The 72089-nt window shown below is 37.2% G+C and overlaps 2 protein-coding genes and 1 long non-coding RNA gene across 3 annotated transcripts; all 3 read right to left on the minus strand.

Annotated features, from left to right (window-relative positions):
- Nucleotides 1-11300: 11300 nt before the first annotated feature.
- Nucleotides 11301-17625, minus strand: LOC132641142 (uncharacterized). The gene is made up of 3 exons (XR_009582708.1): nt 17097-17625; nt 16663-16797; nt 11301-14149 (listed from the first exon to the last, which is right to left on the minus strand). It is a non-coding gene; the product is annotated as an uncharacterized LOC132641142 (long non-coding RNA).
- Nucleotides 17626-42535: 24910 nt separating this feature from the next.
- Nucleotides 42536-43051, minus strand: LOC132639627 (uncharacterized). The gene is made up of 2 exons (XM_060356068.1): nt 42706-43051; nt 42536-42657 (listed from the first exon to the last, which is right to left on the minus strand). The coding sequence occupies exons 1-2, from the start codon at nt 43049-43051 to the stop codon at nt 42536-42538; spliced, it is 468 nt and encodes a 155-aa protein (XP_060212051.1).
- A 2466-nt stretch (nt 43052-45517) lies between these two features.
- On the minus strand, nt 45518-46341 carry LOC132639628 (uncharacterized). Its single transcript, XM_060356069.1, has 2 exons — nt 46066-46341; nt 45518-45958 (listed from the first exon to the last, which is right to left on the minus strand). The coding sequence occupies exons 1-2, from the start codon at nt 46339-46341 to the stop codon at nt 45518-45520; spliced, it is 717 nt and encodes a 238-aa protein (XP_060212052.1).
- Nucleotides 46342-72089: the final 25748 nt, after the last annotated feature.

A 72089-nucleotide genomic window follows, 5' to 3' on the forward strand; every position in this document is an offset into this window, starting at 1 on the left:
TATAATAAATACTCCCCGTCACAATTAGTATTTGGTCATGAACCAAATATTGCTCATCTCCGAATCTTTGATTGTGCTGTATATGTGCCGGTAACACCACCACATCGCTCTAAGATGGGCCCCCAAAGAAGGTTAGGAATATATGTTGGGTTTGAATCACCCTCTATTATTCGCTATCTTGAGCCATTGACAAGAGATTTATTCACTGCTCGATTTGCAGATTGTCGATTTGATGAAACAAATTTTCCACAATTACGGGGAGAGAGAAAATAAATCAAAAGAGAAATTGTGTGGAGAGTTTCATCACTATCTCATTTTGATTCACGTGCCCCTATATATGAACATGAGATTCAAAAGATCATTCATTTGCAAAAAATAGCAAATCAAATGCCAGACGCATTTACTGATTTGAAAAGAATAACTAAGTCACATATCGCTGCAGAGAATGTGCCTATCCGAATTGATGTCCCAAAGGGAAAATCTACTAATGTCATAGCCTCTGAATCTCATACACGTCTGAAGCGTGGTAGGCCATTGGGTTCTAAGGATAAAAATCCTAGAAAAAAAAACACGAAAAATAATCAGAATGACACTATGAAAGAATATCATGAAGATATTCAAGATCTGATTAGTCTTGATATTCCTGAAGATATTAGGGAATCCGAGACTCAAGTGAGTAAAGAACTATCATTGAGTTCCTCTGGTGATGGGATAGATTTGAATTGATCAAAGATTATGGTGGATAATATTTTTTCATATAATGTTGCACTGAATATTATGAAAGACATTGAGGATCAGGAACCTCAATTTGTCGAAGAATGTCGACGAAGATATGATTGGCCAAAATGGCAAGAGGCAATTCAATCATAATTGAATTCACTTGCCAAACGTGAGGTTTTTGGACCGGTAGTCCAAACACCTAATGGTGTAAAACCAGTTGGCCACAAATGGGTCTTTGTGCGGAAAAGGAATGAGAGAAATGAAATTGTGAAATACAAGACACGCCTTGTTACAGAAGGATTCTCTCAAAGATCCGATATCGACTATGAAGAAACATATTCACCCGTTATGGATGGCATAACATTTCGATATCTCATCAGTTTAGCTGTACATGAAAATCTTGAAATACATTTGATGGATGTAGTTATAGCTTACCTTTATGGCTCACTTGATAATGAAATCTACATGAAAATTCCTGAAGGATTTAAAATGCCTGAAGCAATTAGTTCAAAGTCTCGGGAGATGTATTCAATCAGATTATAAAGATCGTTGTATAGTCTAAAACAATCAGGGCGCATGTGGTATAATCGCCTCAGTAAGTACTAGGTAAATGAAGGTTATATAAATGATGCCATTTGTCCATATGTTTTTATTAAGAAAACAAAAATCAGAGTTTGTTATAATTGATGTTTATGTTGATGACATAAACCTAATTGGAACTCCAGAAGAGCTCCAAAGGGCTATTGAATAATTAAAGAAAGAATTTGAGATGAAAGATCTCAGAAAAATAAAACTTTGTCTTGGTTTGCAGGTTGAACATTTAGCAGACGGGATCTTTATCCATGAATCTGCTTATACCGAAAATATTTTAAAACGATTTTACATGGACAATGCGCATCCTTTAATTACTCCAATGATTGTTCGCTCACTTGAAGTGAGTAAAGATCCATTCTGACCTCAGGAAGAAAATGAAGAGCTTCTTGGTCCTGAAATACCATATCTTAGTGCAATTGGTGCACTTATGTATCTTGCTAACGCAAAAGACCTGATATAGCGTTCTCTGTTAATTTTCTAGCAAGATATAGCTCTTTTCCTACATGAAGACATTGGAAAGGAGTTAAGCATATATTGTGATATCTGAAGGGAACTAGCGATATGGGTCTGTTTTATACTAACAAAGGTAGTATAAATCTTGTTGGTTATGCAGATGCAGGTTATTTATCTGATCCGCATAAAGCTCGATCTCAAACAGGCTATCTGTTTACATGCAAAGGTACTGCTATATCATGGCGATCTACAAAGCAGTTCATTGTTGCTACTTCGTCAAATCATGCTGAGATAATCGCTATTCATAAAGCAAGTAGAGAATGTGTGTGGTTGAGATCAGTGATACATTTCATCAGAGAAAGATGTGGCTTGAAGTGTGATACAAAAATAACCAAAGTAGTATATGAAGATAATGCTGCATGCATAGCTCAATTAAAAGGAGGTTTCATAAAAGGAGATAGAACGAAGCACATTTCACCAAAGTTATTCCTCACACATGATCTCCAGAAGAATGGTGATATTGATATGCAACAAATCTGTTCAAGTGACAATCCTGCAGATTTGTTCACCAAATCTTTGCCAACTTCAACTCTTGAGAAGATGATATTCAAGATTAGAATGCGAAGACTCTGACATCTGAATCTTGGTCTTCATAAGGGGGAGTGAAATACACGTTATACTCTTTTTTCCTTAACCAAGTTTTGTCCCATTGGATTTTCTTGGTAAGGTTTTTAATGAGGCAGCTATCAAAGCGTATTGCTAGATATGTGTACTCTTTTTTCCTTCACTAGGACTTTTTCCCACAGGGTTTTTCCTAGTAAGGTTTTAACGAGACACATTATCTATTAATGGACATTCAAGGGGGAGTTTTGTAAATAATATTTAATAGTGAATGTCCATGTACCATCCAAGTACTTTGGTGATTACCAAAGTAAGTTATCTTTTAGTTAGTGATCACCAAATGTAAGTTATCTTTTAGTTAGTGAAACCAAATGTATTACTAAATTAGTTTTCCTATAAATAGGACAACTCACGTCCTATTGAAGATACATAGAAGTGAAAGAAATCATATCAATCTTCAAGTCTCTCTCATATATATATGTTCTCTTGCATTTTAATTTTATTATTTTATAACAAATGGTACATGAACATTCTCTTTTTAAAGGTTAACTTTTCACGTGATTATTATTGTATTTCATCTATCAGAGTAGTAAAGTCATAAAAATATTGTTATCATATTAAATAAATTTTGCTATGTGTGAATTGCGCGGTGAATTGTATTTATTGAGAAATTTCACATAGTTTTGCTACTTTAATAATTTAATTACTTTAGTATTATATTGAGTGAAATCCAGTTGTCATACACAAAATTAACCATCATTTTAGGTACGTCAAAAATTTTAATACTCTGAATTTACTTCTCAAATTTTTTATCATAATTTTTTTTTCCTGAAAAGCTTTCTATCTTCTGGTACTAAAAAAAAGTTTCAAATGCCAAAATATCGTATTCCAACTATGATTCTTTTTTAAAGATGAAACTCAATAGCGAAAAAAAGAAAAGAAGGCGCTAGACTTGATGCTTCTTATGTGAAGTTACAGAAATTTCTAGATCAACAAGGAAAAGGACATAGTCATATTTGTAGCTTTTTTTTATTTTGCACGCCTCTTGAGAAATATTAATTAGAAAAGTATTTGACTAACTTTATTCTTATTTATATCTAAACTAGTATACGTACCCGCGCGATACGCGGATCGTTTTAAAGAAAAAAGAGCTGAGAGATAGTATATAGTATTGATTATGATTATGATAAATAAAAAATAACAAAGCAAATTGAATTAGAAACAACATCATTGATTATGATTCTTTTATTACGTACTCATTATTTCATCAACACAAATATAAGGTTCAATATATATTAAAAAAAATAATTAATAATCATCAACTAAAAGAGGGAGAAACAACAATTGGAATAAGTCATGCTAGCAGAAGCAGTAACATTGAAAAGAGAAGCTAATATATATTGATTTATGTGTTACTGGAGGCGGAGTATATATATAAAACGGAAAAGGGTCAAATATGCCCCTGAACTTTGAGAAATAGTTCATCCATACCTTTCGTTATACTATTGGGCTAATTATGCCCTTGCCGTTATACTTTGAGTCCAAATATACTCTTCTTTTATACTTTGAGTCCAAATATACCCTTTCTCCATTAAAATTGTCCAAGATGGACATGAGATATGACGTGGCACTAACAACTCGGAGAGGTGGACACCATATGGCATGCCACCTCACCACCCCAACCCAGTTACCCCTCTCTTCCCCTTCTTCTTCCACCACTACCATCTCCTCCCCTCAACAACCTTTGCAACTATTAGCACCACCACACCGATTGATTCAGAATATAATCAATTACCGATCACGATATATCCAGAATATTTCGAATTCAATCAATTGATTCAGCTCAGTCACTTCTATTTTCCCTTTGATTTTATTACCATTAACGACAAAGTAGGGAAAAAAGAGCGGACTGAGGAGAATGAGAATAATATGGAGGGAAATTGGGGAATTAGGTGGCTTTACTACCATTATCAAATTTCTGTGGTTTTAATTATTCTGTCACCTCCTCTTCTCCAAGGATGAACAAAAATGTGAAATTTCTTTATGTCAGATTATTCGTTAGTTAATATGGGTCTATTTAGTATTCAATTTAGACAGGAAAATTTGACTACGAATTTTGGTGCGCGATAGATGAGATTTGGTGGTGCTAATGGTTGCAAAGGTTGTGGAGGGGAAGAGATGGTAGTGGTGGAAGAAGAAAGCGAAGAGAGGGGTAAATGGGTTGGGGTGGTGAGGTGGCATGCCATGTGGTGTCCACCTCACTGAGTTGTTAGTGCCACGTCATGGCTCATATCCACTTTAGACAATTTTAACGGAGAAAGGATATATTTAAACTTAAAGTATAAAAGAAGGGTATATTTGGACTCAAAGTATGACGGCAAGGGCATAATTGACCCAATAGTATAACGAATGGTATGAATGAACTATTTCCCAAAGTTCAGGGGTATATTTGACCCTTTTCCGTATATAAAATGTTAAGAAGTTTGAACTTCATTCCAATTCAAATTTGAAAAAACATATCAAATGATAAGCTCTAGAAAGGGATGATAATCTGCTACCAATATACAAAAGTGTTGTACGCTACTCATCTTGCAAAATAAATTAAATCAAGAATAAGGTATTTGATTGCGAATGATCATCTGGTCCTTGCGACATCTGTACAAAACGAAGCTCCATTCTCCATTACATAAAAATAATAAATTATACAGAGCTAATACCAACATGAAGTTCATAATCCAACTTAATCTTTGGTCTACAGAGAGACCCAAATGTTAAAATGTACCTCCTTCTCAGAAAGTTATCCTCTTTCTTCTTCTGCTTCCCTATGAATTTTTTCTGTACACGTCCTATTAAAGACTTTAAATTTGTTGAAAACTCCATCTTCAAAAGTTAACTGTTATAGTTCCTTCATTTGCTTGAACCTGATTTTATATACATCTTTTAATCCATACATCTGTTATTATCTGTATTGCAAAAACGTTGAAACAGTAACAAATAATTTCTGAAAACAGGAAAACAGAAACTGGACAGATTCTGGAAAAACCAGTAGAAAATGAAAAATAGAAACTGGAAAATATTTAAGAATAAAAATCGAGCCCACTGAATGCACAATGTGTCCTTAAGGAAATTATTCCCCTCAAGTACCCGAGGTTAATGGAATATATCCTCCCAGGATAGAACGATCTTATTCACCGGTGTATCGGTACCTAAAATAACGGTGTCAGCGAACCACTTAACAGCAGTAAAGTACACTGGAATTTGTTTGTGCAGAAGGAGAAGAAGTTTTGTAGTTCAGAAAATTCGTAAGGAAAATTCTGAGGAATCAAACGAATTTATAGCCATGGAAGTACTGTTTCTGAAGGTTTGCAACCCTTCAGAACAATCACTTTAAAAACGGTGGGAAATTTAAATAAAAACGGGAAAGAACCGGGTCGCGGGTCCGGGTTACTAATGGGTAGGATCGGATAAGTTTATTAATTAAATAATTATTAATTAAGTAATTAAAAATAAATAAAATTTGGTCCAAAAAGATTATCAATTAATCAGATCATTTGACCAAATCCAAATCCAAATCCGAAGCCGAGCGACGACGACGGCGCGAGAGGAGACCCTCTTCTTAACCCTTTAGCAACAAGAAGGAGTACTTCTACTTTTAAGTAGGAGAACTTTTCTTTCCACTACCTATGAAGGACAAATGCTCATTTCATAAAGCAAGAGGGACAACTCATTTTCCCTCCACTTCTTTTCCCTCCATTTCCCATTCAATCTATCATTTAAACCCAACAATCCCCTACATGAATGGGGAATGGCTATAAGATAAAGGAATGCACAGACAAGTGTGTAATTTACAAGCAAGGATTAATTGCATCTGGATAAGTAGGTTTCCCTTTGAACTTTCCGTAGTGAACATATGTCGGATATACTTGGTCAATCGGTAGATTTGATATCTTTGAACCGTCGAGCTTTGGCGTATACCTAGACAACCACATGTCATACAATCAATCCTTTACCGTCTATGGTTCTTATGGTTGTGTTCGTTTCAGCCATGAACACCTCCTGGTTTCATGACTGTATAGAGAATGGGCTTTTTACAATCATCCTCTTTGAAGCGGCTTACACTTCACACTCACATAGGTGATTCCTAAACGTGTTATCGCGAAGATACACTATTTGGTCAAACCTGCCAAACCTAGAAACCATTAAAAAACTTAAGCTTTATTAACTCGTTAAAAAGCCTTAATATTTTATCCTTGTTCCTGAACATTGTCTTCATCACGAGAATGGATTGAGTTATTTGACAATGCCGAATCGTCAGTGACAACTTTGTTTGATCTCCTTGAACCTAGCTCTTGGGATCTCCAGTCTGCTAGGTAGAGTTACCGCCATGATGACTTGTCCTAAGCCTTAAACCCATTCCCTTAGATGATCTTTCAACCGCCTCTCTAGTTAGGCCTTTTGTAAGTGGATCCGATACGTTATCTCTAGAATTTACATAGTCAATAGTGATAATTCCACTAGAGAGTAGTTGTCTCACGGTATTATGTCTCCGTCGTATATGACGAGATTTTCCGTTGTACATAACGCTCCCTGCCCTACCTATTGCTGCTTGACTATCACAATGTATGCATATAGGTCCCAGAGGTTTAGGCCAGAATGGAATATCTTCTAAGAAATTCCGGAGCCATTCAGCTTCTTCACCGGCCTTATCTAAAGCTATAAATTCAGATTCCATTGTGGAACGGGCGATGCACGTCTGTTTGGATGATTTCCAAGAAACTGCTCCTGCACCAACGATGAAAACATATCCACTTGTGGATTTAACTTCAGATGATCCGGTGATCCAGTTTGCATCACTATATCCCTCAATTACTGCGGGATATTTATTATAATGCAAAGCATAGTTTTGGGTGTGTTTCAAATACCCCAAGACTCGTTTCATTGCCATCCAATGAGTTTGATTGGGATTACTCGTGAATCGACCCAGCTTGCTAATAGCACATGCTATATCTGGTTGTGTACAATTCATAATATACATCAAACTTCCCAAAACTCGTGCATAGTCCAATTGTGAGTCACTTTCACCTTCATTCTTTTGAAGTGCAAAACTTACATCAATTGGAGTCTTTGCAACATTGAAGTTTAAATACTTGAACTTGTCAAGTACCTTTTCAATATAATGTGACTGTGATAATGCTAGACCTTGTGGAGTTTTATGAATCCTAATTCCTAAGATCAAATCAGCAACCCCTAAGTCTTTCATGTCAAATTTGCTAGCGAGCATACGCTTCGTAGCATTTACATCGGCAATATCTCTACTCATTATCAACATGTCATCAACATATAAACAAACAATGACTTCATGTTTGGAGAATTTTTAATGTAAACACATTTGTCACACTCATTAATCTTAAATCCATTTGCCAACATTGTTTGGTCAAATTTCGCATGCCATTGTTTGGGTGCTTGTTTAAGTCCATAAAGTGACTTAACAAGTTTGCACACTTTCCTTTCTTTACCAGGAACCACAAAACCCTCAGGTTGTTCCATGTAAATTTCTTCCTCCAATTCTCTATTTAAGAAAGCTGTCTTGACATCCATTTGATGGATTTCAAGACCATATACGGCCGCCAGTGCCACTAACACCCGAATATATGTTATTCTTGTTACCGGCGAGTATGTGTCAAAGTAATCAAGGCCTTCTCTTTGTCTATAACCTTTGACCGCAAGTCTTGCCTTATATTTGTCAATAGTGCCATCAGCTTTCATTTTTCTTTTGAAAATCCATTTTGATCCTAAAGGTTTATTTCCAGGAGGAAGATCAACCAATTCCCCATGTATGATTGTTCAAAATTAATTCAATCTCACTATTGACCGCCTCTTTCCAAAATGCTGAATAAGAAGATGACATCGCTGCTTTAAATGTTTGAGGCTCATTTTCAAGCAAGAATGTCACAAAATCTAGTCCAAAGGAAGTATATGTCCTTTGACGTTTGCTACGCCTTGGATCCTCTTCAGTTGGTATACTTTCCTTTGGTTCTTCCCGCGGTCGTTTAGATCTTTCACTTAACGACTCACATTCAGTTTTATACGGATAAATGTTTTCAAATAATTCAGCATTATCTGATTCAATTACTGTATTAGCATGAATTTCAGGATTGTCCGAAATGTGAACCAAAAACCGACAAGCTTTGCTGTTTGTAGCATAGCCAATAAAAACACAATCCACAGTTTTTGGTCCGATTTTTACCCTTTTGGGCAAAGGAACTTGGACCTTTGCTAAACACCCCCACACTTTGAAATATATCAAGTTGGGTTTTCTTCCTTTCCATAGTTCATATGGAATAGATTGTGTTTTGCTGTGGGGAACCCTGTTGAGTATTCAGTTAGCTGTAAGGATAGCTTCCCCCCACAAGCTCTGCGGTAAACCGGAACTTATTAGTAAAGCATTCATCGTTTCCTTTAATGTTCGGTTTTTTCTTTCGGCAATTCCATTTGATTGTGGTGTGTAGGGGGCAGTAGTTTGATAAATAATCCCATATTCTAAACATATCTCTGCAAAAGGAGATTCGTATTCTCCACCCCTATCACTTCTAATCATTTTTATCTTTTGATTCAATTGGTTTTCCACTTCGTTTTTGTATTGCTTAAATGCATCAATTGCTTCATCCTTACTATTAAGCAAATACACATAACAATATCGAGTACAATCGTCAATAAAAGTTATAAAATACTTTTTCCCACCGCGAGATGGTATTGACTTCATATCACATATATCTGTGTGGATTAAGTCTAAAGGATTTGAACTCCTATAAATAGACTTATATGGATGTTTAACAAACTTAGATTCAACACAGATTTCACATTTTGATTTATTACACTCGAATTTAGGCAATAATTCTAAATTAATTAATTTTCGCAAGGTTTTGTAATTGACATGTCCTAAACGAACATGCCATAAATCATTTGACTCCAATAAGTAAGACGAAGCTGAATTCTTATTAATATTGTCAACAACCATTACATTGAGTTTGAAAAGGCCCTCGGTGAGGTAGCCCTTTCCTATGAACACATCATTCTTACTTATTACAATTTTCTCACTAACCAGCACGCACTTAAACCCGTTTTGACGAGTAGTCCGGCTGAAACTAAATTCTTCCTAATTTTTGGAACGTGTAGAACATTGTTGAGAGTCAGCACCTTGCCGGAAGTCATCTTAAGAAGTATCTTCCCATATCCTTCAACCTTGGCTGTTGCAGTATTTCCCATAAACAGTTCCTCTTCGGGTCCAGCGGGAGCATAGGTTTCAAATGCTTCTTTTACAGCGCAAACATGTCGAGTGGCATCAGAATCAAGCCACCACTCCTTTGGATTTCCAACCAAATTGCACTCCGATAGCATTGCACACAGATCATCCATGTTATCATTCTTCTCCACCATATTGGCTTGTCCCTTTCCCTTGTCCTTTTTCGGGAGACGACAATCGGGGGCTTTGTGGCCAGCTTTCCCACAATTGTAGCAATTGCCCTTGAATTGTTTCTTGTTATGCTCCTTACTCTTTCCAAAAGGTTTCTTCCTTTTCTTATTCTTTGGAGCAGCTTCTTCAACGATGTTCGCTCCCATAATCGTTGAATTTCCACGCGACTTCTTTTCAGCTGTTTTGTTATCTTCCTCAACCTTGAGACGAATCACAAGATCTTCCAACTTTATTTCCTTGCGCTTGTGCTTTAGATAATTTTTGAAATCTCTCCACGAAGGAGGCAACTTTTCAATCATTGTCGTCACTTGAAATGCTTCGTTAACTACCATGCCTTCAGCGATAAGGTCATGAAAAATAAGTTGAAGCTCTTGAACTTGGGTTCCAACGGTTCTGCTGTCTATCATTTTATAGTCTAGAAACTTGGCAACCACAAATTTCAAGCATACGTCTTCAGTCTTATACTTCTTCTCAAGTGCATCCCACAATTCTTTAGAAGTTTTCATAGCACTGTAGACATTGTACAAATCATCCTCCAAAGCACTTAGGATGTAGCCCTTGCATAGAAAATCCGCCTGTTTCCATGCCTCAGCAATCATAAATTTTTCATTGGCTGGCATACTAGCAGCAGGCACAGGAGGGTCTTCGTTGGTGAACTTCTGCATACCAAGAGTGGTAAGCCAAAAGAACACCCTTTGCTGCCATCCTTTGAAATTGGCTCTAGAAAATTTCTCCAGTTTTTCTGCCGGTGGCACAGCAGTTCGGCTTGTTGCCGCAACAGTCGCAGAAGTAGTAGCGCTTTCAGTTGCCATTTCTTTTCACTGTCAAGATAGACAAACTGTGTTAATATTCAGAATAACAAACTTTTTACAACAGCAACGATGAAGTTTTTATGTTCTTCAAATCGTTGTACAAGTATGAACTTTAATATTCCAACGAAATTTTTATGTCTTCAAGTCAGAATACGAAATTTCATACGGAGTAGAAAACCACACAGGTTTTAGTCTCCAAAACAGAATACAGATTAATATATAAAAAACAAAATAATTTCCTTAAGATTGTTATTATCTGTATTGCAAAAACGTTGAAACAGTAACAAATAATTTCTGAAAACAGGAAAACAGAAACTGGACAGATTCTGGAAAAACCAGTAGAAAACAAAAACAGAAACTAGAAAATATTTAAGAATAAAAATCGAGCCCACTGAATGCACAGTCACTTTAAAAACGGTGGGAAATTTAAATAAAAACGGGAAAGAACTGGGTCGCGGGTCCGGGTTACTAACGGGTAGGATCGGATAAGTTTATTAATTAATTAAATAAATAATTATTAATTAAGTAATTAAAAATAAATAAAATTTGGTCCAAAAAGATTATCAATCAATCAGACCAAATTCGAAGCCGAAGTCGAGCCAAGCGACGACGACGGCGCGAGGGGAGACCCTCTTCTTAACCCTTTAGCAACAAGAAGGAGTACTTCTACTTTTAAGTAGGAGAACTTTTCTTTCCACTACCTATGAGGGACAAATGCTCATTTCATAAAGCAAGAGGGACAACTCATTTTCCCTCCACTTCTTTTCCCTCCATTTCCCATTCAATCTATCATTTAAACCCAACAACATCAACCAATTCAAAAGAAGATAGTTATAAAAAAATTTAAACATTACCAAGTCTAGAGGACTTCTGTATCTTCTTATTAAGAGAACCAACAAATGGGAGAGCTAACACAATATGAAAAACTGAGTCAATAATCAACAAATTGAAGGACGTTTTGTTATATATATTATATATAATTGCATGATAACAGATAAGCGCACGTACCATATTGTTATTCATTTGGAGAACGATACGGGTGAGAAGTAAAATGAACGTACTTGTAAAGTAGTACGCATGCAGTGTCACTCGTGATAAAACAATGCATCTACTAAGAAGCAAATGTAGTGAAAAGAAAAGAATCCATCAGTAAAAGTAACTTAAATGAGGCAAAGGAAAAAAGGGTCCTCTAATCACATTGCAACTGAGAGGCAAACATAGTGAAGAAATTAATCAATTACCATTTACCAACAGCATATAGCAGAAGGTAACGTGATTTTTCAACGATAGAATATCCAATAAACAAAAAATTGATAAGAAAGTAGCTGCGTCAAGGATTAAATCATCTGATTCACGACAAACCGATATAGATATCACAACAAAATTGATAAAGAAAATGTGGCAAAAAGTACATATATGTGCTAGGTTAATATGTTAAAGTTGTCAATTTGTCATGAGAGAAACCAACATACTTATAAGATATGTATATGCCATGACAAATTCAGAATGACATTCACATGTTCGAAAGACTGCTAACCCAAAATAGGAGATAATTAATATGACATCTACAATCAACCACTATAATAAAGATAAAAGTATGCTCGAGATTCACCTATAATTCCAACATCTAATAACAGCCAAGATGTGCTCTACTTACGTGACAAACTCCACGCTTTTCCACCTCACAGCTTCTTTAAGAGACTTTTTCTTCTTTTTAACTTTTTGCACTTATGTTTTAGCCTTATCTCGCCTCTGATTTTCTCCATGTGCTGGACTTGTTTCCTCAATTTCCAAACTTTTCTCACCCATCTGATGAAGGAGAAAACCAGTTCTTTACATGTAACAGATAAATCTTCTGCAGTAGTGGAACTTGTGCGCTATAGAACTGAATTCACCGGAAAAAGTGTACTATATGTCTGTCATGTGTAACCGTATGTGTGATTCGTGGGAGTGATTGTATGTGACCATGAATGAGGAAAATGGGAAGTTAATTAGACGTGGGTGGGGGCTTTTGAATTGGTTTAGGGTTAGTTAATTTTTTGGGTTTTTTTCTTATTTTATCCTCTAAATTCCTATTTCATCGGGGAAACTACGCACTAGCTTGCACTAATTTTTATTTGAAATGTTTTATACTTAGTACCTCCATAAACTAATCCATCGTGCAGCGCTTTGTGATCGGAAGATGAAAACAATATGCCCGACCATCGTCCTTTAGAGGTGATAATAAATAAATTAACTTAACCATCTTCATTTCAAATTTAAAATTGTAACTAATTTATAACTAATTTAACCACTTTTTGTCCTAAAACTATCCTGTTTTTAATAATACTAGTATACGTACCCGCGCGACGCACAGAGTGTATCAAAGTAAATTAATCACATAAAATATCATGCGTGGAAAATAATAAAGACAAGCCAGACCAAAAAATTGGTTCATACCAAAAACTATTTTTGAGAAATGAAATTATGACCCTTTACAATGTTTTTTTAGTTTTATGACCCTTTCACAAGAGATCTTTATTTTTTACACATAAGAGATCTGAAAAAAAAACACATAAGAGATCTAAAAAGTCTGTTTTCTTCTATTCAAATTATAAGAGCCAAGAGATCATTTCCTCCGTACTCCTTAATAATACTGTCCTCTACAGCTTCATCGGAAATTTAACTTGCGTATCAAAAGCTACAACGGAATAGGAACTTTTGGACTGCATTTCAAGTTGTAAGTTCAATAAGTTTTGAGGGTGACTTTTTTTTTTTTTGGTTGGAGACTTTTGGTATGACTGCCAGTAAATATCAATATATGGCTTGTGCTGTTGACATACAATTAAATCACCATTATTCGTGATGAGCTTATGTGACTGTGCATATTAGAGTCACATACAAACTTCATTTCATGGTTTTTGCAGCGAACTATAAGAAACTGGATTCTTGAAACTACTTCTCTATACATTCCCATTAATCTAAATCTAGTAGAAACCAACACAAGTTCAGTGGAAATGTATCAACAATTCCTCAAGAAAAGATCAAACAAACTGCGTAATGAGTAGAAAGAAAGCAGATGATATACCAAGAAATAAATATTTAAATTAACTATATTCGTCACAGGATGAAGTACTTCAATAATTTCTTTACCAAGTGATTGTAAAATTTTCAAAAATTAACTATATTCGTCACATGTTAAGCACACCAACAAAATTTTAAATCTGCAGAAAAGTTATAATTTTGTGGTTAAGTTTGAGAATAAAGGAAATGTTTACTCCTCCATACGATTTTTGTTGGACTTTTGATATGAAATTGACGGCAAGGTTTCTATATAAATCGTATTGTTTTGACATGTAACTCAGTTTGTATATTCTGATGTTCAGTTCCAAGGTCCGAGATGGCTCCTTGTTGGGTAAATCAGGATCTTTGACCATATGATGCTTACCTCGTGCTCCTTTGTTGCTTCTCTCAGCTCTTTGTTGCTTCTCTCATCCTGTCCAATTTGCCCCAGCTGATTTTAGTAGTAAAAACAGACAAAATAAAGCTAAGTCATGCAAATTAGTGGGGCTGCAGCAGCACATCACAAAAAGGAAATGCATGTTTGTGTTTTCACACGACAAAAAAATGTAACATTAAGACTTCCGAAAAAAGATTTCAGGCATCATAAACTTGAAGAACTGACTAATAACTGACCATGGGTGACCCTTTTCCTCTTCATGTGACTAACTGTATTATGGAAGGATTTCAAGCTAATAATATTAATATCTGACAATGTAGCAAGAGCAAGAGATTTGATTTGCTAGTTTAAGCTCATAGAATTAAGTGCAGATGATAAATATCACAGTGTTTAATTAGAAATCAACTGATTTCTCTTAAGGCAGAAGTGCTTGATCCAACCCTTGTATGCCTGCGCTTTGATACTTTCTTACCGGGACCTCCTTACTTACAATACACTACTGCCACAAGACTTTTAAAGATAACACTTCAAATAGATGAATTTGACGTAATAAAAGAAACAAAATCAGAGAATTTGCCTGATGGTCAAAGTCAATACGTTCAACAACCCTAACATCACTGTGCAACACCAAATCAATTAGCCTCGTGCTCTTTAACAAATTGCAGTAAATTTTTGCAAACCCCAAGACCGTTAAAACAAAATATTTCAGCTATAATATCCTAAACTTGCAAGAAATAGATCATCAGAATTTTAAAAACAAAAAGTGTGTCGCAGAGCAACTACTCTCTAACTCAACATTTAATTAGGTCTACTGAGAAATCAATGTACTAATTTTGCTTCAATATTAATAAGCTTGTAATCAATACCTCTTTAACGCATAAATTGGATAAACGTTCTCATTGCCAGAGGCACTACTCTCTATGTGCAACCAAGTATTTGGAGCCAACACAGGTTCCTGTTCACCTTTAAAGTCCATGCCTGATGTCTAGGATCTCTTTTTAATTAAGCTATTTATACAGGGAAAACTCTTTGCTAGTGTATTTTGGGGAGATTATTTGCTTCACCACAGAGAATTTTCCAAGAGTACTATGTGAAGGTGTCAGTTTGATGCTTCTTTGAACAAAAGAAAAATAGAGCAGCAGAGATAATGGAGAAATGTAGACAGAGTAGGAATATCACATTACAAAATTGCGAGCCTCAAAATCAAGGAGCTTAATACATTCTTGAATGTAGAGTTCTATGGAATATAATCGAATGCTATGTGACATGAAACTAATGCAACAATCATTGGATTAAATAAGGACCATCATATTGAGAAAAGGATGCTTTTTTGATGATTGAATTAGTCATTGTCTGAAATCAACTACTGCAATCTATACTTAACATTTGCAAGTACAGACACCTACATGCCAACAAAAGTTGCAGAACCAGAAGATATAGCGTCAGACTTGTTTTATTATCATCCATACAGGAGATATAGCTAAATTTTGGTCTGTAATATTGAAGACTCCTTACCTCGTCCAAAATTGACTTTACATTCACAATTCACTTTACAAAATTGGCTATTTGATGAATTCATAACCACTCGTTCCTTAATGAGCATACAAATCAAACTGTGATTTTTCTTTATAAGTGGAAATGTAATCATCCATGTATATCGTCTGCAATGTTTCAAAATTTAACTCTAGTAAGATTTTGAGAGATGTAACAGCAGTACTGTATATTTGCTTTACAAACAGTGAACTACAGTTGCACTCGTGTAAAGAAGTTTGATAGATAGATAATACAACTTTTAAAAATCAAACATCTTTCATCAGGAATAAACAATTGATTGTTATTACGTGTAACTTAAACAGAAATCAAAATTTCAAACTACATAATTTCTAAAGGAAAAGCTATTTTATGATTCTTCAAATAAGTATTTCAAGGAATTTACTATCTCTCTCTCTCTGTCTGTCTGAATATTGGGCCTGAGGATATATAGCATTCGTCGTTCTCCCATAGTTCCTCCATAACTATATGACTATACGACCATATGATAGGCGGAACTTAAAATGCTCTGACATAAGAAGCATAAGGAAGTTTGACTTAAGTTAAAGGAAGGATGCAATAAAACTATCATCCTAACCCATTTACCCCAAAATTACTTGAGACCAAGCAACAAAGCCCAAAGTTTTTAGAAAGTTTCCTAACGAATATGTATAACCAATTAACTTTTGCACAGAGAGCTAGCAGTAATATCATTCTAAGAAGAAAAAAAAAAGAGCTAGCAGTAATATCATTATCAAAAGATCTTGCGCTCACAAATATATCATTAAAGTTTATGAAGTAGTCAATGAAAATTTGGACTTCATTCAGCAAAAAACAACAATTGATCACTCTAGAACCTAACATACTCATCACATACGTGGAACGATGAATTCATTCAGCTCAGACTTCCTCCAACTATTCTCTGTCTAGTCCTCTCTCGAGAAAAAGAAAGAAAATATAAAATTGAATAAAGTTGAGTTTTTTTCTTTTTTGACAATTGGTTTCCGATGAAAATTTACCTGGCTTTTCATTCTATAAAACCAATAGAGTAGAATGACACTGTTCACTCCTCCATCAATCCACTGCCCTTGGTTTGTCTCCCTAACTATCGACATAAAGCCACCGTTTTCTCCCCTGGTACCAAGGGACATGGCCTGTAGGCAAGAGTCAAAAGATAGTTGCCATTAATTTTTTTTTAAACAAAAATATGTCCAAGTTCTGAGGACTTCTTTATGTTCTTGTTAAGAGAACCAACAAACTGGAGAGCATTGTTAAAGAACTGATTCTTATTCCATATAAAGGAGATCTTTTTATTTTGATCATTTCTCACTCTTCTTTATGTTCACATTGTAGCAATTCTTTATGTTCACATTGTAGCAATAGTAAACCAAAACACAACAACAACATGACCAGTGTGATCCATATAAAACTAAAATCAAAATTAGCACGATACCTTTGTTGTAGATTGAGAGAACACAATCAGCCCATCTGAAAGCATAGTTGTAAATTTTACAATTATAAAAAGGCTTGAGAAATAGTTCAGATAACATGAATTTCCGCATTCCACGTTGCTTATGTCTTCCCCTGAATTAACATCTATGTGAACTGCGACCTGCCTAGTGACTGCTTGGAATCAAAAGAAAACCCTTGAATTGTACCCACCTTTTGAATTTTATCTTTTATATGAATGAATGTTGTTGGACATTCCTCTTCCTCTGATTATCACCCAAAACATTTTCTTCCAGGTTCCCTGTCTGTTTTGCTAATTACAATTTGTGTTGTTGAGATTTTAGGTACCTTCAGATTCAGAAATGGGTAAATCATTTTCTTTTTGGCTTTTGCATTGGGATTTTGTTGATGAGGTTGCAGTAAAACTGACACCACTATTTTCCTCAATTTGAAGTTGAAATTCCTTAACTGAAGCGGTTGACAAAACGTGTCTTCCCCATTACTGAGGGTGTCCTCAATTATGTTTTAATTTTATTTAAATGATATATTTATTATTTCAATTTAAGAGCCCCGGATTTTATTTTTTATATATATCTGAAAGACTTTCAATTGCGAAAGTCATGGGTGTGGCTGACAGATCAATTGTTTGAGAAGAGGTGATCGTGGGACAGTTGTTATTTTAAAAAAAAAAATTGTTAAATGCTGTAATATTCAAGGAAGTTGAATCTATTTTTAACCTTTAAAATTTAATGTTAAAATATGAAAAAAAAGTAACTAACTATCAACTAATTAACTAATTTTTGTCCTAAAATTATCCTCTTTTTAATAATATATAGATTATAATCTCTCTTAATTAAATGTTACTCTATTTATGTATCATCTTGATCAATGACAAAATTCCACCAAGGGTAAAATTAATTATGATTTGAACGCCTAAAACGATAATAATTTGAGACAACTATTTTTAGTAACCACGATAAATAATTTGAGGCGGAAGAAGTACTTGAAAGGGAAGGCTAATTTGGTAGATTTAGCTATAGATGGTTACTAGATTAATGACAAAATATATACCTGGATTTGTAAACCGATTAGATTGCACATGTGTCTTCGCTTGCTAATTTATTTATTTTATTGTATCAGCCCTGAAGACATTATACCCCATTTTTGATAAAATATGTTATTTTCTAATAACCAAACATCAAACAATAATTTTCATGAAAAGTATTTTCAATAACATAGGACTAGGTCAGTATGGTAATCAGCAGAAAATATGGTGATCGGTTGTGCTTTAATTAGGGGCGGCAATTAAAATGAGCTCATCAAAATATGATCCAGAAACCTGGACTGGTTAATGAGATCTCCATTAACTAACTCAGTTTATTTTGACCCCAAATTCAGTCCATCTAAAATTGGGTTCATTTGGTATAAATACGTAGCACAAACTGATCAGTGAGAAACAATATTCTTAAAAAGATATTTATCTGTTATAAAGAAAACAAAAATACTTATTAGGTAACTAAACAAATTATAAGAAAACAAATAAAAAACTGGAAGAATTGACTAGGTTGGATTATGACCTATTGTTTAGTCCATCACACATTCAATCCAATTTAAATTGGGAAAATAACTCATATATACGGCTCAGACATCTAGTTAGCAACCGATGTAGCCCACCGTATCATCGGTGTATAGATAATGTATTTGTTCTGTATAGCTATACTTCCCCCGCATCTAGTTTGCAGCCAATGTAACCTACTGTATCATCAGTGTATAGATAATGTATTTTTTTGTATAGTTATATATAAACACTATATATATTCTGTATATACAATGTATATGTTATGTACAATCAATGTATAACTAGATATAACAATGTATCTGCATTATTTCTACAAACTTTGGACATTGAGACTGCACAAAAGGAAACAATTCATCCAAGTAAGAGTTACAAAATGAATAGCTCGTGTGCCGACATTTTTCTTACTTTTCTTTGTAGTTAGTGTCTAATACGGATGTCTGTTGTTAATAAAAACTATGACAAAGTCTGTTGTTAATAAAAACTATGACAAAGTTAAGAAAAGATATATAAATATTGTAATAAATATTTTTTCATGTTTAAAATAATTTTAAAAATTATATATATGCATATACAATGTCGAGTTGGTTTGGTCTCGAATTGACTTTTTTTAGTTAATACCAAACCAAACCACTTATAGTCGGGTTTATTTTTCAAATACCAAACCAAAACACTAGTCAGGTTTTTTCATCTGACTTGATTTGTCGATTTGGTGCGATTTACGATTTGATTTTATTCAGCCCTAGTTAGACATATAACTCGGTTAGACAGTGTACTCAATCTTCAAATCAACACTAATTAATATAATTATTTTACTGCTAAAAGAGGGAATAAGAATGAACTCAATCGAATAAAATCCTAATCGTTTAATTTGCGCACTTAAGAGGTCCAATTTGCTTAGACCTAATGTCTAAAAGGCATTTCCATATTTACATCGAATTCTTTCTTAGGAACCAAATTATTCTAGAAGTTTAATTTTGTAGTTCTGAACAAAAGAGGAGAGCGGAACAGGGATATCAATTTTTGTTTTGGATATTTGAGGTGTTTTCATCTTGCCTTCTCCTTTTCATCCATTTGCCTTCGTGGTTTAGAGTAATAGGTCATATTTCTACTTTAAGGGGGTAATAGGGTTTGAATTCGTGGGCCATTAAGCACTTTGTAAGTGACAACACACAAGTCTAGTCTTATTAGAATGTTGCTCAATCTCTTGCAGGAAGAGTTATAATTAGGGGAAAGTATTGGTGAAATGGTAATCAAGGAGTAGTTCGGCCATATTTGACAAAGTAGATGACCGAATGGACATGGGGCTTAATTATTTCATTTATATTCAGTCCAACTCGCCTATTTTTACACCCCTAACCTCAATATTGAAGATGTAATCAAGAAATATACTTTCGTTTTTAAGCCTTCTCCTTGATTTTCACTGGGCAATTTGCAAGGTTACCCTTCGCAGGGGGTGGTCTTTAATTTTTATCCCTCAAAATGGTGGTCTTTAAATTTGAAAGGACACAAATGGCCGCTGAGTCATAAATAGTTTCATGCGCTGGCCCATTTATTCCCAAACCCAAAAATTAGCCCATAAACTATTCCCATCCGGTAGCCAAAATCTATAGAAAGCCTTTTGTGGTCGCCACAAAAGACTTAAAAAGTCGCCACTAAAGGCTGGGTGGTCCAACAGCCCCATCGCTTTTTTTTGAAAAAAAAAAAGGAAAAACAAATCAGACTTTTTGTGGCGACTAAAAGTTGCCACTAAAGGGCTGCTATAGAAAAATCAGGCTTTTTAGTGGCAATTAAAAAAGTCGCCACTAAAGGTTAAATATCCCAAAACATGTATAATATGTGTATATTTAGTAAGAAATATCCCAAAAAACTCTGAGGCAATTTTTATATATAATATGTATCATTTGTGTATAAAAATATGTATCAGTACCTATCTGTAATGTATAGAAACTGTATAAAATATGAATCACTAAGGTCTGTATCATTTTTGTATATAATATGTATCATTTGTGTATATAATGTGTATTATAGAATAGAAAATTGTATCATTTTTGTATATAATATGTATCATTTTTGTATAGAAAGTGTATATATAATTCCAGCATGTGTATATAAACTATATCAGTCTTGTATAGAAAGTGTGTCATACATATAAAAAATGTATCATAGAAACCATATCATTGTGGTATATAATATGTATCACTATTGTATATGTTAAAAATAAATATCATATCATTATTGTATAATATGTGTATAATAAATGTATAATTAACGTATAATTTATTTATAATAAATGTATGATTAATTCCAGCATATGTATATAAAATGTATAATTTTTGTATATAAAGTATATATAATTCCAATATATGTATATATGCTGTAGCAGCCCTTTAGTGGCGATTTAGTTGCCACAAAAAGTTTTTTTTTTTTAAGCTCCTGGGCTGTTGGGCCGGCCAGCCTTGGCATTATTTTGGGCCGACCGACCATTTTTTGGCATTATTTTGGGCCGAACGGACACCTAGTGGAATTAAGCCCAAACAGTGGTTAAATGTGGGATTAGTTTGGCTGAGTGGACACACAGTGTCCTTTCCCCTTTAAATTTTGCCCTTCAGGAAGAATTTACATAGCACAGGCAGAATTTCTGCCCCATGCAAATTCTGCCTGTGCCATGTAAATTCTGCCTGAAGGGCAAAATTTAAAGGATGCAAATTCTGCCTGTGCGGCCCAAAGGCAGAATTTCGCTGGGCAGATTTGCAAAATTCTGCTGCAAAGTCTACCTTGCAATTTTATTTTTTTTTTTATTGAACTGGGGTTTGAACCCACAACCTTGGGGTGTTAGGCAAGAGGTAAAACTTAAAGACCACCAATTTGAAGAGCAAAAATTAAAGACCACCCCAAATGAAGGGCAATCTGCGCAAAAGAATGATTTTCACTTGAGCTGGGCCCTAAAAGTCTCACGACTCAATTTATCCAAGTCACAATTGCACTTAACCAAATCCATCAGATGAACCCTCGAATTTCACTATTATCACCACAAACATTCACTTAATTCATCATCGGTAAATTCTCATGAAAATTCCAATATTAAAGCACAACTAAAGTAGGATCTAAACTTTTTTTTTTTTTTTTTTAGTATTTTCTCGAATGGTTGTGACTGAAATTCGTAGGAACCACCTAAAGATCAGAATTTGAGAAAAATTGGGGATGATTCAGACATGTTTGGGGTAAAGAAATCAAGTTGAAGCCGGCCGGGGATATCTCACTATGACAATGTCTATTAGAAATGTAGATTGTGTATCTCAGTGCATATCACACAAATATCTTTCATGGAGATACACCGCAAACATGATATACAAGAGATACATTGGTATACATTAATATACAAGGTAGTATACACAGAATTACATGGATTGGATAGAGATATACATGAAAGATGGATCTTCTTCAACCTTGATTTTCAATTTGAAAATCATCTCAAATTATTTCCATATGTCTTCGAATTTGATATTCAAGTTCCTTAAGATGTCTCCAACAAAATTCAATATCACTCAACCGAAACAATTTACAATTACATATGATCGGAAATTTCAATCCAAGATACAATCGTCTTCACTCAGTTTGAAGGACTGATTCTGTGTGAACTTTGGGTGGTCTTTCAACAACAAAATAAATGAGATGTAGTAGAGATGTTTTCAACTAGATAGAGGAAAGAGATGTGCATCGGCTAGGTGGTGTGGAGGTATCAATGGAGATAGCTTACAATGGGAGTAGAGCAATGCCACCATTGAAGAATTAACGGTAATCAGGTTGTTTATACTTGCAATTTTAATTCTTATGTTCAGAGGAATATAATATGTTTCAGTTGTATACGGAGGTCTGACGCGGCGAATTCAAGGTGAGGTGTCATGGTGTATGTTATTTGCGGATGACATAGTCTTGATTGACGAGACACGCAGCGGAGTAAACGCTAAGCTGGAGGTTTGGAGACAAACTCTGGAGTCTAAAGGGTTCAAGTTGAGTAGGACCAAGACAGAGTACATGGAGTGCAAGTTCAGTGACGTGACACATGAGTCTAACGTGGAAGTGAGGCTTGGTACCCAGGTTATCCCAAAAAAAGAAGTTTCAAATATCTCGGGTCTATTATACAAGAGAATGGGGATATTGACGATGATGTCTCACATCATATTGGTGCAGGGTGGATGAAATGGAGGCTTGCTTCAGGAGTGCTGTGTGATAAGAAGGTGCCGCCAAAACATAAAGGCAGGTTCTACAAAGTGGTTGCGAGACCGACCTTGTTGTACGGGGCAGAGTGTTGGGCAGTCAAGAGCTCTCACGTCCAAAAGATGAAAGTTGCGGAAATGAGAATGTTGCGATGGATGTGTGGGCACACCAGGCGAGATAGGATTAGGAATGAAGATATTCGGGATAATGTTGGAGTAGCATTAGTGGAGGACAAAATGAGGGAAGCGAGGCTGAGATGGTTTGGGCATGTGAGGAAGAGAGGCACAGATGCCCCAGTGCGGAGGTGTGAGAGGTTAGCTATGGATGGTTTCAGAAGAGGTCGGGGTAGGCCGAAAAAGTATTGGGGAGAGGTGCTGAGACAGGACATGGCGCAGGTTTAGCTTACCGAGGACATGACCTTAGATAGGAGGTTTTGGAGGACTCAGATTAGGGTAGAAGGCTAGTAGGTAGTCGTTGTTTCGATCTATAGTCTATTGTCCTTTGTTTCTTGCTACTATATGTGGTTTCTTGTACTTCGATTATCTTATTTATCTGTGGTAGCTGCTGCTCCCTTTTTTCATACTGCTCTATTTTGACTTATTCACTTTCTTTAGTTTCATTTACATTTTGCTTTGAACTGCTTGTGCTTATCTAACCTTTCTCGTTGTGATTTCTCTTGAGCCAAGGGTCTTTCGGAAACAGCCTCCCTGTCTTCCGAGATAGGGGTATGGTCTGCGTACACTTTACCCTCCCCAGACCCCACATTGTGGGATTTCACTGAGTATATTGTTGTTGTTGTTGTTGTTGTTCAGTTTTATACGGAGAACACAAAAAGCTTGGAGACTTCGGCTTGGTTAAAACACCTAATTTTGAAATTCGGACACACATTAAAACCATTTCCTAGATTTTCAAAGATTTTCATTATTGCTAAAATCTGTAAGCGCAATTCACATCATGTGCTCATATTTTCTGAAGATTGTAAATTTTACGAAGTATTAATATGCAACATCTCCATTGATATGCAACGAAGACGACGACATTGATAGTGGCTATAAGTAGCCAATTATTTTGATTTTAATTAAAAAACAAATAGTGTCTATGAGGTGCCTATAATAAAAGATTTCAAATGGTGGGTTGTTGTTCAGATCAGGGCTGAATCCTCCTTAGTAGTCGAAGTAAACGAGAAACAGTATAATGATTCCTATTTATTGCAGCTGAAAGAGGGGATTCACAAGTATAAGACGACGAATTTTGAATAAAGGGGAGATGATGGTACTTTAAGGTACCGAGACAGATTATGTGATCCAAATGTCGATGGACTTAGAGAGAGGATCAAAAAGGCTATTTTATGTTCTTTACAGAGCATGGTTGATATAAAGTCCAAATTGTCAAAGGGAGATCGAGAAGAAAAAAAGAAGACAAATTGACATAAATAACCGTCCATCAAAATAATAGCCAGCAAATGTATATTTATGGCTAATATATGTAAAAAATATACATATTATATACATAATATTTTGTATTTGTGTGCGTGTATTGCTAACATACTACATGAAGGTAGTATGTTAGCATCCTCCCCATTTTTGCTTTTCTTTTAATTCCCTTATAGCTACACTGTCATCTCATTTATAGTAAAGGTTTCTTGGTCTTTTCCATAAATTCTAGTACCAAACAAATCCGAATTTGCTTTCCAGCTCTTCTTCGATGAATTCTAGCTCCATTTCACTCTCCAGCAAACTCTCTGGTTTCCTCCCTAACCCTTTCCTTTTTCTTTTCCTCCCCTCCTGGGTATACATATTGAGAACCTTTTGAGAAATCATAAAATTTGTAAAGAGGAAGAGGCAACTGGAAATGAAAATGGGTCTAAATTGTGTAATACTTGATAATGAATCTAGACTTATCTCTGATAATGAGGCATGATTGCTTAAAAATGGGTCTTGATTTTTGGGGATTTATCTACAAAATAGCATCTCTTTGTAGAGAAAATCACAATATTTCAATCAAATTTTGTGGAATAGTAACTTTTCCTGCCATCAATCTTGCGTAATTCTCAGATGGAGAAGGAAAAATGAACATGGAACAAAAAGATGGGTTTGCCTAATTCTCATATTAGAAACAACTTTCCGCCAAGTGGAAAGTGCTGAGAACAATCTCAAAACCATACTCCCATCAACAGAGCAACAGTGGAACAACAAGACCCTTCTCCCTCGGCTCTAAGTTTGATTATGAAAATTTCAAATTTTGGATTTGTTTCATATATTTTATAGTCCACTTAACTTGACTGTAAATCATAAGAAATTTAAATAACTCACAACATAGATAAAGGGAGAAGATTATTATTTTTTGTGAAAATTAAAAATAATAATGGAGTGATTCATTGATGGTCAATGTGAACTTCCGTTTCAAGCTTTCTTTGCATATCATAATTTGAGGAAACTAAGATCCAAATGATTGAGAGGTAAATTGGAGCTGGAACTGGGTATCGAAGAGCATAGATTGGGGATTTTAAGTAAAAGACCAAAAAATCTTTACTATAAATGAGATGATAGTGTAGCTACAAAGGTATTAAAGGAAAAGCAAAAATGGGGAGGATGCTAGGTAGTATGTTAGCACGACCTTATATATATATACCGACCAAATGTGTAACTTGTCCACAAAAGGGGCTTCTTACTCATATGTATTATCTAGTTAAACTTTTTGCAATTCATGCAGCCCTAGATTAGTTTACATCTTTGTAGCCTGTGAAACTTAAGCGGGGCAAACATTACTTTTACTGATCATATGACATCGCTCTTTCACCTTAGCCCTTCCTTTACTTGAGCTTCGAGATCAAGAAAGTCTATTCATATTCAAAATCTAGATTACAAATCATGAAGATCGATACCTATATTGCTATCAGTCAAATTGAGTTAAAACCAACCCTAGAATTTAGGGAAACAGGGCCCACAAGGGTAAAACGGGAAATTCCAAGATAAATTATTCAATTAAACACTAAGTGATAAAAACCCATCAACTAATTGCTAAATTAACTCAATCCAATCTCGAAATTCAAACAAAACCCCCAATTTTGGATATAAAACCTAACTCTTAAATTCAAGAATTCATCGCTAATAATGGAAGGTCTATGATTAACAACCTTAGATACATCATATCTAGCCTAAACCCAAACAATTTCATCATTTAAAGCAACTTAGGAAGTCTAACCAATTTTATGAACTTCTCAAGAAAGACCCATTGAACCTTCTTCATGAAAAACCCCAATTTCCTACTTTAGAAATCATGGATTAAAGCTTAAACAAGGAAACGAATCAAAGGGAAATACTTAAATTATTGTTTAGACATTACCCCATGGAAGAAACTTGAAGAACATCCTTGAATTCTTCCAAACCCAAACTTTCAAGATGAGAAAAACTCCAACAACATTAATAGCCAAAAACGCCCAACTGTTCTAGCTCCTTTCCTGTGCCAAACGATCCCGAAACTCACTTTTGATGCCTTCAATGGATTCCTTGTTAAATTCTGTCAAGTTAGGCTTTTGAATCACTCTATTTGACCTTATAATGAAGGAGATATGGAAGTTTCAATATTTGAAATAGTGCAGATTTTTAAATATGAATTCAGTGGCAATTTCGTAATGAATCTGAAAAATCTGGCAACCCAATTCTTAGTAAAATGACCATAATCCCATCATATGATGTCGAAACTTGATGATTTTAGTTGCTATGGTTCCAAAATTACGATACGGATATAATAGTTCAGTCGAAACACGAATCAAAGGCCGTTTGCTCAATATGGTACCCTTTATGCTCAAATCGACGTCGAAACCGAAAACAATCACCTTACAACCCAAACTTATCCAACACTCATCGGAATCTAACCAAACATTGTGGACATGTCCAAAATCATCATGAAAACTTATTGAAACTTTCAAAACATCGACACGGGATCATCTTGACCCGATGTTGACCGTGGTCAACTCCAATTCTAACTTAACTAGTTTCTCAACCAATGACCCAAATCACACCCGAACCCTTTCGAAACCAAACCAATGACACCACTAAGTCATAAATCACCCTCTGGACCTAATGGAACCGTCGGCATTCGATTACGGGTACTTTTACCCAAAAGTCAACTTCAAGTCGAACTGTTTTCGCTTTAAGATCAAATTTTCTAAAAGTCAGTCCAAAACCCAAACAAGGCCTAGGGAATTGTGCCACTGGTCCCTGCGGATCAAAATAGTACTAACAAGGCTAGGGGACGAGTCAACAGGGGAAAAACCGGTAAAAAAAATGTAATAACGACCAAACGGCTCGTTACATCAGATACCAATTAAGCAATTGCTCGTTCTCGAGTGACAAGGGAATGCAGCGAGGGAAGAGTACCTGACTCGGCAAATGACTGGAGATATCTTTCACGTAATACTGAATCCCAAGTAGCCTCCTCAACCGGACGATGCTTCTACTGACTTCCACTGACACAATCTGAATCCCAATGAATAATGTAAGACCCATGGGAATGGTACTTCCTCAGCATAGGCACATGGAAAATCAGAGGAACACCTAACATCTCCAACTCTATGAATAACCTCAAATGCATCAAACCAACCCCACGGGAGAACGACACCTCCTACTATATAAAGCCTAACTCGAACCATGCTAACCTGGAATAAATGCATAACTCTCGAATATCACCAATAGTCATTTGAATTGACTCTGAATTCCCGAAACCAATCACAGTCCTATCGCACCTCTGTGGCGGTCAATTCTAATCTTTTATTCACGCATAACAAATCATGTCTATCACTTTCGACTCCACAAGTTGAGTCCTATCCGAATTATCAATTTAGTATCGAAGAGCTATACCTTACGATTTTAATCTTCATGTTTCTCAACTTTTACCCGATACGCCAATCCGATACAAACCCGAACTTTCGACGCAAACTTGAAGCCTCATATAATAATTTATAACCATCGAACCTCTCATAGTGTCACCTTGATATGTTTATAAATTCTCTGAAAGTATCCAATCTTACACTGCCGCTCGAAATCTCACGCAATCACCCCTAAGTCTTTAACAACCAAAAGCGCTTACCCAAACTCCAGTCAATACTACTTGCAACCTAAAATATCACCATGAGTAGGGTCTCACCTCAAAAATATAACTCTAGTCCTCTCATGATAGGAGTTCCACAATCTTCTCTCCTAAGGCATGCTAACTTATCCACTGTAGAAGGTCACGAAACTTATCCGACGGTGTACCACTAAGCTATTTTTTATAAACCTCAACAAGCCGGGTTCACTGAAATATGCTTCTCACTAGTCGCATACCACGAACCTCACGAAACTCTATCATATCACATAGTCCATCCCTCTGGATTTCCTTCTTAAGTTCACGCAACAAACACATCTCAACTGGAATATGCAAGAAGACGACACCAATCCATACTGACCTAAGAAATCCCCAAGAGGTACCCTTTTTCTTATCGATTCACAATCAACTATACCTTTTCTCGACTCGTCAATTCCCAAATTTTCTAATTACTTCTTGATCATCGATACCGTAATCAATCCTCGAATCCACTCCATCAAATACCATATAATCATAAATCTTAAAAACTAGCCGAATTAATCCTGGAGGTAGGATCGTACCACACTCTACACATTAGCGTTTCCTTAACGCCTACCACTCTGAACTGAACGCTCTCTAAATCCGGCGTATCACACAATGATATCACTAACATCCTTATGTATCCCACTGAATCGTCCTTGCCCGAATTGCCTTACTCAATTTTCGAAATCTATACCGAACTTGACTCAGTTAGCCTAACCAACAAATCATGATTTAGAAGCCTAGAGAGAAATTATACCCACTTTTAATCTTCCATCACTTAATAAACTAACAGGGTAAAGGGATTCTAATATGATTTGGATTAATGGAATAACAAACAGATTAGAAGGACTTACCACGAAGAATCTTCTCCAAGAATATCCTAGATTTTCTCCCAAAAGCTCAATTTTCGGAATAGAAATAAATGAGGGACTAAGGGATTTTAATACACAATTTATGAAATAACAAGGCACGATACCTTTACAGCGGCTACGGGGCCGCTGCGGCGGTCCTGCCTTGACGGCCCATCAGACCTCCACGACTGTCATTACCAAAAACACATGGCCGTCTCAACGGCATGGCAACCGCTATAGCGGTGCTGCTGGTGCGACATTGGTGCCGCCATGGCGGACACCAGTACCAGATTTCCCAAAATAATCCAACTTAATCCCGAAATCTCGAGTAATACTCAAGGCCATCTGCTCACAAATCACATACATAGACATACACAAAAACATGCCATGAAGGCACTCGTGGCCTTGGAATTCCCAACGGAGGTCTTGTTAACCGAGTCAACCCCTGATACCTCTATTCCAACTTCCCAACTCAAGTCCCAAAATGCATCCGAGTACATTGGGAACCAAACCAAATCTACACACAAGTTCTAAAAGACTATCCGGACCTCTCGGAATCTATGGATTTCTGAAAAAGGTCCGTTAGCCTAAAAGTCAACTTTGAGTCAACTTTTTTCGCTTAAAGCCAAATTTTCCCATAAAGTCACCCAAATCAATCCCGAACACCTCTGGAAACGTGTCAACAATCCCTTCTGGTCAAAGTGAGCTGACCAAGCTATCACATCACTAACTCGAGTACCCATATTACGTCACCTCCAGTCTTACGAACCTTAATCTCCTGAACCCGATAACAAGATGTCTCATTGTAAACCTTCAATTCTCGTATTTCATTTCAAATCACTTTTATCACTATCAAGCAGCAAACGCTTAAATCCACTCGATCATCTAAACTAATCATCCATTATAAGCCCGACAAACCACACAACAATATCCATACTTCTCCTCATGTCTAAGTGAAATAACTAGTAACTCCTCAAGTCATTAATTCATCGTATTCACCCATAATTAAAGTCATTTCCATCAGTCGATTACTAACTTTTCAGAAGTCTACAACCCAGTCAATTTACCGATCAAACGATGTGCCATAACATTCACTGAATAACCGAGTAGTCTTTTAACATCAACGAGCCCATATCAAGAATAAATTTTTGCACCAATCGCAACCTTATTCTGACATCCATGTCAGATACCAATTTTTCCTGTCCCAATATCACGAAATTTACTCATGTCCAAGATATTTGGAGAAGTCTTACTTCACTACACACTTGCACAAAAGCTTCCTTCATGTCCTTATTGTCAACTTCTTTTCTTTATTACCCGTGATCACAATACATTTTCCCACATTCGTTGGTCATCACGGAACTTACACTTGTTCTCATATATCGAAGTCTAATGCTCTACCATTGCTGAATCCTCGACTGCCATTGGATCACCAGCGTCACACACACCATCATAAAGCCCTAACGAAGCTGAAGTCAAACCGATCATATCATCGAGCAACCCACTATTGTTAAGCCATAATTGCACTTTGTCACTTTCGAGCATCCCAACGCTGAAACATGCAGACCCTGTAACCGTCTGAACTATCTTCCCATTTCTCACGAACTCTCATAATAAACGAGTCTAATCGTGACTCCACACAGCAACAGAGTCTAATCACAACTCTACACAATCAAAACCTCAGGCTATAAATAGAGACTGAACTTGATCACCTTCCCGAATCAGAATAACACATCTCGCACCAAGCCACCACACATCATAGATCAACCATTCACATAAGAATTTAAGAACGAGTGTCCACCCTCCGTGGGTGATTAAGATAAGAAAGTTCAGATACCAATCGGAATCGACTAGATGCCGATTTGAATAAAGTCGCATGAGAGAATGAAAGAATTTGAAGTTTCCTAAATGTCTTATAGCCTATCGCAGATAAGTACAGAGCTTATCGCACCAATCCACGACACTCTACTAGACACGCTCATGTATTATAGACCGGGTAACCTAAGACTCTGCTACCAACTTGTCATGACCCAATTTCGCTAAGTCGCGCGGGCACCTACCTTTCCCAACTCGGTAGGCGAACTCTTAACTCAACATTCACAAATAATATAAAATAGCGGAAGAAGTAAAGTAGCTAAAGTCTCATAATTATAATATAAATAAGAAAACGCGGAAGTAAATGAAATCCGCCCCAGTATCTGGTCTGGTCATACAAGAGCATCTAACTAAATCTACAAGTTTGGAATATCAATAATACATCAAGTCCGAATATGTCTCGGAATAGGAAATAAGACATAAATAAGAAGAATCTTCAAGGCGGCGGACGTCTCGTGCTTACCCTGCAGACTCTAAGCAACTCTCGAGGAGACTATCAGCCACGAGAAACAGAAGTAGCCAGCTTGGAATTTTGCATTTATAAAAGAATGCAGCAAGTGTAGGTCAGTACTGGTAGGTATCATAGGTCGACTAAGTATAGCTAACATAATTCAGACAATAAAGAAAATAGGCAGATAAATCAATAAGTATAAGCCGAACATAATCAGAACCAAGTACATGTCATCGCCTAAGTAGGGCATCTGATCCCAAATGTGCCAAGTCTCAATATGTCCAATCCGACACCAACATCACAAGTAAAACACCGAATCATCTCAATATACGCCATGATGCAATGAAATGCAATAATGTATGAATGTAATGCAATGACATGGAAATGTTATGTACACATTTACTCCGGACGAAAATATCGACATCTCGGTAGCACAACCCAAGGTGACTCGCGAAGTTTAAGTGCCACTCGTTTTGGATCTTTACCCAACAGACAGACGAGACCCAAATTTTTGTCCATGGGGGTTCTCACCGGCACCACTCTGGGGGACCCGCGGAGTTCATGCACTTACTCAATCCACGATTTCGGGACTAACATCGGATATCGGACTCTCACGTCACTCTCATTTAAAAATCGAGCCCAGCTCATCACAATGCTTTATCAAGTACCAACAATGTATCAACAGTATATCATGAGAGTGCGTGCAATGCATGTATCAACATTAATAATCAGATCATTATCACAAGTATCAATAATGGGTACGCTAACAATATATCAGTGTCACAAATACCAACATGGGTACGCCAACAAATATAGAACTCTATCCTCATATCAACATCAACCCGTAAGATACTACCATATCACAATCAAGATGGAACAACAGATTCCAATATCTACTAACCGCACGTGGCATCAAGCCAATACAATAGAACAGTCAAGTCACAACACAACGGGGTGGCTATCCCCACTTACGCAACAGGGCCCAACCTAAGACAATATCCAACCCAACTTCATACGCGAAGGTTTACATGCTTTCTCTGATAATAAAATCTAAATATATGCTTCGCTATATGAAGTCTCACCAAGGATAAGCCATAACCTATCTAGAAGGCCGAACAACAATATCACCAACAATCACACCTTATCCCTTCCTTTACTTGAGCCTCGAGATCAAGAAATTCTATTCATATTCGAAATCTAGATTACAATTCATGAAGATCGATACATATATTGCTATCATTCAAATTGGGTCAAAACCAACCCTAGAATTTAGGGAAACAGAGCTCACAAGGGCAAAGCGGGAAATTCCGGTGTAAATTATTCAATTAAACACTAAGTGATCAAAACCCATCAACTAATTGCTAAATTCAAGCAAAAACCCCCAATTTTGGATATAAACCCTAACTCTTAAATTCAAGAATTCATCGCTAATAATGGAAGGTATATGATTAACAACCTTAGATACATCATATCTAGCATAAACCCAAACAATTTTATCATTTACAACAACTTAGAAAGTCTGACCAATTTTATGAACTTCTCAAGAAAGACCCAGTGAACCTTCTTCAGGAAAAACCCTAATTTCTTACTTTAGAAATCATGGATTAAAGCTTAAACCAAGGAAATGAATTAAAGGAAAATACTTAGATTATTTTTTATAACTTACCCCATGGAAGAAACTTAAAGAACATCCTTGAATTCTCCCAAACCCAAACTTTCAAGATGAGAAAAACTCCAACAACATTAATAGCCAAAAACCTGTTCTGGATCGTTTCTTATGCTAAACGATCCCGAAACTCACTTTTGATGGCTCCAATGGATTCCTTGTTAAATTCCAGTCAGGTGAGGCTTTTGAATCACTCTATTGGACCTTATAATGAAGGGGATATGGAAGTTTCAATATTTGAAATAGTGCAGATTTTTAAATACGATTTCAGTGGCAATTTCGCAATGAATCTAAAAAATTTGGCAACCCAATTCTTAGTAAAATGACCATAATCCCATCATACGATGTTGAAACTTGATGATTTAAATTACGGTACGGATATAATAGTTCAGTCGAAACACGAATCAAAGGCCGTTTGCTCAATATGGTACCCTTTATACTCAAATTGACGTCGAAACCGAAAACAATCACCATACAACCCAAACTTATCCAACACTCATCTGAATCTAACCAAACATAGTGGACATGTCCAAAATCATCATGGAAACTTGTTGGAACTTTCGAAACATCGACACGGGATCATCTTGACCCGATGTTGACCGTGATCAACTCCAATTCTAACTTAACTAGTTTCTCAACCAATGGCCCAAATCACACTTGAACCCTTCGGGAACCAAACCAATGGCACCACTAAGTCATAAATCACCCTCCAGACCTAATGGAACTGTTGGAATTTGATTACGGACATGTTTACCCAAAAGTCAACTTCGAGTCAAACAGTTTTTCCTTTAAGACCAAACTTTCTAAAAGTCATTTCAAAACCCAAAATAAGGCCTAGGGAACTGTGCCACTAGTCCTCGCGGATCAAAATAGTACTAACAAGGCTTGGGAACGAGTCAACAGGGGCAAAAACGGTAAAAAAAAAATAACGACCAAACGGGTCGTTACATCACGTCACCCCACCTTATACACTATATAAGTATTGTATAATCAATGTATATATTCTGTGTATAAATATGTAAAATTGTCTATTTACACAAATATATATGTTTATACGCATACACTAGATATACAAATATATACATAATTAAATATAAGATATACACAAATATACACCACCACATTTTTACACATGCTTCGCCGCACCACCTCGACAAAATAACCACAACCACGGGTTATTCTCCCATAATAATACAAAACACTATATCAATAAAATAAAATAAAAAGAACAGGGAAGAATAAGAAGGAAACCCACCACAACAATGATTAATGTGAAACACTTCAAATTCAATTCCTCAACACTAGCAACCACAACCAAAAACTTAGAATTTCATATTCAAAGTTTACAACTCCAGGTGGATATCGTGATCAAATCTTCAAGTTCTAACCCACCAAGTCAAGAGATGACATTAAATAAAGACTAAAATTTTCCAGCTCAATCATTCTAAAGAAGTGTGATTTTCAGAGTTAGATTTTATTTTCACAAATAGGTCTTGTAAGAGGAAAAACAACTAAAAAAGAAAACGAAAAAAGCAAAGGAGCACATGAGATGAGAAATTTTGAATAAAGAAAATGAGCAATGAAGATAACAAAAGATGAGAGAGAGGAAAAAACAAAAAGAAGTCTGCTAAACAACAAAAATCAGAGAGAAAGAGAAGAAAACAAAAGGAGAGAGAAAAAGGGTTTCCCCGAGAAGGTCTTCACTTTTACATGTGGTGTACCAAATTGATTTGACCCTACATGAATAGAAGATTCAAAAATTGAATTTGGACAAACAGTTTTTTTTTTTTTTTTTTTTTTTTTTTTTTTTACAATTTGAGCTAATTCGGGTAATAATAATGAAATTGGGTCAGAACTGGTAAATTAGATGGCTGAAGCGTATAGGGCCATAATTTTCTCAAAAAATAATCTTGGGTAAAATCTAGGGAAACTTATGTATATATACTGTTGACACCTAATTTTCACCTCATAAGATACGTATTTTAATTTTTAAATTTCCCGAGGCGAAGACGGAGTAAGGATGCACCCTTAGAAAATCCAAATTTTAAAAGTCCCGAGAAAATTGCAAAAACTGACTTTTAATTATTATTTCATAAGAATTGACAATTACAAGAAAATTACGAGTTATTTACTTTCAAAAATATAATTTGAAAAGGAGATAAATATCTCGCTCCGACTAAATCAAAAAATTTGTTAATTAAGATGACGTATGAATTACGGCTCATTTTGACCTCATTTACACATTGTTAAATATTGCTCGGAACTATGTCAATATTAGGCTCGTTTTAAAGCTCGTGTCTTAACTTTACGAGTTTTAATTTTTATTAAGCCTAAATAATTATTACGTTTAACAATATAGGCCTTTATATTATTTGTCAATATTTTAATTAAATAAAGGGGGGGGGGTGTGTTAATTTAAATGTTTTAAAAGTAGGAGGGGTATTGTTTTTAAAAAAAAAAGAGGGGGAGAAGTTTATTAAAAATAAAATCCCCCCCCCCCCCCCCCCCGCCCGCCCTATTTTCATTTTCCCTTCCCCCGACCTTTCCACCTCCGTGAGAGGCGATTTCAGGCGATTTAGGATTCCGCCAATGGCGGCTGTTCCACTGCGATTCACCGACATTTTTGGGATGTTACTTGGATTCTCTTAAGTATATGGTTGCCATGGGCAGGGCCTGGCGCCCTTAGCCAACTTGTGCACCATATTCACTCAATGAGAGAACCTAGGGAAATTTTCTAGAAGGTTTTTTGGTTGAGTACTAATTTTGGGGATTCTATCCTGTTTGTACGATTTCGTACCGTTGGAATGTGATAAATTTGTTATTTGATGACGAGGCGTACTATCCTAGTATTTTTTGATTCTCATTTGAATTTTTTTGGGTACAATTAGTTAGATTTTTAGTTCTCTTATATGATTATTGTGAGGTTTTTGTTGGATAAGGTACGAATTGGTACAATTTGCTGAAATTCATTTTTGTCCTTTACTAAATTTGAATTTGTTTAGGATAGGGTTTTTGGAATTGGAGAGAAATTCGGTTAAGTGGCCTAAAATCTTTCCATTTCTATCCCTAGCATCATTTTATGCTATAAATAGAAGAGTTTATTGTTATTTCTGAGGATTTTTTGGAGATCATATGGGTTCTATTCTTAGAATTAAAACTCTCCTTTACTAAAATACTATCAATAAATCAAATATACTATATTATACTATTCAAAATACTACAATATATTAGAAAAAATCTAAAAAACAAAGGGCTATTTTCAAGGGTTAAGTGTTGTTGAAGTGTTGATCCAATCCCTCATCCTTGATCTTTTGGTTGCCCTACAAAAAGGTAATCCCCTATTCTAAGTATTTCAATCTTATTTTAGCCTGTTTAGATGTTTATCATAATTATGTGTTAATTTTGGAATGTGTTTATGGTATTTGTGATCTTGTTGGTGTATATATACATTAAGGTTGCTAAATAATGTAGGTTTGATAGTATAAGAACAATATGATATGTATTGAATCATCTGTGGATTATGTTGATAAATCTGTGATTAGGAGGTTTATAGAAATAAGGAATGATATTTGTTGTAGAGTTTTGACATTGCTCCACTGAGATCTATGAGTTGTAATCTTGTTTCATTGAAATTCTAGTTTGTCTGACACTGTTTTATTGGGAATTTTAGGCTGCTGTGTTATGATACTGATATGATGAGGTTTAAAGGATCTTTTTTTAGTATTAATTAATAGTTCTATGGTCAAAATAAGATTTAAAATGAAGTAAACTACTTGTTAGATCATTGGTTACTGTTACATTGGCCAGTTTGAAGACTCTGAGATATATCTTTCCATTTCATATGTGTTTAGCCATTGTTTTGGGAATCTGAGTTCTTCCTGACCTTGTGTTGACTTGTTTAGGTTCAATTTGGGAGATTAATCTAAGGTATAATGATTTAAAACAAAGTGTAGGTCTTGTGTTTGATTGATGGTAGGTTGACAATGTTCTTTGCCTAAAACAGTTTTTTTTTTTTTTTTTAGAAATTTGATAAGTGAAATCTGTGTTCTTGTGTTTATTGTTAGAAGCTGAAACTTAGTCTAAGTTATGTGTTAATACAATATAAACACCCTTTTGAAATGGTTGAATAACTCTCCAATCAGAGCTGGCCTAAAAAATGGGTTCAGGTCTATGATTTCCCTTTGGGTTAGCCATTTTGGAATCTTAGAAGAATGTTATGTGTTCTGATCTTGTATGGTCTCTTTGGATGGATTCTGAGCTAAAAAATAACTTTAGAACTAAAATGTGTTGTTTGTTGTATATATTTTTCATATATATTTGGACTAGAAGGTATTTGAATCTCTGTATTCTTGTGTTAGCTGTGTCTAGGCTTGTTTTATCCTTTAAGGACTTGGCTCTTTTTTTTCAAAATCTGCAAGAAATGGTTCTCAAAAATTTGCAAATTTATAAATTTTCTAAACCTGAACCTTTGATCCTCCTACATTTTGGCTAAATGATTATTAAGGATTGTAATAAAGACCTGTATGTCCTTTTGACTGTCTTGCTTCACTTATACTCATTCCATAACCTCTGAATCTTACTTAAGCTTTAGAAGAAGTAAAATGAACCTCTTAGTTTGCTTTGTGTATTTTGAGATTGCTAAGTATGACTTAAGCCTCTAAAACTGAAAATTTGTCTGAAAACTTGATAGATTTATAACTTGTCTTGTTGGGTTTTGGGAATAATTTGAGTTTTATCTGGTCTTGTGTGTATTGACTACTTGTTTTGGGAACTGTTGTAGGAAGATAAGCAATGGAAAGTTGGAGAACCTGCCTTTTTGTTTAAAAACTGAAAGAAAGAGGGCTAGGCTAGTGTCTTGAAGTTGTTTGTTATCCTGCTATGACTGTCCTTTCTCCTTTGACTTGTGGTTTGTCCAGGCCATTATATAATGTGCTTTGTGAGTTTGTTTTGACTAGGTAGATTCTTTATAGCTTTGCATGCTAGATTTTATAACAATTAGGGATATAGGGAAAACTAAAATAGAACTTAAAAGGAAATCTGAAACTAGGTATAACAACAAGCTAGGTTCTTCCTTCTTTCCTATATTTGATCCTGCAACTTGTATGTCTTATCCCCTACCCATTTTCTGAACCATATGTGTGCTTTGACACATCATCATTCAACTTAGGATTAGGTATTATGTACCTTGTTTCCTTGTTTATAGCCTTCATACTAGATACTGAGCCTTTCCTTGCTTGAATTCTCAGTTGTTCTGACCTGTATCTACACTTCATATTTTCATTTAGATTGTTTGTGCATTATGGAGAACCAACTTGTAACTAAAAAAATGTTTTGACCCTTCCTTATATCATGTTTAAATGGATTAATTGTTAAGCCATCTTAGGTTGGTTTTGGAATCAAACTTGTAGGATTTAGAACCTGAGGATTTGTTGTACTTATAGTACTCACATCCTATCTGTCATTTTGACCTGCTTCCTAGTTTTAAAACTGAACTTTTGATTAAATCTTCCTGCCTAACAAAATTAGATAATACCCATTTGAGATTTCACAATATATTTTCAGATCTGTGAAATCTAGAATCTTCGAAGAATGTGATAAATGAAGAAATATAGAGAAAAGGAAAAGATCTATGTGTTTTTATAGAGTCATGGTGGTGAAAAATAGGCTGGAGAAGACATGAGAGAGGAGTGAAGAAGAAAGAGAAGTGAGAGTGTTGGCGTGTGGAAAATTGGGCTTAATCAAGTTATAGTGGGCTACACAGGTAATAACTTAGGAGTTGGGCTAGATTTAGTAAACTAGATGGGCTAGGTGTATTGGGCCGTAATTTTCTCTAAAATATATGAAAAATTAACTCAATCAGCAGCCTATTTAATAGTTAAACTCAATATAAACATATTTTGTTTTTATCAACCCATTATAACCACTTTCCACATGATTTTAACTTTTATTAGCCAGTCATATAGGAGTAATTATAGAATTTTGATTCTAGTTACAATTTTTTAGGGGTTAGGATACGTACAGAATCTAATTATATCATTATCTATTTAAATAGGATACATATAGATTTTTCTCAATCGCTGTACCCCTCAAGTCTGATTAATTAAGTGAATTAATCCTTTTACCCCTCAAGCCTTAATTTTTGCATGCCAATGGGCATTTGTGTAATTTGATAGAATTAATCATAATTAGTTAAAGCATTTAGTTGTGGTTAATTTCACAAATTATTCAAATATTGGCTAATTGTGGTTTCTAATTGAAAACCCTAATTTAAATGGCCTAAAGTTGATTAAGGTCCCTATTGCACTACTAGCCTTCAATGGATTGGTTGAGTTTAAATATGGCCTTAATTAAAATGATCAATTTCATGGTTTAAAGTCGATTAAGGATATATTTGCAACCTAAATCCATTAGCATATTAATCATGTGCATAAGTTTGATTAATTGGTTAACTAAGTCATATTCGGCCATTAAATAAAAGAATTTTTATTTTTTATCTTTTCTAAATTTTGGCCATTTAAACTTTGTCGTATACACACACACACATACATGGATATACACGTCCATATATATATATATATATATATATATGGGCGGCCCCTTTTAATTTCCCTTTTAAATTGGCCGAGCCCAGCCCAAAATAGGGCCAGACCTGGCCTACCTCAGCTTCTAAAGGGGTAACACTCCTTGTTTCACGCTATTTCTCAAGCTAACAGGCCTTAGGGTTCTCTCCCAAAGAGGAGGTAAACCCTAGGTGCCGCCACCCCTTTCCCGCTTCTCTCTCCTCATCACTACGCCTGAAAATGGCAAAATCTCAGAGGGGACAGGCTTTTTGCAGTCTTTCCAAGGCTAAGAGAGGTAAGACATTTAATGCTCCACCTCAATTTCATCCTAATATTACCAAACCCTGCTCATGCACGGTATAAACCTCTGTGCTTCATTATTTTTTCTTTACTTTCCTCCGAGTTAACGGTCAACTCGCTTGAAGCCTTAATGGTTATTGTTTGTATTGGTTGAAATCTTAAAATTTGATTGGTTCTTCCGCGAACCCTACGAATTAGGTTTTGCTAGTTAAAGTTTGGCCTTTGATGCTTTATTTGATATAATCCTAGCCCTACAATGTCGAATTGTGAGGAGAAAATCCCAAAAATTGGGATTTATCCCACATCGTGAAAGCTAGGGCTTGGGGTTTTGGGGATTCCTATTTAAAGGACCCTATTCTCTGTTATTTGGACAAGTTTGAGCATATTGAAATTCCATATACTCATTGAACTCGAATAATACCTAAGATTTCAAAATATTTGAAATTTTTAATTTTCTTCTGAGTTTAAGTAAGATTTTAAGAGCTTATTTCTCTTGTTTTCTGGGTTTGTGTGTGGCTGAGTACGATTGAGGGACGAAGGAATCATCCAAGTTTATTCTCGATCAAGGCTGTGCCCAGAAAAGGTAATTTTCCATCTTTTTAGCTTTTTGTTTTTTGTTAATCATGTGTTAGTTATGATATGTTATTTAGCCTATTTTTACTTAGTTTGAAGTTGTAGTTAGTTAGTATAAGGTTGTTAGATGTTCATTACTTTGATATATTAGTTTGATTAGACTGTTTGTTTGGTTTGATGGTATAGTTAGTATGAAGTTATGTGTTAGATTAGATAATAGATGCTAAAATATCCTTGTTCATGGCGTTGGCTGATACGGTCTCTATGTGATAAAAATGGTTTATGTTGGGATTATTGTTTTACTTTTTAAAAATAAAATAAAATTAAGAGATTGTCCTTACATATATTTTCTTTGAATCATGATTAAGTTTTCTAAATCTTTCTTTATTTTCTAAGTCATAACAGCTTGAACAAGTAATACCATTTTAAGACCTAAAACTGTTATGTTCTATATGTCCTTTTGTTGATTGATTAAAGAACATAGGAATCTGTTTAGTCTCTGTCTATTTTTCTCATGTTCGGTTTAGTTTAACTTATCTGTCCCTAACTACTTGTCTAAAGATACAATAGAAAAGGTTTCAAAACTATTTGGTCCGTGTTTTATTGAAACTTCCTGAAGCTGTGATGAGTTCTCACTGTTCTAAAGTTGCTATAGTATGGTGTGGTGTCCAAACTGTTGAGAGTACACATTTTAAACCAACCTTAGAAGTTAATGATCAAGCACAGTTTCCATTGTGTGTTAAGAGTTGTTTCTTTTGTATTGTGATTGGAACTTTGCTGTTTGAAAAGATTTTTAACTAAATAGGGAATTGGACTCTAAATCCATAACCTACTCTATTTCTCACCCTTTTCTTGAACATTGTTGGATTGAGTGCATTATTTACCCAGGCCAGTTTGTTCCCCTGTTTGGCCATACATTTGTGTCTATTAAAAAATGAGGCAAAACGTAAGTTCTTAATCTTATCAAGGAGGTTTTTGTGAACTATCTGCATACTTATGTTGTTGATCCCGAGTCTTATGATTTTAAGTCCTGTTTGGTACTTGTGTTAGTCAACTGGCTTACTATTAAAATTTTCATAATAGTTGGAGTCTTGCATGATTAGTCACTGGTTAAACTTTAAGGGATCAATCTAGCACTATTTTGAATTTTCAAATAGCTTCACATTTAGATGGTCTGTTGATATATATACAAAGTAAAAGTATATGTGTAGGTGAATCGCTACCTTTTGTTTAAACTTTATCTCAGATAGCTAGCTTAGCATTAGTATATAACTATATTACAAGGAATAGGCCACCTAGTATACACAGTCATTTGAGAATTCTAATTAAAGAGTCCTAGCTGATATTTATGACTTTAATTGAGTAGCTAGCTGCATTCTTTCTTCTCTGTAAAATCTTTGGTTTACCTTGGGAATCTGTATAAAATGGGACACTGAGTAAATGTTTTTTTTAATCAAAGCAACCAGCTTGATGCTGATTGAGTTTTATTAAATTAAAATAGTTTGTACAATAAAAAACTGGCCAAAAGTGCCTACAATAAGACTAGTAAATCAAATATAAAAGTCAAGAAAAACATGCTGCTGCTTATTTCAACCTTGGAAATCCTTCAAGTTGAAGCTAGGCTGTAGTTGTCACCCTGCTTCTGCTTTTACGACTAACTTCCTCTATGACAATTCTTTCTCAGTATTCATGAATGTCACACCAACAAAACTAAGGTACTGAGGAGATTCTTCCAATAGAATGAACCAAAAGGTTGATACCACACATTGGATAGAACTTCCCTAGTAACTAAGTATCAGGCATGAGACTAATTCTGCTAGTCTGCTGCATTTCCCAACATTACTGCATGATGCTGAAATACCATGTAGTCTAAAGCCTGGCATCTGCATGTTGTCAGCCAAAACAATAACCTTTGCCTCAGCTGGAAGATCTTAAAAAAATGATATTGAATAACTCATTGTGTCGGATTGCTTCCTTCCTGCAACATCTTGGAGTTGCTGAGATTTTCCTATTGTATGATGTTTCCATTATAAGCCACCTCAAAGCTCTCACCAGGCGCTATGGAAATCAAGAAATCAGTCTGGAAAATTACTGCCTTCTCCATGTTGCTGAGTTTTTGCTTCTGAAGTTAACTAGTAACTAGTATGGAAATTAAGAAACTAGTATCCTTGATGAACTGCAACACCTTCATTGTATTGCTACTGTGAATGCAGCTATTTGATGTTCTACTGATGCAGTGATGAGCAAACTGTAGAAGCACTTTAATCTGGTTCCTTGGACTTATATACTTTGTATTTGAAGCTAGGTAACAAAGCCTTATCCATGTTTAATATTATTTTGGAATCAGATGGAAACTCCTCAAAGTTATTAACATGTAAAGTACCTGCAAAATTGAGCACACAGTTAGTTAAACAGTTTACAAGTGCATTGCCTTCCCTTAGGATATGAGCAAACTGCACTTGCCCCTTATTACTCCAATATTGTATTCTCCTTATCTCCATTCTGACGTTCCAAGGGATACTCCATATCTTCCTTATGATGTTTAGCAAAGCCAAGGAATCAGTTTTCATAATCATAGGCAAGAACTGATGTGTCACACAATATTCAATACCATCCTCTATTGCTATAGCCTCTGCACAAATATTGGTAGTATCATTCAGTGTTCTAGCTGCAGCGTACATTAGATCTCCTCTACCATTTCTTATGCAAAAGGCAGCAAAACTCATCCCTGGATTTCCCCTAGAGGCCCCATCAGTGTTGCACTTGAACCATCCCATAGCTGGATGGATCTACATGACCTCCCTACAAAGTATTTTTGGCCTATATCCTTCCAAGAGTTGCACCATTTGAGGCCATGAGTAAGGTACATGTTGTAGCCAAGGATACAAATACTTGATGAGATTATACAGATTCAGATTTATACTATGGGGCACCATAGTTCTGTTCATTCTTCCTCCATGCATTATGGCATTTCTCCTCTTCCAAAGTTGCCAACATACCACAGCTGGTATAGCTTGCATAATAGTCTTCAGCTTAGCATGACATGCACTTTCCCACCACTTCACTATTTTTTGATAAATATGCACAAAAGGCTTAGTAATTCTTGATGCTTCTTTATAATATTGCCATATGGATTTGGCAAAGGAACCAGTTAAGAACAAGTGCTACAAAGTTTCCTCCTGACTAGGATCATCACAACATCTACATCTAGAAGCAATAGAAATCTGCATTCTCTTGAGCACATCATCTACAGGTAACTTAAGTCTCCACTCTCTCCATAGTAAGAAGGAAATTTTGAAAGGAAGACCCTTGACCCACAATTTTTGGTAAAATGTAGAAGTTTCCTGTTTCTGTCTAAGAACATTCCAAGAACTTCCTACTGAAAACTTTCCTGAGCTAGTTAAAGTCCACCACGGTCTATCCTTCTCTGAATTCTGCTAAACAAACACCAATTCATTCCTTACATGCTCTACAACATTTGCAGGACAGTGAGCTTCCATTTTTTCAAAGTTCCAACCATCTTCTATCATTACGTTAGCAACTTCCACAATGTTAGTATTACTATGATCAGTTTCATGTACAAAATGACTAATTGGACCAAGCTTTGTCTAGTTATTATCCCATGCATCAGATGAACCATTGTTTTGCTCCCACCATAGGAATTGTTCCACTTCATCTCTGGCATGCAGCATCATTTTCCATATCTGAGATCCCCTCTTTTATTAAACTCTAGTAGGCTTAAGTTTCTTACAGTGCTTGTTCCACATGAAGTTTGACCACATGGAATTAATAGTTCTAAATCTCCACCATAACTTAGCATACAAAGCCTTTGAAACATCATACAAGGATCTAAAACCAAGGCCACCTTCTTCTTTTGGTAAACAAATGTTTTGCCATGACACCAAGTGTATGCTTTTTTCCTCTTCTTTGTTATTCCATAAACTCTTGTAAAGATCATGTGAATTTCATTAATAGTGTACTTAGTAGACACTATAGCTGACAAACTATACACAGGTATACTTTGAAGAACACTGTTGATAAAGACAACTTTCCCTTCATAAGATAAAAGTCTTCCTTTCCAGCTTTGCAGTTTGTTCTTAACTTTTTAAATAAGATCATTGTAATACATCTTCTTCCTTCTTGTATGAAATATCGGACACCCCATATACTTTAAAGGAAACTGATCTCTATTAAAACCTGCAATTTGCTGAACTTCTTGTTGTATATGCTGTGCTACCTTATCATACAAATAGAAAGCATTTTTATCCCTCTTGATAAGCTGACCTAATAACTCCTTATACTTCTTCAAAATGATCATGATTTTATCAAAGAGTATTTCTCAGCAGATGCAAATATGATGGTATTATCAGCATATGCAAGTTGATTGATCCTTGCACTCCATTTGGGCATACCATATCCAACAAAACTACCATCCTCAGCTAAAGAGTTTAAAGCTCTAGAAAATACCTCAACAGACAGGATGAATAATGCAGGAGATAAAGGATCTCCTTGCTTTTCTCCCCTTGTAGAGTGAAATAACCTCTTAGCCTTGCCATTTAGCAATATAGAGTACCAATTGTTAGCCAACAATCTCCAGACCATGTCAATGAACACATCAGAAAATCCTATCTTCCTTAGCACTTTGATAAGATAGGACCAAGCCACCTTGTCGTAGGCCTTGGCCATATCTAGTTGAATCACCACATTAGCCGGTTTCCCTCTTTTCCTTATATCTGTGACTACTTCCCTCTTTTCCTTATATATGTGACTATCTCTTGAGCTAGAAGAACATTTTCAATAATGCTCCTCCCTTGTACAAAACCAGCCTTATTTGGAGATATCAAAGAAAGAAGTATATCACCCTATCTATCATGTATAACTTTGGATATCACCTTGTTTATGAAGTTACTTAAACTGATTGGCCTAAGATCAGAAAAATTATTAAAGAATTCTTTCTTAGGAAGCAACACCAGGTTTGTGTGAGTAATAGATTTTGGAAGAGAATTTCCATTGAAGAAAGACAATACCATACTATACACATCCTTTCCAACAATATCCCAACACTTCTGGCAGAATATACTTGAAAAATCATCAGGACCACAAGCACTTGATCCACTAATATTGAAAACTGCATCTTTAACTTCCTCCATGGTTGGTACTTTTCTAGGTTGTTCATTCATACCCACATCAACTAGAACTGGAACATGCTCCAGAAGACTTTCTTCCACTTGATCTAAATTCTCCTAAGTGAACTGTTTTTCATAGAATGAGATTGCTTCTGCAACTATTTGATCCGCCTCCTCAATCCAATCCCCTTCTAAATTCTGAATTTTCCTGATCTGTTGTTTTTTCCTTCTTTCTTTCACAATAGTATGAATGAATTTTGTTTTCCTATCACCCTCTACAAACCAGTCAAGATCAGATTTTTGTCTCCAAAATTCTTCTTCATAATGCAAATATTTCTTCATTTCAGCCTGGGCCTTTTGCAATACATACCTATCGATAGAAGAGGGATCCTCTTCAAACAGGCCTTCTCTGATTCTAGTTATTTCCTCCCTAATAATGATTTGTTTGAAAATATCCCCATATGGAAATCTACTCCACTGAGAAAATGCCCCTTCAAGCTTCTTCATCTTACACTTGAAGCTAATGAAAGGGTCTTCATGTTCCCATACTAGCCAATTCTGCCTCACAATGTTCATGAAAAAACATGTTCCACCTAGAACTTCAGAAATTTGAAAGGTTTGTACTGATTTTGATATGTTTCTCCATAAGTACATAATAGAGGAACATGATTTGAACCTGTCTTAGCTAGATGTTCCACTTCCAAGCTACTAAACCAATCTTGCAAAGGAGCATTAATGAACATTCTATCCAACCTCTCAAAAATGATATCATCCCTTGCTCTACCATTCCACCATGTAAAAAGGCTTCCCTTAAAGATAATCTCCTCCAGTGCACAAGAATTCACACAAAAGGCAAAGTCCTCTACATGTTGAGGCAGAATAGGGATGCCACCAATTTTTTTCACATCATTCAAGACCACATTAAAATCACCACCAATCATTCATGCCTCAGTGATGGTGTTATACAAATGATACAAGTTGTCCCATAATTCTAGCCTTGTAGTTTCGTCACACTTTGCATATACCAGAGTGGTATACATATTTTTCTCTAAATCCTCGAAGAACAGTCTTAGTGTCAATTGTTAGACTGTGTCTGAAATCACCTCTATATCAATATTACTATTTCTTAAAGCACCAGATCTTGCCACTACAATTAGAAAATGCATTAGCCATGGCTAATCTACTCATGTATCTTTGAATGTATCTAGCCTGTTGAAAAGGTTCCAACAAGGCTATCAAAAAGAACTTGTGATGTCTATGAAGCATTTGGAGTCTATGAAATGCCTTTTGAGTCTTCACATATCTTATATTCCAAATAAATGACTTTAACATCATTTAAAAGATGTTTTTTTGACAGCTCTCTTTGGTAACACCCTAATAGGGTGTTGTTCTTCTGTTGGACCATTCTTATTCATCTTTTTTTGCCTCTTCTTTTTCCCTTTGGAACTAGAAACTGCTTTAGAGACTTTAAGGGATACTCCAGCTTGCTTATATACCTTCTCATTCACTAAATTAACCTACTTTTTTTTCCTCCTCTATAATAAGATTCTCCTTATTCTCCTCAATATCGACACTGAGTAAATGATAACCTATTTTACCCCTTTTAAAATATTGGTGCTGAAGACTTTTGTTTGCCCTCATTTTGTGATCTGTTAAACTGTCTATGCTCCTCACACTTAGAGTTTTGAATCTTGCTTTGAAACCTTTTTGTTAAAATGAATTACACCTAGTTTATGCATAGTTCACACCTGAGTAAAACAAAGTGGGATGTAAAGTTCAAGAGGTGTCACTTAAGGGCATGTTTGACACATAAGTGTGACTTACCTAGGTCTTGAGAAATAGTGGACTAGGCTTTGAGGTTCTTGTCAAACTCAACCCAGTCATACTCTTCTCAATATGATGGGTTTCCCTGTGCTAGAATATACCTTATGGGACCCTGCTAAGTGATAAAATCTGTAGAACCTTTGAGGGAATTATTATGAGCTGTGTTGAAAGTTCTAAAAATGGCAAGGCTTTTGCTCTTCTTTTTCTTTTTCCTAAATGACTCTTTGCTGTGCAAAATAGTTGGTTTAATCTAAATTATTCTAGTTACATAAAGCTTAGCCTATCTTGAGTTTGTTGAACTATGCCTCATTTAGAATTCATTCTTATAAACTCTACTTTGGTCTGGTTTAAAGAGAATTAGAATGTACACAGTGTCTAACTGATATTGTCAAAAACTTGCTCGGCCAAGTTATTTTGTAATTTGATCTTATTTTACATTGTGAATCTGTGTGTTTTTCTATTTATTTTTGTTAAGTCTAATTAAGTTATGTTTAGTTCATGTTTGCCATCTTTGGGATCTGGTTTACAAGTCTGAGACTGATTTGTTTACATTCATGTAATTAGATAAACTGTTGAGTCCTAATGGCCTAATATACAATATTTAATCTGGATATATTTCACTATTTGAACTGTCTTAATCTGTTTTTACTGGGTAGACTTCATTTATACCTTCCTCTATACTGTGATTTATGCTAAGTGATTGTGGATAGACTCACAAAGTCAGCTCATTTCTTGCCGGTCAGGACGACCTATGCGGCAAAAGATTATGAGAAGCTTTATCTTAAAGAGATAGTGAAACTCCATGGCGTTCCAGTATATATTATCTCCGATAGAGGGACCCAGTTTACAGCTAAGTTTTGGAGATCGTTCCAAGAGGGTCTAGGAACCCAAGTGCGCCTAAGCACGGCATTTCACCCATAGACCGATGGGCAAGCTGAACGCACTATTCAGACTCTCGAGGATATGTTACGAGCATGTATGATAGACCTTGGAGGAAATTGGGATGACCATTTGCCACTCATTGAGTTTGCTTACAATAACAGTTATCATTCTAGCATTCGAATGGCACCGTATGAGGCTTTATATGGGCGGAGGTGTAGATCCCCGATTGGGTGGTTTGAAACTGGAGAGACCAAGTTGATAGGGCCAGATTTGGTCCAGCAAGCTATAGAGAAAGTCAAGCTCATACAAGATCGGTTGTTAGCGGCTCAAAGTCGCCAAAAGTCCTATGCGGATAATCGTCGAAGGGACTTAGAGTTCCAAGTTAAGGATTGGGTATTCTTGAAAGTGTCGCCAATGAAAGGCGTTATGAGATTTGGCAAAAAGGGGAAGCTCAGTCCCCGGTATATTAGACCATATGAGATTGTGCGAAAAATAGGAAAAGTGGCCTATGAGTTAGATCTACCTCCGGAATTGGAGTCAGTCCATCTAGTATTTCATGTCTCGATGCTTCGAAAATGTGTTGGAGATCCCACTAGGATCGTCCCAGTGAAGGATGTGCAAGTGACAGAGAAATTGACTTATGAAGAGGTACCCATTGCCATATTAGACAGGCAAGTACAGAGGCTTAGGAACAAGGAAGTGGCCTCAATTAAAGTTCTGTGGAGGAATAGCAATCGAGAGGAGATTACATGGGAAGCAGAAGAAAGTATGCGATCTAAATACCCACATTTATTTCAGCCCGTGGGAGGAGCCCAAGATGAGACGTCAAGATCATAAGGTATGTATATTTCCTTTTATGCTTTTGGGTCATGTGTGGCCAAAATTTTTATGTTGTTACGTTGTGGCCCTGTGTGGCATCGATATTATGGGTTGTTGTGGCAGGATGGTAGCGCCATATTATAAGGGGAACTCTGGCGAAATTTTTGTAGAATTCCCCGAGACTTTAACATTCGAGGACGAATGTTCCTAAGGGGGGAAGAATGTTACACCTCGGAAAATTTCCCGTTGGTACGCAAGTGAACGAACTAGTGATGTGTGCGAGTGTATAATGTTTCATGAGCAATTTGCGTATATGGACGAGAATGATTAGAATGAAAAGTCGAGAAATGTGAAAAGTTGAAAGTTGGGAAAACTGCCCAGTGGTCGAAAAGTGCAAAATACGGACCGTAAAATGGAATACGGTCCGTAAACTGGCAGTCGTAAATTGCCTTGCAAGGTTTCAACTTTCTGCCTAGTTGAGAAGTGGTAAAATACGACCTGGTGGATGGACCGTAAAGTGATTTACGGCCCATAAACCATAGTCGTAAATCACCATGCATGCAGCCAAAGTTTCTGGTTCTGCTTAAGGTTAAAGACGACCACGAGGGACGGTCCGTAAACTGGAATACGGATCGTAAACCTCCATGGACAACCACTGTACACCTCAGCACAAATTTTCAATTCATTAAATATGAGGACCAAGACTTGTTTTATTTTATTTCTACATTACACCACTTCTCTCTAGAATCATCTCTCTACATTTATTTCATAAGTTTTCAAGGATTATAAGTCACCAACAACATAAACAAGTGAATCAAGTGTAAGCAAGGCATTAAATACCATTCAAGTCAAGAAATGCAAATGGAGAAAAACTAGGATTTTGCTCAAAGTGAAGTATTATCAACCAAAGCTTGTCCCTACATCATCTAAGGTAAGATTCATGATATTTATATGTTGGTTAACATATTGGGGAGTTGAAATACTTGGATGGTAGAAGTATATACTAAAATGGTCAATGGAGGGTAAAATGAGGAATGTGGGTAATGTGAATGACTAATGGCTATTGTTATTATATTAATGAAGGCAGAAACTTGAGCATCGAAGGAGTACGCGCAAGTGTAGAATAGTTCGACGAGGAGGTATGTAAGGCCAACCCTTCTTTCATAAGGCATGGTTCCTTGGCCAAACTCTTAAATCCTCTATATGAGTATGTTGTATTCAAGTGATTGACACTCCGAGCTCATAAGCTCACGATCCTCGGTACGTGCTACGAATGTACTACGCACCCCATTTGACGAGTAAGCATAAGATAGAGATGTAGCGAAAACGATGATGTTAGTGATGACGATGATAATAATAATGATGCAAAGGTGCCTACGGGCTATTATATTCACATGTGCCTATGAAGGGCTATAATGACACCCCGAGCTTATAACGCCGGGTAGGATATATGTATATGAATATGTATAAAGTATGTATACGATTACGAAATGCGCGCACACATCTGCAGATGGTACGGATAACCCTGAAGCCTTGGTAGGGCCATGTATGAGTAACCTTGAGCCTTGGTTGGCCAAGTATGTATGAAACACCGATCCTAAGAGGTCGGGTATGCTATGTAAAGGCTACGTATATGAAATGACTATGTATATAATACGAATATGAATGTGATAAGACTATGTATAAGAATACGAATAAGGACATGCATACAATTATGAGCACAAGTATGGTATGAGTATTATTATGGAATACGGATGATGACATAGGTGTACTAATACGTGTGAAAAATGGAAAGTCCTACGAAAGACAGGTAAGTACTATGACGACGATATTATATTCTCCCCTCCTATGCTATTTCATATGTTGTTCATTATGCTTGTATATCGATGTTGATCATGCTTTACATACTCGGTACATTCTTCGTACTGACGTCCTTTTGTTGTGGATGCTGCGTCATGCCGCAGGTGCTCAGGGAGACGGACTTGATCCATAGTTTTCTATTCGGAGATTTCATAGAGAGGTCTATTTCCTCTGGCCATTTCCTCCGGAGCCTTATCTTTTGGGTACTTATTCTTTTGTGTATATAATTATGGGCATAGCGGGGTCCTGTCCCGCTCATGTGATATGTTATACTCTTCCTAGAGGCTCGTAGTCATGTGTATATGGTTAGACATGTCCGGCCTTGTCGGCCTATGTTTTGTATATCATTTTGTCGGCCACGTTGGCCCATGTACATTGATGTGGCATAGATGCCTATGGTGATATAAATGTATTGTTGTCCAATTGGGACTAGTTGACAAATGAATGGAAATGTATGTATAATTATGTGGCTCACCTAGATGTAAGTATAAGAGTAAGCTAAGAGGGTGCTCGGGTGGGCTAGCACCGGGTGCTCGTCGCGGCCCCGAGTCGGGTTGTGACAAAAGTGGTATCAGAGCAGTTCAGTCCTAGGGTGTGTCTACGAGCCGTGTCTAGTAGAGTCTTGGTTATGGGTGTGTTGCACGCCACACTTATAAACAAGAAGGTGCGGACATCTTAGGAATAAATGACCTTCTTTCTTCATAAGAATCGTGCGATAGAGCTATGCTGTAGGAAATTCTTGCTCCTAAATCGTGTGTTGTGTATTTCAGAGATGCCAAAAAAGGGAAAGGCTACGGCAGCCCAAATGGGCAAGACGGTGGCAGAGAAGCGGGCTAAGAAAGCACCGCCACCGGTAGTAGAGGAAAGTGAGTCCCAGAGTGCGGCTCAATCTCAGTCCTCCCAGACAGTGCCTATTACTGAGGAGCATGAGGGAGCCTCAGCCCCAGCTCCAGCACCTCCAGTTCCTCCACCGAATGCTTCTGGCCAAGATGTGAAAGAGGCCATTAATTTGTTGACCCAGTTGGTTGCGGCCCAGGCTCAGAGGCAAGGTTCAGGGTATGGTGATAGGGCTGTTAGTGCAAGGGCCCGTGATTTCATTACTTTGAACCCCCCGGAATTCTTTGGGTCAAAGCCGGAGGAGGATCCCTAGGACTTTATTGATGGTATGCTAAGGACGCTCTGGTTGATACATGCTTCGGACACCGAGTCAGTAGAGTTAGCGTCATATAGATTGAGAGATGTCTCGATTCAGTGGTATATGGTATGGATGGCTTCATGGGGAGAAAATGCACCTCCCCCGGTATGGCAAGAGTTTGTTGATGTTTTTCTCCATCATTATATGCCTCCAGAAGTTCGGCGAGCAAGGGCCGATAAATTCTTAAATTTGAGGCAAGGTAGTATGAGTGCCCTAGAGTATAGCCTCCGCTTTAACTCCTTGGCTAGGTATGCTTCGGCCATGGTGGCAGATATGGGCGACAGGGTATACCGATTCGTAAAGGGCCTAGGGCCACACTTGATGGATAAATGCTTGACTGCGTCCCTTCAGGACGGTATGGATATTGCACGCATTCAGGCGCATGCTCAGAACTTAGAAGAAAACCTACAGCAGCGGAGAAGTGAGCGCGAGCAGGATAGGGGTCATAGCAAGAGGGCCAGATCTTCGGGCCCAATAAGTGAGTCCAGAGGCGGACACAGGTAACAGTTCCCTAAAAATTTGGGCTATTCTATGACCAGTGCACCTCCACGGTTTTCAGGCCAAAGCCTTGATAGATCTACTCATCCCGGGCCGAGTCAGAGTTATTCGGGGTCCCAGTTTAGAGGTGATTCAGGCCAGTCAAGGCCACCTATACCACGATGTTCCTAGTGTGGGAAGTTGCATTGGGGTCAATTCCGATTGGGTTCAGATGGTTGCTATTCATGTGGTCGACCAGGCCATATTATGCGTGATTGCCCCTCAATACATGGTAGAGGTAGGACCCAACCATCAGGGTCAGTAGCCGGATCTTCGGCATCTGTGCGCCCTACGGGGCCAGGTTCACATGCGCCAGTCGACCATGGTAGAGGTAGAGGCAGAGCTCCCAGTACTAGCGGTCCTCAGCACCGTATTTATGCTTTGGCTGGACGCCAAGATCTTGAGTCTTCTCCTGATGTGGTCACAGGTATATTATCGGTATTCTCTCATGATGTATATGCTTTGATTGATCCGGGCTTCACATTATCATATGTTACTCCATATATTGCGGGTCGATTTATAATTGAGCCGGAGTCTATCAAACCTTTTGAGGTGTCTACACCCGTGGGTGAATCGGTCATAGCTAGCCGAGTATATAGGAATTGTGTGATTGTGATTTGTGATCGTCGTACTATGATTGATTTGCATAAGCTAGAAATGGTAGATTTTGATGTTATTATGGGCATGTATTGGTTGGCTTCTTGTTATGCCAATGTTGATTGCCGAATGAAGATGGTTCGTTTCCAGTTTCCGGGAGAACCAGTCTTAGAATGGAAAGGGAATGCGGCATCACCAAAAGTTAGGTTTATTTCCTATCTAAAGGCAAGGAAAATGATCATAAAAAGGTGCATTTATCATCTAGTACGAGTTCAAGATGTAGAAGCTGAGTCACCGACCCTACAGTCAGTTCCAGTGGTGAACGAATTTCCGGATGTGTTCCCGGAAGAGCTTCCAGGCCTTCCTCCCGAACGGGAGATTGATTTTACCATTGATGTGTTGCCAGGCACCACACCTATATCTATTCCTCCATATAGAATGACACCCGCATAATTGAAAGAGTTGAAGGAGCAATTGAGGGACTTGCTTGATAAAGGCTTCATTAGGCCTAGTTCATCCCCGTGGGGAGCACCCGTATTGTTCGTCCGAAATAAGGATGGCTCTTTGAGAATGTGCATTGATTATCGGCAATTGAATAAAGTGACGATTAAAAACAAGTATCCTCTTCCGAGGATCGATGATTTATTTAATCAGTTTCAAGGTGCCAAATGGTTTTCAAAGATTGATTTGAGGTCCGGGTACCACCAAGTAAGAGTTAGGGAGAAAGATATCCCTAAGACAGCTTTCAGAACAAGATATGGCCATTTCGAGTTCCGAGTAATGTCTTTTGGGTTAACTAATGCACCGGCAGCGTTTATGGGCTTAATGAATAATGTATTCAGACCTTTTCTGGATCTATTCGTGATTGTATTCATCGACGATATCCTGGTGTATTCTAGATCCAAGACAGATCATGCGGAGCATCTGCGTATAGTCCTTGGAGTTCTGCGAGCTCGAGAGTTGTTTGCAAAATTCTCTAAGTGTGAGTTTTGGTTGAACTCAGTATCATTTCTGGGCCATATTGTTGCAGCTGATGGGATTCGGGTGGATAGCCAAAAGATTGAGGTCGTGAAGACTTGGCCAAGGCCCACGACTCCTACGGAGGTTCGTAGCTTTTTGGGCTTAGCAGGTTATTACAGAAGATTTGTTGAGGGTTTCTCTTCTATTTCTGCACCGCTCACAAAGTTGACTCAGAAGTCAGCTAAGTTTCAATGGACAGATGCCTGCGAGCGTAGCTTCCAAGAGTTGAAAGATAGATTGACTTCTGCCCCAGTCTAGCCACTTCCAGAGGGATTGGAAGGGTATGTTGTTTATTGCGATGCTTCAGGCGTCGGGCTAGGTTGTGTACGGATGCAACACTGTAAGGTGATTGCGTACGCTTCTAGGCAATTACGGAAACATGAACAGAATTACCCGACCCATGATTTAGAATTAGCCGCAGTGGTCCATGCATTAAAGATATGGCGACATTATTTATATGGTGTTCATGTGGATGTTTATACAGATCATAAGAGCCTTCAATATTTCTTCAAGCAGAAAGAGTTGAATTTGCGGCAACGACGATGGTTGGAGTTGCTAAAGGATTATGATGTTGATATCTTGTATCACCCCGGAAAGGCTAACGTTGTGGCTGACGCTCTTAGCCGCAGATCCATGGGAAGTCTAAATGATGTACGACCAGAAAGGAAAGAGATGGCCCGTGAGCTCCAACAGTTAGCTAGCCTAGGAGTCCGAGTAGTGGACTCAGGTAGCAGCGGAGCTACTATTCAGAATTCAGCAGTTTCATCGCTAGTAGCGGAAGTAAAAGAGCGACAATATGAGGATCCCATGCTAATGCAGTACAGAGATACACTCCCTCAGAAAGAGGAGTCATCATTCGATATTTCGGGAGACGGGGTTCTCCGATGTCGAGGCAGGTTATGTGTTCCCAATGTGGTAGGCCTACGTCACCAAATATTGAGGGAAGCTCATTGTTCCCGTTACTCCGTACACCTCGGAGCGACGAAAATGTATCATGATCTTAAGTCTATATACTGGTGGAGTGGAATGAAGAAAGATATAGCGGAATTCGTAGCTCAGTGTCCTAATTGCCAACAAGTGAAGATTGAACACCAAAAGCCGGGTGGATTATTGCAAGCTATAGAAATCCCAACTTGGAAGTGGGAAGTGATTAATATGGATTTTATTACAGGGTCACCCCGTTCTCGACGTAAGTATGATTCCATATGGGTGATTGTGGATAGACTCACAAAGTCAGCTCATTTCTTGCCGGTCAGGACGACCTATGCGGCAGAAGATTATGCGAAGCTTTATCTTAAAGAGATAGTGAAACTCCATGGCGTTCCAGTATCTATTATCTCCGATAGAGGGACCCAGTTTACAACTAAGTTTTGGAGATCGTTCCAAGAGGGTCTAGGGACCCAAGTGCGCCTAAGCACGACATTTCACCCACAGACCGATGGGCAAGCTGAACACACTATTCAGACTCTCGAGGATATGTTACGAGCATGTATGATAGACCTTGGGGGAAATTGGGATGACCATTTGCCACTCATTGAGTTTGCTTACAATAACAGTTATCATTCTAGCATTCGAATGGCACCGTATGAGGCTTTATATGGGTGGAGGTGTAGATCCCCGATTGGGTGGTTTGAAACTGGAGAGACCAAGTTGATAGGGCCAGATTTGGTCCAGCAAGATATAGAGAAAGTCAAGCTCATACAAGATCGGTTGTTAGCGGCTCAAAGTCGCCAGAAGTCCTATGCGGATAATCGTCGAAGGGACTTAGAGTTCCAAGTTAAGGATTGGGTATTCTTGAAAGTGTCGCCAATGAAAGACGTTATGAGATTTGGCAAAAAGGGGAAGCTCAGTCCCCGATATATTAGACCATATGAGATTGTGCGCAAAATAGGCAAAATGGCCTATGAGTTAGATCTACCTCCGGAATTGGAGTCAGTCCATCCAGTATTTCATGTCTCGATGCTTCGAAAATGTGTTGGAGATCCCACTAGGATCGTCCCAGTGAAGGATGTGCAAGTGACAGAGAAATTGACTTATGAAGAGGTACCCATTGCCATATTAGACAGGCAAGTACGGAGGCTTAGGAACAAGGAAGTGGCCTCAATTAAAGTTCTGTGGAGGAATAGCAATCGAGAGGAGATGACATGGGAAGCAGAAGAAAGTATGCGATCTAAATACCCACATTTATTTCAGCCCGTGGGAGGATCCCAAGATGAGACGTCAAGATCATAAGGTATGTATATTTCCTTTTATGCTTTTGGGTCATGTGTGGCCAAAATTTTTATGTTGTTACGTTGTGGCACTGTGTGGCATCGATATTATGGGTTGTTGTGGCAGGATGGTAGCGCCATATTATAAGGGGAACTCTGGCGAAATTTTTGTAGAATTCCCCGAGACTTTAACATTCGAGGACGAATGTTCCTAAGGGGGGAAGAATGTTACACCTCGAAATATTTCCCGTTGGTACGCAAGTGAACGAACTAGTGATGTGTGCGAGGAGTGCGAGTGTATAATGTTTCATGAGCAATGTGCGTATATGGACGATAATGATTAGAATGAAAAGTCGAGAAATGTGAAAAGTTGAAAGTTGGCAAAACTGCCCAGTGGTCGTAAAGTGCAAAATACAGACCGTAAAATGGAATACGGTCCATAAACTGGCAGTCGTAAATTGCCATGCAAGGTTTCAACTTTCTGCCCAGTTGAGAAGTGGTAAAATACGACCTGGTGGACGGACCATAAAGTGATTTACGGCCCGTAAACCATGGTCGTAAATCACCATGCATGCAGCCAAAGTTTCTGGTTCTGCTTAAGGTTAAAGACGACCACGAGGGACGGTCCGTAAACTGGAATACGGACCATAAACCTCCATGGACGACCACTGTACACCTCAGCACAGATTTTCAATTCATTAAATATGAGGACCAAGACTTGTTTTATTTCATTTCTACATTACACCACTTCTCTCTAGAATCAAGTCACCAACAACATAAACAAGTGAATCAAGTGTAAGCAAGCCATTAAATACCATTCAAGTCAAGAAATGCAAATGGAGAAAAACTAGGGTTTTGCTCGAAGTGAAGTATTATCAACCAAAGCTTGTCCCTACATCATCTAAGGTAAGATTCATGATATTTATATGTTGGTTAACATATTGGGGAGTTGAAATACTTGGATGGTAGAAGTATATACTAAAATGGTCAATGGAGGGTAAACTGAGGAATGTGGGTAATGTGAATGACTAATGGCTATTGTTATTATATTAATGAAGGTAGAAACTTGAGCATCGAAGGAGTACGCGCAAGTGTAGAATAGTTCGACGAGGAGGTATGTAAGGCCAACCCTTCTTTCATAAGGCATGGTTCCTTGGCCAAACTCTTAAATCCTCTATATGAGTATGTTGTATTCAAGTGATTGACACTCCGAGATCATAAGCTCACAATCCTCGGTACGTGCTACGAATGTACTACGCACCCCATTTGACGAGTAAGCATAAGATAGAGATGTAGCGAAAACGATGATGTTAGTGATGACGATGATAATAATAATGATGCTAAAGGTGCCTACGGGCTATTATATTCACATGTGCCTATGAAGGGCTATAATGACACCCCGAGCTTATAACGCCGGGTAGGATATATGTATATGAATATGTATAAAGTATGTATACGATTACGAAACGCGCGCACACATCTGCAGATGGTACGGATAACCCTGAAGCCTTGGTAGGGCCAGGTATGAGTAACCTTGAGCCTTGGTTGGCCAAATATGTATGAAACACCGATCCTAAGAGGTCGGTTATGCTATGTAAAGGCTACGTATATGAAATGACTATGTATATAATATAAATATTAATGTGATAAGACTGTATAAGAATACGAATAAGGACATGCATACGATTATGAGCACAAGTATGGTACGAGTATTATTATGGAATACGGATGATGACGTAGGTGTACTAATACGTGTGAAAAATGGAAAGTCCTACGAAAGGCAGGTAATAACTATGACGACGATATTATTGTCTCCCCTCCTATGCTATTTCATATGTTGTTCATTATGCTTGTATATCGATGTTGATCATGCTTTACATACTCGGTACATTCTTCGTACTGACGTCCTTTTGTTGTGGACTCTGCGTCATGCCGCAGGTGCTCAGGGAGACGGACTTGATCCATAGCTGTCTATTCGGAGATTTCATAGAGAGCTCCATTTCCTCCGGAGCCATATCTTTTGGGTACTTATTCTTTTGTGTATATAATTATGGGCATAGCGGGGTCCTGTCCCGCTCATGTGATATGTTATACTCTTCATAGAGGCTCGTAGTCATGTGTATATGGTTAGACATGTCCGGCCTTGTCGGCCTATGTTTTGTATATCATTTTGTTGGCCACGTTGGCCCATGTACATTGATGTGGCATAGATGCCTATGGTGATATAAATGTACTGTTGTCCAATTGGGACTAGTTGACGAATGAATGGAAATGTATGTATAATTATGTGGCTCACCTAGATGTAAGTATAAGAGTAAGCTAAGAGGGTGCTCGGGTGGGCTAGCACCGGGTGCTCATCGTGGCCCCGAGTCGGGTCGTGACATTATGTCTGCCCCTTCTGGGCTTTAAGAAAATTGTATTTGTTACCATGATTAAAGTCATCAATATCGCATAGGGGCCATGTATGAGTGGATAAGTATTTGGTCTCATTCTAGTATTTATGTAGCCTTTAAATATTTTTTTAGCCTCATGAGATAGTATAGTTACACTCTAACCATCAATTTCTTTTGTTGTTGTGTTCACATGTGAAAATGTCACGGGCCTCTGGGGCCATTCCTTCTATCATACCATGCCCAACACTTTTCATTGATCGAGTCCGAGAGATGATAAAGGAAGAAAATATGAGGAAGGCCCATCCATGGGTAAAAATGGAGGCTGGTGGGTTTGGTAGGCCCATCAGTTTAATTTTCCTTCTTTTCAAAAATTCAGTTTATTATGTATATATGTATTGTATATGTATATGTATTTAATGTGAATAATGAAACCGTTAGGCATGTTAGAACTTAGGAAAAACACATAGTATTTTAGGAAGTCGTCAAACTATTTTCAAAATTCAAATAATGATCAACTTTTTTTTTTTTTTTTTTTTTTTTTTTACGAAAATCAAAAACTTGGTTTGAATTGTTGTTAAAAATCGGTATAATGTTGCGGCTAAGCATGTGATAAAACAATGGATTTTTGATTAAGTCTAGACTGCATCAAATGCGAAAATGAGTTTTGGGGCTTTAACCCGAGATAAAAATGATGAAATTTTTGACGGGTTCACTGTAAAATGGAAACAAAGCTGGAAAATGAGTCTGACTTCAAAAAATTGGCATTTTCATATACCAATGGAACTGTCACGACCCTAATTACTGATCGTGCGGGAACCTACCTTATTATTACTAGTAGGCAAACCCTTACCCATTAATCCATTAATCATTAGCCAATTTAAACTTCTTTAATCTTTTCTACTAAAACAATTAATGAACATGTAAATGAATATATAGTCTACCAAGTCATAATTAATAAATGATACAAGTGCGGAAATCTAACTATTACACCCCCAAAATTTGAAAGTCATCGTACAAGGACTCTAACTAACAATGTATAAAGATTGAAGTATATCTCAAATATAATAACAAAGAATGTCTGGAATAAAAATAGACATCTGGACAGAGAGATCTTCAGGTGGCATGGCATGGGTAGAAGCTCACCCTCGGATCTGATCGAGCAAGCTAGCTTCAAGCTAGAGATGCAGTCTGGATGAAATCCCTAGAACACAATTTGTACTAAAAGGGTGCAACAAGGTAGTAACAGTACAAACACTATGTACCGGTAAGCATCATAGGCCGACTAAGATTAGTTCACGCATATAAGTATAAAATCAACAAGATAAACAGATAGACACTTAACACTCAAATCTAAGTCACAGAATATCCCATAACGAAGTCACAGCCTAAGATGAAGCTTCTAAACCACAAGTCTGTCAAGTTTCAATAACCTCACCTGATAGTCATAAGTCCAAGTTCCTTCCCTAGGTAGAGTTACTAATCCACAATTAAACTCAGTCAATGATCATATCAATAGCACAACAACTGTTTTAGCAAACACACCAAAATCAGAACTAAACGAGCTATATAATAATGCAGAATAAAATGTAATGATGTGTAATGCAAAATATGATAATGTGCAATGCAATGCACTGGCCAATCACTCGAACTGTACACACATGCTAATTGATGTCATTGCTCCGTAGTCATGACTTGCAGGGGACCCATGGTGTCCATGTACCACTCGTTTTGGATTCACTCCTCAGACCTGAGTATAAACCTCCGCTCCGGAACGAACCTCGGACGCGGGCCACATTAATGTATCCCTCATTTCTGGAATGCACCTCAGACCACGAGCCATAATCTAGGTCACATATGTGCCTTTCCATATATCTGTACGTAACGGTATTTCCTGTCTTCTTATTATCCATGCTCAAATCATCAAGTACCATCTATCAAATAGTATCACAAGTTCAACAAGAAGATTTTATTAACTTCTTCACTAATTTAACATCACAATGTATGTCTCAATGTATTCCAGTTCATTATTATGTATGGACTATGAACAATTAGCAATATAAATGTTACACTTGGAAATTTCATGTCGTCGCATAGTGAATGAACCAATGCGAGCTTGAGGGTAACAGGAAGTTCTTAAGACTATAAGAAGAATATTTGGTGGTCTTAGAATGCATACGTTAAGATCTTGAAGTTATTTGAATTGATGGAATAAGGATTGATAAGGATAAGTGGAGTATACGTGAGGTTTAGGAAAGGTTTCATAAATTCTTGCGTTAAGAATTGTTTGGCAAGGCCTTGAGGGCAAGTTATAGGGATGTTTACATCATTAATGAAATATTAAACAAGAGTTAAGAAGGTTGTATAAGGATTGGAGATCAAACGAAACGACGAGAACAACTTCGGAAAAAACTGTGAGTTACACGACCACATTATACGGCCCGTGGAATGTTATACGGACCGTATAACCCAACAGCTACGAAGTGTTCCAAGGTGGTGAACCACGACCACTTGTACGGACCGTGCAATGTTCCACGGACCGTACAAGTGTCCGTGGAAGTCCCGACGGGCTGAGTTATTCCAAGTATTTAAATGTGATCCCACTTCATTATATTCATTCTCCTCACTTCACCACTTCTCTCCAAGCTTCTAGAGGGTTCCACACACACTTCATATACAATAATACCAAGGAAAGCAAAGATCAATATCAAGAATTCAAGTGAATCAAATGCAAGAAGCTCACTAGGGTTCCTCCAAGTCAAGAATTGTCTTGGGAGTGAAGCTAGGGTTTTCTCCAAGTGAAGTATTGTCAACCAAAACCCGTTCCTACGCCTTCAAAGGTGAGTTTTATGATAATTCTTGGTTTTTTAAGGTGTTGAAAGTTAAAATCACTTGGATTGTAGAAAGATATAGGAAATGGGCCATAAATGAGTGAATAGTGACATTGTTGGGTGAAGGTTTGGATTGAATTATGAATGTTGGTATGTTGTGGTTGTAAGTATATTGTGAATGGAATTTAGACCGTGGAATAAGTATTATATATGAGAAAACGCAATAGCGAACTATAATCACAATTATGGAGAAAGTGAAGAGGAATTGTGAAATGCGGATAATGTAGATGAATGATGATTGTTGTCTATTATATTGTGAATGTTGTTATGAATGTTGGGAGTTGATATAGAATATGGGAAAAGTTGTATAAACAAAGGAAATGCTGCCCAATTTTCTTTAGCCTTAGTAAGCACGTTTAAGTAATCGATTAGCTAATGTTCATGCGGCTTTTCTTGAAGGTAGAAACGTGGGCATTAAAGGAGAACAAGCAAGCGATAGAATAGTTAAACGGAAAAGGTATGTGAGGCTAGTACTTTCTTTCTATGGCATGAATCCGATGGTATGATTTTTCCTCCTTCCCCATCAATCCTCTATATCTCAGAAAACTAATAGCCTACGTTCATGAATAGTCATATGAGATGAGTGATATATTATGAGTTCAATAAATGATGATGATGAGTTAATTATAAAGATTCTAGAGTTCATGATATGATGTTCCTATAACGCTAATGATGTCATTTATTGTATACACTCACCTTATATATATTATTTCCTTCAAGGTGAGGCAGAATACCATTAAGTTAATGATGTCATTTATTGTATACACTCACCTTATATACTATTTCCTTCAAGGTGAGTCAGAATACTTATAAATGTTCCATAATGGAATCGGGGGTTCACGACCTTAGGTCACCTCGATAAAGTATAGCTATCTTTGAGTTATTATACATGTATTATGATGAGTATATGTTGATGATATTACACCGTACCTATATGGACGGGCAGAAACACCACTGCAGTGGGCAGCTTATACCCCAGACGCGGGAGGCCTGGACGCAGGTTAATTATTATCACACCTTACCTATACGGACGAGCAACTTATACATTTATGCATACATGACATGACGACGATTATGAAGTGAGTCAGCATGCATTATTTCTTTATGATGGACAGTCTGTTACAGTTGCTCTTTATTTGATGTTTCCTTTATCTCCTTGACATGTTATTATTAATTACGCCTCTCATACTCAGTACAATGTTCGTATTGACATCCGTTTTCTTTGGACGCTGTGTTTATGCCCACAGGTAGACAGGGAGGTGAGTTTGATCTAAACTCGTAGGGGCTATTAGCTGACTTGAGAGCACTCCATTGTTCCGGAGGTGCCGTGATTATTCTTTTGTGTATATATATATATATTTTGGGCACGACGGGGTCCTGTCCCGTCCCGATATCTAACACTCTAGTAGAGGCTCGTAGATACGCAGTTGTGAGTTATATGGTCTCACGAGGTTACTATTGTATATATATATATATATGTTATTATTATTATTATTATTATTATTATTATTATTATTATTATTATTATTATTATTATTATTATTATTATTATTATTATTATTATTATTATTTTGATAGCCGAAGGGCTTATGTATATAAAATTAATTTTGTTTTCAAATGAAAAATGGTTGTCTTATGATTATGAGTATATGAATGGTGAAAAAGTGTATCATGACTATGACGAGTAAGGAAATGAGTGGTGCTCGGTGGTTAGCCCCGGGTACCCGTCACGGCCCCTAGTCGGGTCGTGACAATAAATGTCAAACACAAGGCATCATGACACAAGTCTTCCAAACCATTTCCATCATACATGAGTGTATGAATGCATGAATGAGTGTAAACGTGGTAAATCAATGCAAACCAATAAAGCAACAATGGAGGTACAAGTCACAATCCACAAGTCATATCAAGACTTGGATCAACTCAGCCATGAAATGAATCACACAATCGTCTCAACCCATATAATAGTCTATGTCCCTCTTTACTTCCACATGTAGCAAATACACCTCACAGCTAAGTCTTGTATTACCAAGAAGCTCCACTGTTCTATATATTATCATCAACAGTAAATCATACATCAAGTGTTCATCTATGTATTATCATAAATATATAAATCACAATTCAGGTCTAAACCCAGTATTCCTTCCTTTCTCCGATAATATGTGTCACAATAAAAGAGAATCGAGTACAATACGACAATTCGTGTAATAAGTCTAATCACAATAACGGTGCAACTAGCCACCATCAACAACAATCAACCTAATAGAAATCCATCCCGAATCGCCACAGTATGAATACAACTACACCTTATATTTCGGTACATAAAGTAATGGCAACGAATCCACAAAATAAGAAGTCATACCAACCTAGCTACTATCCAACCCAAACACCATATCCGAAGACCTAATCATGCTTTCTCCCATCAATTCTACACAATACATACATTTTGCTAATCAAAGTCTAACTAAAGTAAGCCATAACCTACCTGGAATGTCGAGTAACAGTGTCGAATCACCAAGCCTTAGCCTTGCCTTCCTCTTTTGGAGAACCTCAAAATGATTAACGTCTATCAAATATGAATTGTACGTCAGAATACGAATCTAAGGGTACCCATATTTTCATAGTTTTACCCAAAACCCAAAAATGGACCCAAAATAGCCAAACCCGAGCCACAAGGGCAAAACTGTAATTTTATTAAAAATTCAGATACAATATAGTCAAAACAGTACTCTACGAGTCTAAACGAGTCCAATGATACCCATATTACTATACTCTTAGAAAAATACCCAAATACCCCTACAATGTGAATCCGGGTTCATGAGGGTAAAACGGGAAATTTAGTGCACAACTATGTTACCCATCATATAGTTAACCTTCAATCTTAATTTCATGAAAATCTATTCATCACAAGATATTCCAATTCATCTTTTCTATTTTTAGCCCTAGGGTTCTTAACTCATTAGTTTTTCACAATTAATGCATAGGAATGACTATGAGATGATGATAATCGACACATAAATAATGAATACTAGGTTAGAATCTTACCCCAAAGTGGTTGTGAATGATTTTCCATTGTTATCTCCCAACCCTTCAACTATTGAAGGTTTCATAAATTCTTGGGTTCTAATCTTGCACCCACCCTTAATGGAGCTTAAGTTTGTCATGAGATTTGAAGAAGGAATGATAAAGAATCACATAAGGGTTTGCACTTTCCTTCAAGGAAGAACTTCACCCTAACCCTAGGAAAATAGCCTCTCACATTCTAAGGATGTGTTTTTGGGTTTATGAGGGGAAACACTTGAAAAAAAACAATTAAAAACGAGCCTACTGCCCAGTTGGGCCGCTGTGGCAGTCACCAGGCCGCTGTGGCGGTCACCAGGCCGCTATACCGGTCCTCTGGTCGCTGCAGCGGCCAGCTGGAACAGCCCGAACGAAAACGGGCATAACTCCTTCATCCGGAGGCCAAACACGTCGATTATTTTTGCCATAGCTTCATAATTTCGATACGGATCTAATGGTTCAGACCTCACTCAGAAAAAGGTTGGATGCTCAATATGGAGCCGTTTCTATCCACAGACCTCCGGCAAAAACACTGAATATGAGCGCGACAAAACCTAAACCCATCTAAAACTCTTTGGAACCTCACCAAAACTTGTGGAAAAGTTAAAAATCATCATAATAACATGTTGGAACTTCCAAAAAATTGACACGGGGTCATCCTAACCCAACGTTGACCGTGGTCAACTCTAACTCGCTAACTTAACTAGCTTCTCCCTCAATGAGCTCAAACCTTGCGGAGACCAACCCAATGACTTCATTAAGTCATAGATCATACTAATGGGACTTTGGGAAAGGATCAACAAGGTTAAATGGGTCAAAACACTATAACTACTAAATGGGTCGTTACAGGAACTATTTTCTGGGCTTGAAATATTTTGTAGATGAAAGACTTGGGCAAATTTTGTGAGATGGAAAACAAATTTTGGACTTGGCTAAATTCTGAAAAGTTGGACTAATGAATTCTTTGGGCATGGAATCCCACATTGAATTTGGACTGAAATAAAACTTTTTAGAACCGCAATTGGACCGAAAAAATATTTGAATTGGGTGATGATGGTGGCATAAACTTGGATCTAAAAATATCATTGACTTATGGGCTTCAACGATTAAAATGGACCTAATTTTAATGAACCTGTATATATATATGTATAACACGAATATATACTCCATATTTTTATATATATAAAACCCGTATGTACTAAACCCGTTTTGTTAGGACAAGAATAGTAGCGACTCTACTCAGGAGAAATCCCGGGTGTATCCTAGTTCGGCAACAAAGTGAGTTGAACACTTATGCAGATTTTCTAAACCAAAACACCTTTTTATAAGAGGACTTTTTGCCGAATTTTTCCTTGAAATTATAATATGAATGAAATGACATTTTGCGGAAAACTAAAACACTTTTAAGCAAATAAATATAATTAATCACACATTGAAGCTCGTAGATCAACCGTATGCTACGGATCTTTAATACTAGGGTTCGTAAAACCTTCCCTAGGGGATCACCAGAACTCTTACCTCGAACTTTGGTCCAAAAGATTTTTTTTCCTTATTTGAAAAAAAAATTCTTTAAGCCCGATTTTTCTAGTTTTCCATAAATAAATTAGGTGGCGACTTTAAAAAATACTAAGATCCAATTAGAGCACTGACAACCTCGTAGTAACTTTGATGCCTTAACCCGCGTAAAAGCGAACCGTAACAGATGGCGACTCTGCTGAGGATTTTTCTAGGTTCTAACCATAAGAGTTTCAATATAATGTGATTTTGACTGTACTTACTTGCCTATGTGTTTAATTTTCGCAATTATAAACTGTAATTCATTTCATATCATAAACTCCGCCACTCCTGGCAAAAAGCATGGTTTCAAAGGGGACACGTGGGATCGTGGTCTTTCCGTCACTAAAAAACCCAAAACGCCCCATCTTTGAAACACGTTGAACGTTAAGTTGGTGTGCGGTCACCCAACGGCAGACAACGGTTCACCCTGAGTAGTCCGCTCAGGTGCAAGGTCAATTCAAAAAAACCCACTCTTGCACATGCCTAGGTTAGAGCTAAACCAAATCTAAATATGAAGTATGCTTGGAGGTTTGGATATTTTAGACGTATCCAAACCCGATAGGAAGAATACCCGATGTCAAGTACGGTCTATGACCAGAAAGACATCACATCTCATAGTATGTGCAATTTGGAGACATGTAATGTACTTATGAATGAAGCCATTGCCTCTTGGAGGGTGGGGAGAAAAAGGGGATTTCGTGTCACTTAGGAAATTTGACATCCATTATGACTATGACGGGTTGCAAAGAATTGATAGAAGCGATTATCGGATTTTGGGATTGGGATAGGGATAGGATGGTTTTCAGATTTGGAGATGACATCGATGCCGACCTTAGAGGAGTTCATGGATGCGTTGACTAGCGTAGGCTCGTGGTTGAAAACAAGAAAGAAACCCGATCAAAATGCCTTAAGCCCAGAAAAACCCACGTACTTTCAAATTTGTAGAATGCTTTCCTTTAACTACGCCAATTGGGCCCACGGCTCCACCGTTGTCACGACCCTAATTACCGCGGGCACCTACCTTATTATCACTAGTAGGCGAACCCTTATCCGTTAACCCATTAATCATTAGCCAATTTTAACTTCTTTAATCATCTATACTAAAACAATCAATGATCATGTGAATGAATAAATAAATAAATAGTTCATAATTAATAGATAATATAAGTGCGGAAGTCTTAACTATTACACCCCTAAAATCTTAAAGTCATCGTACAAGGACTCTAATTAACAATGTCTATAGAATGAAGTATATCTCAAATATAATAACAAATAATGTATGGAAAAAAATAAACATCTGGACAGAGAGATATTCAGGTGGCATGACATGGATAGAAGCTCACCCTCGGATCTGATCGAGCAAACTAGCTTCAAGCTAGAGATATAATCTGGATTAAATCTCTGGAACACAATCTGCACTAAAAAAGGGTGCAGCAAGGTAGTATCAGTACAAACACTATGTACTGGTAAGCATCATAGGCCGACTAAGATTAGTTCACGTATATAAGTATAAAATCAACAAAATAAACAGATAGACACTTAATACTCAAATCGAAGTCACAGAATATCCCATAACAGAATCACAACCTAAGTTGAAGCTTCTAACCCATAAGTCTGTCAAGTTTCAATAATCTCACCTGATAATCACAAGCTCAAGTTCCTTCCCTAGGTAGAGTCACCAATCCACAATTTAACCCAGTCAATGATCATATCAATACCACAACAACTGTTTCAGCAAACACACCAAAATCAGAAATAACGAGCCATATAATAATGCAAAATAAAATGTAATGATGTGCAATGCAAGATATGCTGATGTGCAATACAATGTAATGCAATGCCCTGGCCAAATACACACTGTACACACATGTTACCGATGTCATAGCTCAGTAGTCATGACCTACAGGGGACCCATGGTGCCCATGTACCACTCATTCCGAAACACTCCTCGAACCCAAGCCATAAATCCTCTACCCCGGAAAGAACCTCAGTCACGGATCCATATCATGTATCACTCGTTCCGGAACACTCCTCGGACCCGAGTCACTTATTGCCCTCTGCCTGAAATTTACCTCGGACTCGAGCTTATACACCTTCTGTTCCGGAAAGAGCCTTGGACCCGGAGCAACTCGATTATACAAGAAACATTGTTACATCCCTCTTAATGAGCAATTATCAAGTAGTATATTATTTTCATCAAGAAGATCATATTAGCTTCTCACCACAATTGTCATCAATTTATATCACAAGTTCATCAAGAAGGTTATATTAGCTTTTGCACAATTTCGCATCACAATTTATGTCTCAATGTATTTCAGTACATAAAGTAACGGCGATGAGCCCACAAAATCAGAAGTCGTACCAACCTAGCTAATACCCAACCAAAACACCATGTCCAAAGACCTAATCATGCTTTCTCCCGTCAATTCTATACAATACATACGTTTCACTAATCAAAGTCTAACTAAAGTAAGCCAGAACCTACCTCGAATGCAGTTTAGGAGCCATGAACTACTCCACACGAGCCTTGTATTTCCGAAGCGCCTCATAACGGTCAAAGTCTAACAATATGATGCTAAGTAAGCAATAAACCATGTATTTAAACTAGAACAACAATTTGGGGAAGAAGACCCACTTACTTCTACCCTTTTCAATTGGATGAAACCATCATTCAATGGTGAATTAATCATAACCTATATCTCTACAATCATTAATCTTCAATTCGAGGGTTTCTATTCAATTTTACCCTTTCCGACAGATTTTAGAACAAAGATTCCATTTTTATTAGAACCCTAAGTCTCAACATGCAATTTCAACCACAAGAAATCAAATTCCCTTCCTAGAAAGTGATAATATATACTCCTAGATGATTAATCAATAATAAAATAAACAACCGACCAATTATTTAAGGGTTTACTAATTCTAGGATTTTCGCACCATTGATGGACCTCTTAGAATAATCATGGAGCTTAAAGAAGAGGGGAAAAGGAATAAATAAAGATGGGAACTTACCCTCCAAGATGCTTTCATCAATGAATGGGATGAATTTTGCCTCTTTCTCTCTTGAAAATTGACTTTGGGGTCTTGGGGTTAAGAGTTCGAGGTTGGGGAATTAAAATAAAGGTTTCTAGCCCCGCTGGCCGCTGTGGTGGTCTCCAGACCGCTGCAGCGGTCCCGCTATAGCGGCCATGCTGGACAGGTCCGGACTAAAATGGTCATAACTCCCTCATCCGGAGGCCAAACGCGTCGATTCTTTTTCTTATAGCTTCATAATTTTGATGCGGATCTAATGGTTCAGACCTCACTAAAAATAAAGGACAAATGCTTAATATAGAGACATTTCTATCCAAAAACCTTCGGCAAAAACACCGAATACGAGCGTGACAAAACCCCAAACCCATTTAAAACTCTTTGGAACCTCACCAAAACTTGTGGACAAGTTCAAAATCATCATAATAACATATTGGAACTTCTAAAACATAGACACGGGGTCATCCTAACCCAATGTTGACCATGGTCAACTCTAACTTGTCAACTTAACTAGTTTCTCCATCAACGACTCAATTACACTCGAACCTTGCGGAAACCAACCCAATGACTTCATTAAGTCATAGATCATACTAACGGGACTTAGGGAAAGGGTCAACAAGGTTAAATGGGTAAAAAAACTATAAGAACTAAACGGGTCATTACAACCATACCCTTTAGAGAGTTATACAAAAGGTTTGGAAGCCCGAATGGATTCATGCAGCATCTGGGGGAATTCAAGGCTTATGCCGAATGGACGACCACCAGACCTTTAGCTTTCACCGTTTGCTTTTTAGGAACTATGGTTTTTCCCAAAGATTGGTCCTTAGCTATAGACACCCAATTCATTTCGGTCACCCATGCCATCTTCTACGGCATAACCCAACACGAAGAATCCAAATACTTTGACATAACCCCTATCATACTAGCCGATTTGTACCGAGCTTTGATCCTCTGCCGAAACCATTAAAAATACTTACAAGGTTGTAACTTACTACTATAGTGGTGGATCCTCAAGCACATAGTCAAAGTTAAGAGTGAACAACACTTAAGTAAGCCACCGAAAAAGATGGCCTTCGGGATTTTTGTCCGAACTTCGGAGAACAAAATAAACAAAGTTGGGAATTCACCTTTTCCAGATTAAAGAAGGAAAGCATTCAATGAATGTTCCATGACTTCGTATCTAGTGAAGTTGTGGTTAAGGGTAGAAAGTGTCCATTCTTACCGCTTATGGGAATTCGAGGGATTCACACTTATACGCCTGCCAGGGTCTTGAGACAATTTGGAAGGATTCAAGTCGTGCCCCAGATCAGAGGCATGGGAGACTTTATAATCGACTATTATATCAATAGGCCACCGAGGGATTTGGAGTGCATATGAGAATGGAAGGGTCGCATGATCTGGGGTCTCGATACCTTAGCCGAAGATAGGTTTCGTCCGGCTGTGTTGTGGACTATAAAGATTGGTTAAGGGTCGCCTTACAAGGAAAAGTTCCTCCTGGACCTATTCTTTATAACTGTGTACAAGACAAGGATTGTTTGATTGAGCTAGATGATTGGATGAAGAAGACTTTAGTTGATTTCACTCCACTGACTTTGACACAGAAGGGATTTCTGATGGAAGCCACTATGACATCGATCCATCTTCATATCCAGACTACCTTCCGAAAAGCAAAGAAGGCCAAGACTGACCGGGATCGGGCTTCATCATCCACCACCGGAGGACACTTTTACTAATTTATTTTATGCACTATCTTTATTTTACCTTTTGTACCCTTTTGGGGAACAATATTATGATTAATGATTATGGGGCAATGGTTTGATTCAAATGGCACATTTATGTTTCAAGCGATTAGTATGCTTAGGAATGTGAGTAGTGTAATCCTATAAACTTCTTTGTGTGACTTACTTGCTTTCATATGTTTCAGTTAAATGCTTAATTGTTCTAAAGTACCGCCCACTCACCCAACGAAAAACAATAAACAAAGCTACCCGTACTAAATCAAGCAACCTTCTCTGAATTTGAAGATGAACACCAAGAATGCACCAGAACTGGAGGTTATAAGGAAGAATGAGGTCTTGCTTCACCGAAAGATTCAATATCTTAAAAAGCAGCTATGAGCAGTCAAGGCCAAGATCAAAGAGGCTGATGAGTTAATGGATTCAGTAGAAAGTCCGCCCAAGGAGCCAGTTGAAGCTCAAGGTGAGAACTTCCGGACAAGGGAAAAGGGATGTTTCTTGAATACATCCCGATAATGGATGGGTCTGAGGAAGAAGAAATGGAATCGGACCCGCAGGAGCCCACATGGACATTCAAGAAGGCTGCCTTCGCTGCACTACCAAGCCCAAAAAGGGAAAGAAATTCTGCTGCACCATCAAGCCCTAGGGGAGAGCTCGAGGAATGAATAGAGTATGTCCGACCAGCTTCACCCAAATGGTGGGCTATTCCACTTAAGGCATTGGATTGTCCCTACCGCGTCTCGCCAAATCACTTAACCAGTGAGGAAATGATGATCAAGTTTCGAAGTAAAGGTAAAGTCAGTATTTGCTTCGACAGGTTGCCACCATGTGCTCTGATCTTCGCGCACAAGAGATGCCCTTATCACGGGGATCAGGGAGGGCACACTATTAATGAATGCTTGGCTTTCAAGAAGAGGCTTATCAATCTGATAGATAATAAAAGCATCGCTAAGATGTGGGGCCTGCATTCACTTTTGGTCCATGACAACATCTTCCTAATAGAAGGGACTACGCTGAACACTCATATTTGGCGTTATGACTTTACGGTATTTAAGGGCTCTTACGCTAGCATCTGTGACAC

The sequence above is a fragment of the Lycium barbarum genome, chromosome 5 (assembly GCF_019175385.1).
Source record: "Lycium barbarum isolate Lr01 chromosome 5, ASM1917538v2, whole genome shotgun sequence".
NCBI lineage: Eukaryota > Viridiplantae > Streptophyta > Magnoliopsida > Solanales > Solanaceae > Lycium > Lycium barbarum.

What these genes read in the sequence shown, in the direction of transcription:
- LOC132639628 (XM_060356069.1), bottom strand. Translation starts at nt 46,341, where the DNA reads ATGATTGGTGGTGATTTTAATGTGGTCTTGAATGATGTGAAAAAAATT. An exon ending in CTAAGACAGGTTCAAATCAT is followed by an intron (nt 45,959 to 46,065) that starts GTTCCTCTATTA and finishes ATTGTGAGGCAG; the next exon opens with AATTGGCTAGTATGGGAACA.
- LOC132639627 (XM_060356068.1), bottom strand. Translation starts at nt 43,051, where the DNA reads ATGGGATGGTTCAAGTGCAACACTGATGGGGCCTCTAGGGGAAATCCA. An exon ending in TGCTCATATCCTAAGGGAAG is followed by an intron (nt 42,658 to 42,705) that starts GCAATGCACTTG and finishes TCAATTTTGCAG; the next exon opens with GTACTTTACATGTTAATAAC.